Genomic DNA, 72,089 nt, shown 5'->3' on the forward strand with positions numbered 1-72,089 from the left:
TCCGATAAATCCTTGCTGCCTTCCTGGCCCAAATGGGTAGGAGAGCCTCCTGCCCCTCACGGGGTACCTCTAATCATCGCTGGGTATCTCACTGCGTGCCCAGCGATAAATGGGGGAGAGCCTCCTGCCTTAAATAGGGGGTCCCTCTCACCCCTGCTGGGGGAGAGCCTCCTGGCCTAAATAAGGGGTCCCTCTCACCCCTGCCGGGGATCTCGCTGGGGCCCCCAACTGTTATGGACCAATGTTCGCGAGAGTAGGACCACCAACTCCAATTAGGTCTTAGCAGCAAGCAAGGATTTATTGAAAGCTGGCCAGCATCTGCAACAGGTGCCTCCACACAGGGAGCCCCATCCTGCTGCAGCCCTGAGCCTTTCTCTAAGAGCCTTTTTAAAGGGTGTCACAAACTCGACAGCAGCCAGTATGGTGTCACACCTGGCTGGAGCTTTTTAACCACAACCCATTCTTTGAACAATCCAGGGGAAACTACCTACTCTTTGAAAGTTTAGTAGAAACAGGTGTAACGCTTGGCTGGAGCGTGTCCGAGTCCCCGAAGTACAGAGTGACATCAAGATACAGAGAATACAAACAAGTTACAAAATTTTCTTTACGTCAGTTAAAGGTTACATATCTATACCCATTTCACAATATGACGCTAAGCGTGAATGCCCATCAGAATTTTAATCAGTCCTTTGTATTCAACCTCTCTACCGAAATAAACATACATTTCAATAAAAATTCAAGTTTGATTTCGTTGTTTTGTTTTTTTTGCAGCTCACATAAACTTAAACCTTGTTTATATGGCTCATGTTAGCCTTTGAGGTTGACATGCTTAGTATATGGAAACGACTCAAAAACGAGTAACAGGCCGAAATGGCAAACACCATCATCTGAAAAGCCAACTTAATCTACAGTAAAAAAATGTTGTGTGTGGAGAGTCAGTCAGCGTAGATTGTCAGGAAAAGAACAGTAAGGACCTCAGTTATGGCCCAGTGTGCTGTGCACTGTGGTGAGGGTTTGTACCCAAAAGGACTCTGTTCCAATCCAAGGACCAATGGTGTAAACACAGGAGACTGGGGAGGATGGGAGTCCACAACATGATCTGGGCTGCAGAGAAACTATGTTGAGAGCCATTGTCTCAGCCAGGAGGGACATATAGCACAGGATCACAAGGCCGTGGGCACTATGAATGAATAAGAGGTGAGCACCCGTCAACTGAGACCAGGATCATGTAGGACTCCAGCATCACTTCCGAATATTAGGTCCCAAAATTCATGTCAAATTGAACCCTCTCCTAAGGGGTAAGTGTCAGTGTCACATATTAGGGGTCAAACTGAAGCATGAAATTCACCCCAGTAAAGAGAACAGAAGTATGACACCCAACAGGTGGGGAAAGTGCAGAAACCCAGCCCTAATTACCGAGGTCTCCTGAGGGTCATAGTCTGTGCTGGGATCAAAGGGGAGGCAGACAACTGCTCGCTCTGAAAGAAGGTTCGCCGAGAGAAACCACTTCACTGAGAAATGATGGTGTCCCCTACACACAAGAAGGCCAGGGATAAGTACTCTGAGATGTTAAGGGAATGGGAGGAAACGCATAACTGCAACCATGGAAACAAGAGCTGCAGCTGAGGCACCCTGGGGTGCACATTAGTGGTACAGAGTGTGCCTGACGCTGGAGAAAATAATAAAATCCAGCTCCTTGAATCTGACTTCATTTCTCTGACATTAAGCTTTTTATGTAATTTGATATGGGACGCACCACAATGAGACCTGAGTGGCACAGCACGTGACTCCCTGCAGCAGAGTCAGCAGCTTCTGATAGGTCCCATTTCTCACTAAAATGCACCCAAAGACAAAGGTGCTTGCGGGCATCGGGGGAGTGAGGAGTGCCTGCCTGGGAAGGTCTCTGCAGGGAGTGGCTGAAGTTCCTGGAGCCAAGGCAGGCTGCAGGCACAGCTGCATTACACAAGTGGACACCTTACCACTGGACCTTCTCCAATAGCTCCTGCATGGGGACTTACCTCATACTTGTTTTTCACAGGAGGAAACTGACTTAGACCAGCAGAAGGGGTTATGTCATTGTAAGTCCCATTGATAACAAAGTATTGAAATTCAAATCTAGGATGCCTGATCCAGGGCAAAGGGTGTCTGATCACTGCCCATTTATTTCCCGCTGCATTCCCTTGGGACTCTTTAAACACCCTGCCCACCCAGATGCCCTCTGGCCTTCCTGAAAGAAATGTTCCATCGCAAGAACCTCCATGACAGGAGACAAGGAAAATGCAGAAGAGGACAAAGCAAGGGCTTAGTGCAAGGATCAAATGACTGGTGCTCTGAAAGTAATGGAGAATGTTAACACTGCAGGTTAAAATTAAAAATGTTCATTACACAGGGCATAGCATTTAAAAAGTAATCAATCACCCAGCTGGTATAAGCCAGTGCTTGAGCTTCAACCCGTGACAAAGGGTCCTTGGTTATATTCCCAGTCAGAGCACATGCCCGGATTGCAGGTTCTATCCCCAGTAGGGTATGGAGGAAGCAGTGGTCAATGATTCCCTCTCGCCGAAACCGGTTTGGCTCAGTGGATAGAGCGTCAGCCTGCGGACTGAAGGGTCCCAGGTTCAATTCCGGTCGGGGGCATGTACCTGCGTTTCGGACATATCCCCAGTGGGAGATGTGCAGGAGCCAGCTGGTCGTTTCTCTCTCATCGATGTTTCTGGCTCTCTATCCCTCTCCCTTCCTCTCTGTAAAAAATCAGTAAAATATATTTTAAAAAAATAAATGATTCCCTCTCATCTTTGATGTTTCTTTTCTTTCTTAAACTAAGGGACTCAATTTTCTTTAATTTTTAATTTATTTCACAGAGGAAGGGAAAGAGTCAGACAGATAGAAACATCAACGATTAAAGAGAATTAGTGATAAGCTGCCTCCTGAAAGCCCCACATGATGCTCTAGCAGGAGCCCATGCATGTGCGCTGAGGGGCAATGGAACTGTGACATCCTGATTCATAGGTCGACTGAGCCACATCGCCTGGCTATTATCGTTTCTCTTTCTCTCTCTCTCTCTCTCTCTCTCTCTCTGTCTCCACCTCCTTTGGTCTATGTATAGTGGTCGGCAAACTCATTATGCAACAGAGCCAGATACCAACAGTACTTCTTCAAAATAGACTCGCCCAGGCCAAAAACATATAATATTTTAACAAATATACAGACTCAACAAGTACACTTTTGGGAAAGGGTCACCATAAATTCGAAGAAAAAATACAAACAGTGCAGCAGCACAAGAAATGTCTCAAAAAAAAGTTTAAGTCAATTATGATTGACTGAACAAATTCTGTATGTTAAAAAGTGCAACATAATTAGAGAGTGATTCAACATAAAAACAAAGACAACAAATAAAACACTTATGGGAACTTTACATAATGTAGGTGATTAAATGTATCAGATACAAGTCAGAAAAATGAGGATTCACAAATTTTCTTGTACTAAAGTTAAGTCCTAACTAAGAAACTACATTTCCTACACATCTAAGAAATTTCTCACATTTGGACTCATGTGCAGAGCGAATTTAGAAATTGGCTGAGAGATACCTTATATTAATTGCACTCATTATGGCTTTCCCCATTGTGAACTCTCTGATGATATAGGAGACCACTTCTGTCCTCATAAAATTTCCCACATTTAATATATTTATAAGGCTTTTCTCCAGTGTGAACTCTGATGATTTTGGAGACAATTGCAACCTGTAAAATATTTTCCACATTCACTGCATTTATAAGGTTTTTCTCCCGTATGAACTTTCTGATGACGATGAAGGTTTTTCTTAGTGGTAAAAGATTTTCCACATTCACTACATTGATAAGGCTTTTCTTCTGTATGAACTCTCTGATGACAATGAAGGCCGGCTTTAGTGGTAAAAGATTTTTGACATTTACTGCATTGATAAGGCTTTTCTTCAGGGTGAATTCTCTTATGATATTGGAGACCACTGCTACTTTTAAAAGATTTCCCACATTCACTGCATTTATAAGGCTTTTCTCCAGTATGAACTCTCTGATGATGATGAAGGCGGGTCTTCATGGTAAAAGATTTTTCACATTCACTGCATTGATAAAACTTTTCTCCTGTATGAACTCTCTGATGACAATGAAGTTCAGTTTTACCTGTAAAAGATTTTCCACATTCAGTGCATTGATAAGGTTTTTTTCCCACGTGAAATCTGTGATGATATTTGAAACCACCGCTACTTTTAAAAGATTTCCAACATTCACTGCATTTATAAGGCTTTTCTTCTGTATGAACTGTCTGATGACGACGAAGGGCACTGCTCTGGGTAAAAGATTTTCCACATTCATTACATTGATAAGGTTTTTCTCCAGTGTGAACACTCTGATGATACTGGAGACCACTGCTGAATTTAAAAGATTTTTCACATTCAGTGCATTTATAAGGCTTTTCTCCAGTGTGAACTCTCTGATGATCCTGGAGATGACTTCTACGCGAAAACGATTTTTCACATTGACTGCATTTATAAGGCTTTTCTCCAGTGTGAACTCTCTGATGTCGATGAAGGATATACTTAGAGGTAAAAGATTTCCCACATTCACTGCATTGATAAGGCTTTTCTCCCATATGAACTCCCTGATGTTGATGAACATCAGCCTTAGCGATAAAAGATTTTCCACATTCACTGCACTGATAAGGCTTTTCTCCTGTATGAAGTCTCTGATGACGATGAAGGGTAGAACTCTGGGTAAAACATTTCCCACATTCACTGCATTTATAAGGCTTTTCTTCAGTGTGAACTCTCTGATGACAATGAAGATCACTGATCTGGGTAAAATATTTCCCACATTCGCTGCAGTGATAAGGACTTTTGCCAGTGTGCACTCTCTGATGACGAAAAATTTCAGTGCTACTGGTATAAGTGTTCCCACATTCACTGCATTTATAAAGCTTTTCTCCAGTGTGACCTCTTTGTTGATAATGAAAGCTAGACAATTTGGTAAAATATTTTCCACACTCAGAGGACATAAAACACCGACTTCCAAGATGGACACCTTTTTCCTGAATAAACGTGTGGGTGCAACTAGTGTCTCTCTTACATTTTTTTCTACTGTAAAAATTTTTTCTCCTTTGATATGTATTCCCACATGTCAAAATTGCAGTTGGACTGTCCCTGGTCTGAGTAGCCTTTGGCTGGAGATGTCCTGACCCAGTAAGGACATCCTGCCCAACCTCCTTGCAGGAGAAACGATTCTGGGATACATTGAAATTGCGGCAGTTTGCAAGTGAGATCCTGTCCACACCTGTATTGAATGTCTTCTCTCTCATATGCTGCTGGTGAAATTTTGCATGAAAATAAAATCGTTTTGCACACGCCCCACATCTCAACAGTATCTGTCCGTGTTGTGTTCCCTGCAGCTCCATCACGTGGAAAATGTTTCCCAAGACTAGTCGACAACCCTCACAGGGGTGGCTCTTCTGGAAAGACAAGGCTAAATCGGTATTCCTTGCCTGTGACACCCTTACTGAAACCTTCTGTTCAGTCGTTGCCTCCATATTCTCTGCTCCACAGCAGCAACCTGAACAAAAGGAAAAGTAGGTGAAGTGCATGTTGACCTGATAAAAACAGAATATCTTTACCATAATTGTTTATGTCACAACTGGACACGATTCCATACAGTAATTTTCAAGACAAGTAAGTCAGACTGTCATGAAATGGCTGTTATATATAACATGGCTCAAAAGGTCACTAGATAAGAAAAATCTTACCAAGGGAGGACAGAATCATGGGCTGGCACAAAAAGAGAGGCAGGGTCTGCTCGTTATTATTCCACAAATGGCTCCCTTTAGGAACTTTCATGCTGGCTATATGAGTCTGTGTAAAATAATTTCAATGTGCTCAAACCCATAAAATGTCAATAATAGTAAAGCACGTGATGTTCAGCGTCAATATAATACGGGTGCACTCTAAGACTCTGCTGCACCCATGCAACAACATTGCAGTTGAGTAAAGCTGAGATGTGTGATAGAGGTAGAGGTGCAAAGTTAAAGAGTTTAAGGTTATCCATGGGCTGGGAATCCAAGTAGAATGATCAGTATTAAAACGGAGTCATAGGCAAAGTGTCAATATTAAGCAAGAAGTAGAATTGGGTGAGGAGTGAGCAATGGTAACAAAACATTGTTGAACAAAATGGCTTCCTAGTTATGAACGTAAAAGAGCCCAGGCATGAAAACCGCCCTCAGAGTCCTTCTCCAAGGCAAGACTGCCTCTGGGTCTACCCTGTCATTGATAAAGTCATGTTTCTCCTGTGATGCACAAAAGATTTTGCCTCTTAAATCCAAGTTGAGCCACAGCATGAGATAAATGATGCAAATCTTAAAAGAAAAACTAAAAAGAGATATGGTCAGCACTGTCGTAGAACAACAAACCACAAATGGGATCACAGGCAAAAAACCTATGTGAGTGACATCAGCAAGATGGTAGAATCAGAGATAGAGAATCTTTCCCCATCCCAGAGTAAGTAGACACCTATCCATGAAAAAAAATCCCACAGGAATTGGGAATTATAGTACCATGAAGAAAAACAGTAATACAGAATTCCAAATAGGGACAACTGCATAGAAAGGATGACAGAAAACTGGTTGAGCAAACACATATGAAGATACGTAAGTTCAAAAAAGGGTACATAACTAACTAACTAACTAACTAAGGAAATAAATAAATAAAGGAAGCAAGGATCAGCCCTAGCTGGTTTGTTCAGTAGATACAGTGTCATCCTGCGGACTAAAAGGTCCAAGGTTCCATTTCACTCAAGGGCACATGCCCAGTTTGTTGTGGGTTCAGTCCCCAGAAGGGGGCATGCAGGAGGGAGCTGATCAGTGACACTTTTTCAGCATTAATGTTTCTTTATCACTCTCTCACCTCCTTCCTCTCAGAAATTAATAAAAATATATTCTTTAAAAAGAGGGTCAACCCTAGCCAGTTGGGCTCAGTAGATAGAGCATCCGCTTGTTGACTGAAGGCTCCCAGGTTCGATTCATGTCAAGGGCACATGACCGGGTTGCAGGTTCAGTCCCAGCTGGGAGGAATGCAGAAGGTAGCCAATTAATGATTCTCTCTCATCACTGATGTTTCTATCTCTCTCTCCCTCTTTCTTGCTGTCTGAACTCAATAAAAACATGTTATAAATAAAAAATAAAACTAAATGGTCAGCGATACCACTATCAGCCACTGTGTTTCTGTTCTCATTGATCCTATTGGCCTAACTGTGCCAGTGGCACAAAGAGAACCTCCTGTGCTTTTGCAGCCCAACCCAAAAAATGGCAGACTTCAACTCCTCACATACATAAGGGACACACTCAGGAAGCAGAATCAGGTTTGGAGGAAGCCAGAGCCAGATCCGGCTGGGCCAGCGACATGGAACCGCTGTGCCAGCAAACACACAAGCAGATCCGCCAGATCTAGTCTCACATGGGACGCTGGGAGACGCAGACCCGTGCACTTAGTAGGGAACGAAATCCAAGCAAGCGTACCAGATATTCAGCCACCAAGAATGCCTGGAGACTTTGTTGAGCTTGTTTGGGGTGGGACTCTGAGGTCCCAGACCCCTACAGGGAGAGGTGGGGCAGCCTTGCAGCAGGTCTGAGAGCAAGGGTGGCTTGCTCGCGAAGCTGCTTGCCGGCATTCAGGGACGCGGAGATGGATAGGGAGTTGCAGAGAGGCGAGGAGTCAAGGAGACGCCATTGTCCTTTGCTCTGAACTGCTGACTCCCGGAGACCCTGTCCTACTCAATTTACATCCCTGCGCTAACTGTGCCAGTGGCACAAAGAGAACCTCCTGTGCTTTTGCAGCCCAACCCAACAAAGTGCAGATTTCAAATCCTCACATACATAAGGGATGCACTCAAGAAGCAGAATCAGGTTTGGAGGAAGCCGGAGCCGGACCCGGACCCAGCTGAGCTGGTCATGTGGAACTGCTGTACCAGCAAACCCACAGGCAGGTCCACTAGATTCAGCCTCACATGGGACGCTGGGAGACGGCAGACAAGCAGTCTGTGCACTTGGTAGAGGGCAAAATCTAGCAAGCCATACCAGATATTCAGCCACCAAGAACGCCTGGAGATTTTCTCTAGCAAGGAGCTGCCCAAGAAGACAGAACGCCAAACTTCGTGTTGCTGAGCCTGCCCCGTGAGGCTGGGAAGACCCCTGTGAGGCTGATGCGGGGCTGAATCGACCCCTGTGTGGTTGAGGCGGCCCCAGTGAGGTTGAAATGACCCTGGTGAGGTTGAAACGGCTCCAGTGAGGTTGGGACAGCCCTGTTGGGGTTGGGATGGCCCCGGTGAAGCTGGGACGGCCCCGGAGAGGCTGAAACGGCCCCCGTGAGGCTGAAGAGGCCCTGGTGAGATTGAAATGGCCACAGTGTGGCTGAAACGGCCCCGGTAGGGTGAAACAGTACCCGTGAGTTTGAAACGGCCCCAGTGAGGCTGGAATGGCCCTGGTGAGGTTGAGACGGCCCAGGTGAAGTTGAGACGGTCCCTGTGAGGCTGGGGACGGCCCCTGTGAGGTTGAAACGGCCCCAGTGAGGTCAAAACGGCCCCTGTGAGGTTGAAACGGTCCCGGTGAGGTTCAGACGGCCCCTGTGAGGCTGAAATGGCCCCAGTGAGGCTGGGATAGCCCTGGTGAGGTTGAGACGGCCCAGGTGAAGTTGAGACAGTCCCTGTGAGGCTGGGGCCGGCCCCTGTGAGATTCAAACGGCCCTGGTGAGGTCGAAACGGCCCCTGTGAGGTTCAAACGGTCCCGGTGAGGTTCAGACGGCCCCTGTGAGGCTGAAATGGCCCCAGTGAGGCTGGGATAGCCCTGGTGAGGTTAGGATAGCCCTGGTGAGGTTGGGAAGGCCCCGGTGAGGCTGCGACCACCCCTGGGAAGCCGAGAAAAACACCATATGATCTCTCTTACTTATGGATAATAAAAACCATTATAAACTGATGAACAAAGATAGATGCAAAGGCAGAGCAGCATTGAATAGACTGTCAAACTACAGTGGGAAACCTGGGGAGGGTTGGGGGGGGGGTAAGAGATCAACCGAAGGACTTGTATGCATACATATAAGAATAACCAATGGACACAAGACACTGGGGGATAGGGGAGGACGGGGGGATGTCAAGGGTGGGGGGAAGGAGACATGTGTAATACTCTTTGTAATACTTTAAGAAATAAAACAAAATAAAATGTAAAAAACCAAACAAACAAACAAAAAAACAAAAAACACAATAAAACCCAAAGGAATAAATTCAACCCAAATGTGAAACATCTGTACAGTGAGTACTATAAGACAGTGATGAAAGGAATGAAAGAAAACACAAATAAATTGAAAGACAACCTATATTCAAGGATCTGAAAATAAAATATGGTGGAGATAGCTATCGTACACAAGGAAAACTACAGATTAAATGCAATCCCAATAACTCCAATGGTCTTTTACTAATATATGAATAGGAAATCTGGAAATGGAATCAAAAGACCTCCATTAACAAAAGCTATCTTTTTTTTATAATATATATTTTGTTGATATTTTATGGAGAGGAAGGGAAAGGGTTAGAGTTAGAAACATCGATAGGAGAGAAACATCAATCAGCTGCCAACTGTACACTCCATACTGAGTATGTGCCCAAAACCAAGGTACATGCCCTTGACCAGAATCAAACCTGGACCTCTTGAGTCCGCTGGCTGAGGCTCTATCCACTGAGTCAAATAGGCTAGGGTCGTAGTCAGCAAACTGTGGCTTGCAAGCCACACGCTGATCTTTGGCCCCTTGAGTGTTGGTCTTGCACAAAATAGCACGTGCGGGTGCGCATAGACAGTGCCATTGAAACTTCGTGGCCTGTGGGCAGAAGTTGGTATTTTGTAGAAGAGCCACACTCAAGGGGCCAAAGAGTCGCATGTGGCTTGTGAGCTGCAGTTTGCCGACCACTGGGCTAGGATAACAAAAGATATCTTGAGCAAGAAGAAAGCTGGTGGCATCACACTTCCTGACTTCACTTTATTACAAAGAGGAAGCAAGCAAACAGTGTGTTGCTGGAGAAACACAGACACATACATCAACAGAAAAGAACAAAAAACACAAAAATAAGCCCGGGCACAGACTTTCAAGTATCTTTGACAAAGCAGCAGCCACAGAAGACAGGAAAGAAAGTTTCTTCAATGAATGGTGCTGGTATAAAGAGACATTCACATGTAAAACAACAAACTGGACACCTTTGATAACATTTAACTCAACATGCAGGACAGAATTAAACGTCAGCACTAAAACTTAAAACTCGTCAGGACAACCTAGAGAAAAAGTACTGGAGGTTTGTTTTGGACAGAATTTTCTGAATGTGACACCAACAACCACACAAAATAGAAAACGTAAACAGTCCACACTGCAACAAATAAAGAAAAATACCGTCTTCACTGTACAACAGCAATAAACAAAACGCACTGAAAGGCAATCTAGAGAACAGAAGAAAATAGTTGCAAACCACATGAAGGAATCCCTTGGAGATATTGTGGATTCGGCTATGATCAGCAAAATAAAGCGAATACTGCGACATAGACAGAAATTCACAGAAATAGTTGGAGTTCCGTGGGAATAGTGAAGGCATGTTAATACTATACTGCAGGCTAAGAACAATGCAATGACTCTGTCTCAAAAGCAAAGTCTTTCTAACTTCATTAACAATATTTAATTGCTAAGCACTAGTAACAAGCATCTGAGCTTGCTAGAAACATGGTGGCACTAGACCTGCTGAATGCAGGGTTGCCAAAAACATGGACTTTGCAGAAAAGCGGGTGTGCGGGAGTAATATCTGCAAAGCACTATTAAGCACATGCAAAAATATGTGTTCCTGTATGTAATAAGCAAATAATATGTAAAATATACAAGGTATCCAAAATACTCTATTAAAAAAAATGCAGATAATAAACAGGATAAGGATGTGGAGAGTTTTTCAAAAATATATACACATGACAAATAGGAATACAGTGGTGCCTTGACTTACGAGTGTCCTGACTAACGAGTTTTTCGAGATACGAGCAGTCTCTCGGCCAATTTTTTGCTTTGAGTTGCGAGCTCAAATTCAGGTTACGAGCCAGCTTCAGATACCCCACCGCTAGTTGGCGCATGAACGTCACAGTGAACGCCACAACATCAGCCCGGCATCACGTGTCTCACTCGTTCACTTTAAGCAGTTAGCTCTTAGTTGAAGCATCAGTGTTGTGCTCGCATTTGTGCTTGCAGTTATTTTGCAAAACTTTGTTTTTTCAACCATGGATCTGAAGACAGTAAGTGCGAAGGACAGTGCTGAGAAGAAGCAGATGATGTGCATTGAATTAAAGAAAGAAATTATGGAAAAACATGACCAAGGTGTGTGTGTAATCGACTTGGCGAAGCAGTACAAGCGTAGCACTTCTATGATCTGCACCAGACTGAAGCAGAAGGAGTCGATACAGGCTATAACTTCAGCCAAGGGCGTTAAAATAATTTCTAAACAGCAGAAATTTATCCATGAAAATATGGAGAAGCTGCTAATGGTGTGGTTAACGGAGAAGCAGCTCGCAGGAGATACCGTGACAAAGGCTAGAATCTGTGAGAAGGCATGAGCTATTTAGATTGATTTGCTGCAGCAGATCCCAGGGACTTCAATGGATGAGGCGTCGGGCGAGCCGTTTGAAGCCAGTCGGGGCTGGTTCGAAAATTTTAAAAAGAGGACTGGAATCCACTCCATTGTCAGACATGGTGAGATCAAGGAAATGTTGGGAATGTGGGAGAAACTTTCAGACTTTATTCAAAAGAAACACCCAGAAAAAATTGCAACTGGGCGTGCGATCGAGCTATTTAATGACACTTGCCTAACTCATTTCAGAAATATTCTGAAAGGGAGGATGAAACAGATCTCATTAAACAGGTTTTTATCAAAAACTCCTGTAGATGAAAGTGATGAAAGCGTGGCGAAAAAGGCAAAAATCTGCAAATAAGATTCAGTTATTCAGTTCAGCCTTTCTCCTCCAACTCCATCAGCATCTTTAAGTCCTTTGATCTCCAAGGTAAATGTTGTACATTAAACATAATAAAATAAGTTTATTGCACTACATTCTCTTGTTCAGTATTGTGTTTTTATACAATATTCGTTATTTTTAAATACATTTTTCTTATTTAAAAACATTTAACAAAACAATTGCGGTGTTTTTTGGGTGTCTGGAATAGATTAATGGCATTTCAATTAATTGTAATGGTGAAAATTGATTTGACATACGAGTAATTTGAGTTACGAACTCTGTCACAGAATGAGTTGAATTAAACTCGTAAGTCAAGGCACCACTGTATAAAAAATGCTTTCCTCACTAATCAAGGTGGAATCCTTTAAGCTTCCTGCAACACTACCAACCACAAGCCCTTCCCTGTGAATTCAGTGCAGCGGGGAGTGTTGGAGCTTCAGAAATAGAAGGGAGCAGTGGCAACAGACCAAACCACCCCAGGACAGCAACTACCCAGAAAACTGGAAAATGAAGCAGTACCACAGTCTACATGGGAGGACAGAGCACACCTTGGACGCTGGGCCCTGGGAAACTGCAAAGCCAAGTCCAGGTCAATGGTGACAGTGAGGGTCTTACCCTGCGAGGATATAAGTTCAAAGTTGTCCAGCATCACATTCAGGTACAGCTGTCTCTGACCCTCATCAAGGAGGCTCCATTCCTCCCTGGAGAAGTACAGGACAATATCCTCAAAGGTCACGCCAACCTGTCAGAATTGAGACAACTGAAACCAGAGCTGCCTTTCTGAGAACTAGTAATGCTACTCCTCACACATCTTCCCCCCCTCAACCTCCCCCAGGGCACCCGGTTAGTGTGGACTCCAGGCCCTAATGCCAGTGCAGGCTGCTCTCTCATCACAGTCCCATTACTCACTGCATGGCCCTCAGCAGAGCAGCTGGGTTGGGTGGGAAGGACTGAGGGAGGGGAGGGAAGAGAGCAACGCCATTTAAGGTCTGGGCGATGCCTGCAGGGCCCCAGCCCTCCTGCCAAGCAAACCACTGCAGTCTCCTAGATCCTACCTCCAAGACAAAGCCAAGCGTGGGGTTATGCTTTGCCTTTAAGTCCCCACACCAGGTCCCGGGACCATCAGCTCACACTTCCTCCACATGTGCTCACCACTGGGTATTGTTTATCCCCTTCCCATGTTCAGACCCCAGGTTCACTCTCTCAGCTCTGCCCCCTTCCTGCTCCAATGCCACTGGGTGTCGCTGGACTCACCCATGAACTTGGCATATGGCGGGTAGAGAGCTTGTAGTCCAGCCGGATCCAGGACCACCCCAGGCCCCTGATGGACCCACAGCCGGGCAAGCCCCGAATGAGTCTGTGCCGTCCTCCCTGCGGCCTCTGATCTTTCCGTCAATACTCACAGCCACATCCTCAGGGACCTTCAGATGCAAGTCACCCCCGTCCTCTCTGCCCTGCACTTGCTGTGTCCTCAGAAGCCACAACACTCCTCTCTCCCCTCCGCCTTCCTCACGGTCCTCCATGCGGGACTGAGCTGCAGGACGGGACAGGCGCCCTCCCCAGGCTGTGGTGTCTGTGTGAGGAGGCGGTGAGGGCCTGGGGGACTCAACTCACCTCAGCCCGTCTCCTCAGCGGGGGCGCCGCCATTGCCCTCTGTGGGCTGAGCGGGGCGGAAGCGGCGGGAGAAGAAGCCGCTGCGGGAATGGCGGTCCCTGTCCTGATCCTGGAGTGGGTCCGGGCGGTGACTCCGAGATTCAATCCCACGTGTGAGCTGTGAGCACCACTGGAGGCTCCTACCACGGGCTCTGAGGCGGGGAGCACCACTCTCCGGCCTTCTCCACGGGACTGTGCGCCCAGGAAAACCTCACCGCCTGAGACAAAAACTTGAGAACACGAAACCCCGCCAGAAGGACTACTATTCCCGCCCTACAGAAATGCCAAACGGAAATGCCTTCCCTGAGTCCCCATTGGCTCAGCCTGGTTGAAGTCCATGCGTGGCCTTCTGGGTAATGTAGTTTCTCCGCTCCAAGGGCAGGATCTGGTATGTCTCAATTGACTTCATGAGCAAATAGCCCAAGAACACACAAAGTACACTAAGGATCTTCTAGCGTCTTCAGTGGAGGTGATGTCTGGCGCAAGTTTCTTTCTCAAGAACCTGGGTGGCTGGTTTCGCATATCTTTCTTACAGGACCTGCTCTTTCTGAATGGCAGGCATCGTTTGTTCATTCATGACTTTTGGCATGTGCCTCCTTCAGGCCATATGAAGCTGGGGGAGGTTGCTGAAGTTTCTAACTTGATCTTGAAGTATGGTAGCAATCAACGCAGGTAGAAACAATAGTTTAACTTTAACCGTGCTGTTTGGCTTCTGTACTTATTTGCTTTTAATTTATTTTGATTTTCGGAATGATATAAATGATCCCATTCGATTAAATACCTATTGATTGCAATGTGAATATCACATGGGTTGTGATTATACTGGTCTTAGAAAGCACGTTTTCCTTTACCTGGGAAGGACAGCACGATTAGCCCAGGCTCAGAGGGCTCCAGTTAACGTGTCCCTGTTGACTCAGTGTTTCAGAGACGCAAAAACTGTAATTTAGATAACATGCTTAAGTGTGACCAGGTTCCTCATTCCAGACCCAAGGGCTCTAGATAATGTTTTTCTGTCCATTCAGTGATCCAGAGACCCAAAACTGTAATTTAGATAACATGCTGCTTCTGTAAACTGCGTTTTGCAAATCAGGTTCCTCATTCCGAACCCTGGGATGTAATCAATACCTTTGTGATCTTTGCCTATATAAGTCTGGTTTGGCGACCATCTTATTACTATGATATTTGGGGAATGGCCCCTCATAGTCCCGGATTGCAATAAATGTGACTCTTTAATTCGACTTCATGAGACACCCTTCTGTGATTCGTGGGGTACATTACAACATTCTAACCTGCCTCCATTGAATCCATTATACAGAGTTAATGTCACAAAACAGACACTCGTACTTAAGAGCATCTGCTTCGGATGCCACCGGAAGTGTCAGCTCTGCCTGGGCTGCAGTGTGGATAAGATGGCCAAGAGACATGTGAGAAAATGCTCAAAGTGACTGATCATCAGAGAGATGCAAATTAAAGCAACAATTAGCTATCACCTCACCACTGTCAGAATGGCTGCCATCAGCAAATAAACAAAGCACAAGTGCTGGGGAGGATGTGGAAAAAAGAGAACCCAGTTCACTGCTGGTGGGAAAGCAAACTGCTACAGCCATTATGGACATCAATTGGGAGTTTTTGAAAAAAAATTTAGTATGGAACTTCCATTTGATCCAGTGATTCTACTTCTAGGAATATATCCTAAGAAACCTGAAACAATCAGATAGAAAGTATGCACCCCTCTGTTCATACCAGCACAATCTACAATAGGAAAGGTCTGGAAACTGCCTAGGTACCCATCAGTAGATGAGTGGATAAAAAAAACTGTGGTATATTTACACCATGGAATACTATGCAGCAATAAAAAAGAAGAATCTTTACCATTTCACACATTAGCTGGAGAGCATCATGCTAAGTGAAATAAGTCAGTCAGAGAAAGACAGTATCACTTGATCAAAGTCACATTTGGAATCTAATGAACAAAAACCTGATGGAGTGGATTCAGAGACATGGAAGCATGGAGATTACTGCAGAATCTCAGAGGGACAGTAGGGAGGGTAAAAAGTAACGTCCTCAGGTAAGGACCAAAAGCACATGCATGCTCCTGATTTTCGAACCCAGCGGGGCCTCCAAAAAAAAAATAATAAAAACACATGCATACACACAATAAAAACAGTCACCTGAGCCTTGAGCATTTTCTTCTGTTCTCTGAAAGCAAGGGGAAAGCTCTAGCTTGCTGAGTCCTGGGTCTGCTCTACATTTGTGTTTATAAATATGTCTTCCGTCACTTGAGTCCCTGGAAATGCTGACACCCCTCCATGTAACCTTCGCCTGCTTCCCATGAGTCAATTGCTTTTGGTGATGTAAGAAATGTCCAAACCTGTGGAGAATTTTTCTGTTTATTTGACTCAAGTCGGAGACATTTGCCAGGAAGGAAAGGAACAACAGATTGAGGAATGCTCGGGAGAACGGCAGTTTTGCATCTTTTTTATACATTAGCCTCAAAGGAGAAGACATAAGGGGGTTACATGACATTCACTGGTGATAAATTAGGGGGGAGAGGTAAGGAGGAAAATCTCATGGACTGGATAAACAGTAAAAAAAATAGACACACAATTATTTTTACGTCTATCGATTAGTTAACAGGTAATATTTAACACAAGAGCAATAATAATTGGGGCTCTGTGATCTTCTGTGCTGCGAGATTGTGCTTAGGAGTCTGTGAAACAGAAATGTCCCTGGAAATCCAAAGGTATGTGTTAGGTCGGAGAGAGCCCAGGATCGGATACATGCGGATGTGATGAGACAATGGACTCCCCCTGGAATTTCTCACAGATCAACGTGCCAGACACAGATACTGGCTTCTTCTCCCTGAATCCACATACCCCCACACAGATGCTGACTCATTCCTGAATACCTTGCTGACCCCCCTGCAGCTGAAACTTCCTCAACTGAATACCTCAGCTCGTGTCCCTGCCCCTCACCCAACCGCAGTTAAAAAAAAAGCGCCCCCGCCCCCGTTGGTGTGAATCCACATGCCTTGTCTTTGGGGGTACGTGGGTCTCCCAGGGACCCAGAAATAAACCTTTTCCTTTCCTTTCTTTTCGGATTCACTGGACTCTCTATTTCTTGCGCCGCCTCCTGAGCCACCTAACCTAACAGTATGTCATCCCAGATGCAAAAAGAAAACAGACAGGTTCAATAAGGTAAAAATTGTCCTTTACAAACAACAACAACAAAAACCAACAGGCTACTGCATAAATAACCCTGTGACTAGCTTTTACTTGGAAAGTTTTAACTTGAAAGCATCCTGTATGGATTACTTTTAGCCTCTGAGTTTGCAAGATTGGCTATGCCGTGCCAGCCTCCCTGAGCGTGCTAGATTTACTGTGTGCCACCATATTTGTCCATACGGGGGAGTTAGAGCCTGTGATTGAGGAGGAAATTCAATGAGTGGTTTATTCACTCTGGGATCTATTGTTATGTCCTCCTGAACAAATGCCCCAAGTATTGCTGGTGTCCCTTTAATTGGTCTCCTAGAAGGAGTCACTCTTTTTTTTTTTTTTAAATATATTTTATTGATTTTTTACACAGAGGAAGGGAGAGAGATAGAGAGTCAGAAACATCGATGAGAGAGAAACATTGACCAGCTGCCTCCTGCACATCTCCCACTGGGGATGTGCCCGCAACCCAGGTACATGCCCCTGACCAGAATCGAACCTGGGACCCTTCAGTCCGCAGGCCGACGCTCTAAGAAGAAGTCACTCTTGAGGTCAAGAAAGCCTTAGGTTCCAAATGTGGTGGAGCTATTCCTAAGGACAAGAAAAAGGTCTGTTTCTTTGCTGTGGCCTTCCACAATTTATCAGAAACAGCTGCTAATTAAACCCCAAGTTTGTTGGCTCCTCTAATTCAAACAGCTCCTTAGTTCAAACTGCTGGACAAGATAAGCTACTCTCAATGCTTCAGTCTTACATGCCCCTCTTCCTGCTGTTGTCACACCTCTGGGATATGTTGGACCAAGGGGTCTCTAGTTAGTAGAAAGTTTCCTTCCCTCTGGCCCTTCAAACAAGCCTCTTTTGACCTCTTCGTAGCTGTTGCTCTAGTCATATTTTATAGGCTTGGGAAAATACTGATTAATACACCTCCATATACATCTGCCAGACTCTCTCCAGGAATGTAAATAAACTGTAACTTTCAAAGACAGCCCCTCATATCTACTCAACTTCAGCTCAGCCCAAGGTCCCTCCATTCCTTGTCCCTTAGCAACAGCCACTGATGAAAAGCAGATGCCACACTTCCTTCCTTGCCCTGTAGTGAGTAACAATACTTGGCCCTTTCTTCCCTTGGAAAGTAAAATTAACTTCCTCTCTGCATGACTTCTTGTAGGTGTGAAATCCTTCACAGCCAGCATCACAGCCCAAACCCTAAGGGTGTTCCTTTCTTCTACGGAAGGAGTTAAGGGGAGTGACTGTGAAAGATGAGGCAATGACATTGTAAAGGAAAATAATATTTCCTTCTTCTTTTCTAGGTTCTTTAGTTGGCCTAAAAATTAAACTGATACAATATAGGTTAACAAGGGAAAAACCATAAAAAAGTTATTAACATGTATACCTGCTGTATACATGGATATGACTCAGAAAAACAGAGTAACTGGCCAGCACCATCATATGAAAAGCCACCTTCACCTACAGTCAGAAAATGTTGTGTGGAGAGTCAGGGTAGATGGTTAGGAAAAGCACATTAAAGACCTCCGTGGTAGCCCAGTGTGCTGTGCACTGTGGTGCGGGCTTGTACTCAAAAGGACTCTGTTCTAACCCAATGACCCAGGGTGCAGGCACAGGAGGCTGGGAAGGAGAACAAGGCTCCAGAACATGATCCAGGCTGCAGGGAAAACATGGTGAGAGCCATTGTCTCATTCAGCCCGTAGGGATATACAGGAGAGAATCACATGGCAGTGGGTCCTATGCAGGAATAAGACATGAGCACCCGTCCACTGAGACCAGGATCATGTAGGACTCCAGCATCACTTGCAAATACTAGGTCCCCAAATTCATGTCCAATTGTATTCACTCCTGCAGGGGAAATGTCAGTGCCACATAGGAGCACCTTTTGAAGTGTCAAACTGAGGCAAGAAATTCATCAAAGTAGATGGGATCACAGCATGACACCCAATACGTGGACAAAGGTGCAGAGACAAAGCAGTAATTACCAAGGTCTCCTGTGCGTCAAACTCTGTGCTCTCATCAAAGGTGAGGCAGACAAACAGCAGCTCCCTCTGAAAGGTTCCTCTGGAGAAATCACTGCAACTGAGAAATGATGGCGTTCCCCTGAACACGGGGAGTCAAGGGAAGTGCTCTGAGGTGTAAAGGGAATGGGAGGAAAAGCATAACTGCAACCATGGGAACAGGAGCTGCAGCTGAGCCACCCTGGTCCTCAGACTGTACCTGCTATAGCGAGGCCTGCACATCAGTTATAGAGACTGTGTCTGACACTGGAGGAAATAATGGTTAAAATCCAGCCCCTTGAATCTGACACTTGTCTGTAGTGTAAACTTGGGGAGCTGACTTCATTTCTGATACTGAATGTTCTCAGCAATTTGACATGAGTTTCCAATTGTCCAGGTTGTTGTGAGAATTAAGAGAAAATGCTCAAAAATCTATCCATGGAATCCCGGCAACAAGTACTCAGCTTGTTACCTTTATTGATCTTGGAAGGACAGAGTAAGCGCCATCAATCATCTGCATGTCACATTCAGCCAACTGAGACTTAGGGAGTTCTAGGGAGTCTGCTGAAGATCCCCAGGTGGGGCCACCACAATGATACCTGAGTGCCCACAGCACCCGCCTCCCTGCAGCAGAGTCAGGGGCTTTTATAGGTCCCATTCCTCACTAAAATGCACCCAAAGGCAAAGGTGTTTGTGGGTATCAGGGAGTGAGAAGTGCCTGACTGGGAATGTCTTTGCAGGGAGAGGCTAGAGTTCAAAGGAGACAGAGAGAAAGAGAAAAATCAATGCTGAGAGACAATCATTGATCAGCTGCCTTCTGCATGCCCCTCACTGGGAATCTAGTCCAGGCGCAAGCATCCTCCCTCACTGGGAATGGAACCGTAACCTCCTGGTTCCTAGGTACACGTGGAAACACTGAGCCATGCCGGCTGTGCTCTCAAAATTCATGTTCCTAACTCTTTTTTTTTTTTTTTATTGATTTTTTACAGAGAGGAAGGGAGAGCAATAGAGAGTTAGAAACATCGATGAGAGAGAAACATCGATCAGCCGCCTCCTGCACATATCCTACTGGGGATGTGCCCGCAACCCAGGTACATGCCCCCGACCCGAATCAACCCGGGACTCTTCAGTCCGCAGGCCGACGCTCTATCCACTGAGCCAAACCAGTTGGAGCCATGTTCCTAACTCTTGCTCCCTCTTCCTTGCTCTATGAAATCAATGAAAATGTTTTTTTTAAATAATTTTTTAAAAATATATTTTATTGATTTTTTTACAGAGAGGAAGGGAGAGAGATAGATAGAAACATCGATGGGAGAGAAACATCGATCAGCCACCTCCTGCACATCTCCCACTGGGGATGTGCCCGCAACCCAGGTACATGCCCTTGACCAGAATCGAACCTGGGACCCTTCAGTCCGCAGGCCGACGCTCCATCCACTGAGCCAAACCGGTTTCGGCAATGAAAATGTTTTTAAAAAATGAAAATATTTATTATTAGGAAAAATATTAAAACATATTCTAATACAAAAAAAGCATTTAAGACTTCTGAGAAAATGCCCACCATAAATTCTTACAAAAAATACAATTAAACAACAGTGAGGTAGAAAGACAAAATTATAGAGTATCTTTATAAACTAGAGGCCCAGTGCATGAAATTCATGCACTCAGGGGAGATTCCTTCAGCCCAGCCTCTGCCCTCTCGCACTCCAGGAGCTCTCGGGGGATGTCCAACTGACAAAGGTAAATAATACTTATATCCATATAAACAATTACACAGAAATGTTTGTACCAGCTTTATTAGAAATAATCAAATGTTTATTAAAATGGATATGATGGTGATATATTCAAAGATAATGTCTACCAGAGCCCTAGCCAGTTTGGATAGAGCATAGACCTACAGACCAAAGAGTCCCAGGTTCGATTCCGGTAAAAGGCACATACCTTGCATGAAGACACCTTCCCAGCCAGGGCTGTGGTCACGGCTGATGCAGGAGGCAAGCAATCGATGTGTTTCCCTCACATGGATGTTTCTCTCTGTCTTTCCCTGTCTTTTCCACTCAGCCTAATAATCAATGGACAAATATCCTAACGTGAGGATTAACAACATAAAATAGAGTATCTAACCGGTTTGGCTCAGTGGTTAGAGCTTTGGCCTGCGGACTCAAGGGTTCCAGGTTCGATTCTGGTCAAGGGCATGTACCTTGGTTGTGGGCACATACCCAGTAGGGAGTGTGCAGAAGGCAGCTGATGGATGTTTCTCTCTCATCAATGTTTCTAACTCTCTATTGCTCTCCCTTCCTCTCTGTAAAAAATCAATAAAATATATTTTTTAAAAAAGAGATGAGTTACTAATATATCTTTAATAAATTTCCAAGAATATATGAAATATAAATTAAAGCAGAAAAATTCTCCAAAAAAGAAAACCTCTCTATTAAAATGGAATGTAAATCCATGGTTACTAGGAAAGTTGTGAAGAACAGGGACAGATTAAACAAAGTCATGAAGCAACTACACAGTGACAAATATGGTCAATATCATGAGTGTAATGGTGGTATCAGTTTCATGCACATGTCAAGATTTATGAAACACTATTAACACATGTAATTTACTCATTATACCTGTTAAAAATGGTTCAATGGTACTCTGGAAGAACAGGTTTGGCAACTCTATAGTCAATCCCCTTGTACTTATGCCCTCTGGGTGAGAGTCCCATATCAGTGACAGAAAATGTAACAAACAATGAAGAACTTTCACCCAAAACCCAAAAAGCCACATCCCTAAACTACATCCAGCCATTGTCTCCATCTTTGTTATCATTAAAAAAATGTTCTGGCCATGCCAAAACCGGTTTGGCTCAGTGGATAGAGCGTCGGCCTGCGGACTGAAAGGTCCCGGGTTCGATTCCGGTCAAGGGCATGTACCTGGGTTGCGGGCACATCCCCAGTAGGAGATGTGCAGGAGGCAGCTGATCGATGTTTCTCTCTCATCGATGTTTCTGGCTCTCTATCTCTCTCCCTTCCTCTCTGTAGAAAATCAATAAAATATATTTAAAAAAAAAAATGTTCTGGCCATGTCTTCATTTCCTTTGAAGTTATTCTCACTAGTACATTCGTGCTTTAATGTTCTGATTCAAATGTTAAAAATTAGTAACTATAAGTCCTAAACCAAGATGGCAACATAGGTTAATGCCGGAGTTTGCTGCCTCGAACAACCACTTCAAAAATACAACTAAAAGACGGAATGGACATCATCCAGAACCACAGGAAGGCTGGCTGAGTGGAAGTTCTACAACTAGGAGGAAAGAGAATAGTATACCGAGACTCAGAGGAGGCACAGTACTGAAGTGAAATACGAAGGTGCGGAATGCATGTGGAGAGGGCTGGCAGCTGAGGGCGCGGTTGTTGTTTTCAATCGGGAGGGAGTCTCAGACTCTGAGCTCCAGATCTGGGCGAGTCTCTAGGGACCCAGACTCAAACGGGAGAAGCGGGACTCGAATGGGAGAAGTAGGCTTCAGTCGGAACTCGAAGGCAGCTTTCTCTCCAACGTTTGCAGCGGTTGCTGGGACTCTGAGAGGCAGAGCCCCTGAGGATGGGACTGAGAGCAGCCATAACTGCTCGCTCCGCCTGCCCTTTGGAACCCCAGGGACCCGCCCCGCCCAAGCCCTGCACAGAGCCTTTTGCCGAATAGCCTCAGGCAAAGGCTAGATTAGCACGGCCCTAGAGATCCAGCACAGAAGTTCTTCCACTGCAGACACAGCTGATTCTCATAGCCAGTTAGCCTGGAGGACAAATCACCCCCAGTATTATAGACAACAATCAAGGCTTAACTACAACAAGACTGCGCACAAAGACCACAGGAGTGTGCACCAAGAAAGCATTAAAAAATGCGGACACAAAGAAACATGACAGAAGTGGAGGATATAGAGCTCAAAACCGCAGTTTTAAGGTCTTTCAATAATTTTCTAGAAATGGCCGATAAGCTTAATGAGATCTACAAGAAATCTAATGAGACCCTCGATGTTGTGATAAAGAACCAACTAGAAATTAAGCATACACTGACTGAAATAAAGAATATTATACAGACACCCAACAGCAGACCAGAGGAGTGCAAAAATCAAGTCAAAGATTTGAAATGCGAAGAAACAAAAAACAACCAACCAGAAAAGCAAAATGAAAAAAGAATCCGAAAATACGAAGATAGTGTAAGGAGCGTCTGGGACAGCTTCAAGTGTACCAACATCAGAATTATAGGGGTGCCAGAAGATGAGAGAGCAAGATATTGAAAACCTATTTGAAGAAATAATGACAGAAAACTTCCCCCACCTGGTGAAAGAAATGGACTTACAGGTCCAAGGATCGCAGAGAACCCCAAACAAAAGGAATCCAAAGAGGATCACACCAAGACACATCATCATTAAAATGCCAAGAGCAAAAGACAAAGAGAGAATCTTAAAAGCAGCAAGAGAAAGAGACTCAATTACCTACAAGGGAATACCCATACGACTGTCAGCTGATTTCTCAACAGAAACTTTGCAGGCCAGAAGGGAATGGCAAGAAACATTCAAAGTGCTGAATACCAAGAACCTACAACCAAGATTACTTTATCCAGCAAAGCTATCATTCAGAAGTGAAGGTCAGATAAAGAGCTTCACAGATAAGGAAAAGCTAAAGGAGTTCATCACCACCAAACCAGTATTATATGAAATGCTGAAAGGTATCCTTTAAGAAGAGGAAGAAGCCGAAACCGGTTTGGCTCAGTGGATAGAGCGTCAGCCTGCGGACTGAAAGTTCCCAGGTTCGATTCCGGTCGGGGGCGTGTACCTGGGTTGCGGGCACATCTCCAGTGGTAGATGTGCAGGAGGCAGCTGGTCGATGTTTCCCTCTCATCGATGTTTCTAACTCTCTATCTCTCTCCCTTCCTCTCTGTAAAAAATCAATAAAATATATTTAAAAAAAAAAAAGAAGAGGAAGAAGAAAAAGGTAAAGATATAAATTATGAACAACAAATATGCATCTATCAACAAGTGAATCGAAGAATCAAGTGAATAAATAATCTGATGTACAGAATGAACTTGTGATTATAATACAATCAGAGACATAGAAAGGGAATGGACTGACTATTCTTGGGGGGCGAGGGGTGTGGGAGATGCGTGAAGGGACAGGACAAAAATCGTGCACCTATGGATGAGGACAGTGGGTGGGGAGTGAGGGCGGAGGGTGGGGAGGGAACTGGGAGGAGGGGAGTTATGTGGGGAAAAAAGAGGAACAAATGTAACAATCTGAACAATAAAGATTTAATTTAAAAAATTAGTAACTAGCGGCCTGGTGGTCAAATCCCTCTAGTGTTAAATACAACAATTAAGGCTTGGCTAGAACAAGACTGCGCACAGAGACCACAAGGGGGTGCACCAAGAAAGCATAAAAGATGCGGAGACAAATAAACATGACAGAAATGGAGGATATGGAGCTAAGAATCGCAATTTTGAGGGCTTGCCATAAATTTGTGCAGAGCCTCACGAAAACTAATGAGACCCTCGATGCTACGATAAAGAAATTAGAAAGTAAGCATACACGGACTGAAATAAAGAATATTATACCCAATAGCAGACCAGAGGAGCACAAGAATCAAACCAAAGATTCGACAAAAAACACCCAATTGGAAAAGCAAAATGAAAAAAGAATCCGAAAGTGTGAAGATAGTGTAAGGAGCCTCTGGGACAGCTTTAAGCGGTCTAATATCAGAGTCATTGGAGTGCCAGAAGATGAGAGACAGCAAGATATTGAAAACCTATTTCAAGAAATAATGGCAGAAAACTTCCCCCACCTGGAGAAAGAAATGGACTTACAGGTCCAAGAAGCGCAGAGAACCCCAAACAAAAGGAATCCAAAGAGGACCACACCAAGACACATCATCATTAAAATGCCAAGAGCAAAAGACAAAGAGAGAATCTTAAAAGCAGCAAGAGAAAGAGGCTCAATTACCTACAAGGGAATACCCATACGACTGTCAGCTGATTTCTCAACAGAAACTTTGCAGGCCAGAAGGGAATGGCAAGAAATATTCAAAGTGCTGAATACCAAGAACCTACAACCAAGATTACTTTATCCAGCAAAGCTATCATTCAGAATTGAAGGTCAGATAAAGAGCTTCACAGATAAGGAAAAACTAAAGGAGTTCATCACCGCCAAACCAGTATTATATGAAATGCTGAAAGGTATCCTTTAAGAAGAGGAAGAAGAAGAAAAAGGTAAAGATACAAATTATGAACAACAAATATGCATCTATCAACAAATGAATCTAAGAATCAAGTGAATAAATAACCTGATGTACAGAATGAACTGGTGACTATAATGAATCAGGGACATAGAAAGGGAATGGACTGACTATTCTTGGGGGAAAAGGGGTGTGGGAGATGCGGGAAGTGACTGGACAAAAATCATGCACCTATGGATGAACTCAGTGGGTGGGGAGTGAGGGTGGAGGGTGGGGTGGGAGCTGGAAGGAGGGGAGGTATGGGGGGAAAAAAGAGGAACAAATGTAATAATCTGAACAATAAAGATTTAAAAAAATAAAAAAAATAAAAATAAAAAAGTAAATAAATAAATAAAATATTTTGTATTAAAAAAAAAATTAGTAACTATAAGAAAATTCTGGGCACAGAAATCTAAGTATAATCACTGCAAATCAAATTCCAATTTTAAAGTTAGCTACAGAAGTCAGTGATAAAATTATTTACCTTTTAGGCACTTTTAGTAGCTATAATAGACTAGAGGCCCGATGAATGAAGATTCGTGCAAGGATGGGCCTTCCTTCCCCTGGCTGCTGGCCCTGTCTTTGCTCCAGCTGAGAGGGGCTACGTATGCAAATGAACCTGCCACTTTTGTTGGGTTGAATTGCATAGTCACTCCTGATTGGCTGGTGGGAGTCACAAAGATATGGTCCATTTGCATCTTTCTCTTTTATTAGTGTAGAGATTGCAATAAAGCAAACACAGCTGTTTAAGTATAACAATTTGCAAACCAATTTTGTCCACGTAATTCCTTCAAGTGACCAAATGGGAAAATATCAACCCCTGTGCTCAATGCGGCCACGCGAGAGCACGAGACTGCAAGCCTGCCCACATCGGGCCCTGGGCTGCGCCCACCCTGCTCTGCCTTCTGCTTTAAGTCTTTGGTAACAAAATGATGGGTGAGTATGAAGCAGTCCCACAGATACCCAGTTCTTAATGTGTCAATGCCACCACCACCCAAAGCAGGGCAACAAAGCTGGGGAGACTCTGTATATTCATCATTAAATGCATGTGGCAGGAAAAGAGGCTTTATTTTCCACCAAAGGAACGAGTCCACCTTAGAGTAATTTTTCCTTAAAAAGACATTTTACATATACTGGTAACAGTAGAGATATATAACACAAACAAACTTTTTTTGCATGTTTTTTTATTGTTTGGAACACTACAGTAACCCAAATTATACATTTACAGTTAAAGTTCTAAGTACTTCATCACAAAGGAAATTAGTCAAGCACTCTGAAAGTGTTTTCACTCTTATTACGGTGTACAGGGAGATATTAGAATAAGTTTACTCACTTTATCAGTCATTGTTTGCATCGCTGTTGTTTTTATATCACATTTTTGTTGTTGTCATATAATGTTTTTGTCATTTTTATATCATGCCTCTGTTATTATATCCTTTTGTTTCTGATTATTTATGCCAAAAAGCAAAATCAGTTAAGGTTTATTTTTTTAAAACAATCTTTATTAATAGCATACCATAGAGCTCGTCTATTGGGTGAGTCATTCCATTCTTAGTGAGACATGATCATAGACACTGATGTTTTCTGTTTTTAAACAATTTCCCTTATTAATTTCGAAGGTGAAGGGAGAAGCAGAATCACTGATCACAACTCCTGCATGCACACTACTGAGGATTCATTCCCCAAACCCAGACATGTGCCCTTGGCCAGAATCCAATCAGAGACCCTTTAGTTTGCAGACTGACGCTCAATCCACTGTTCCAAACTGGGTAGGGATAGATTTATTTTTTATTTTTTAAAGAATAGTTTATTAATTTTTAGAGAGAGAAGGGAGGGAGAGAAACATTGATGGAAGAATGCCATATTGGCCAGTGAACTCCTGCACACCAACTTCTGTGGATCTAGCCCACAACACAGGCACATATCCCCACTGGCAATCAATTCCACAACCCTGTGCTGCACAAGATGATGGACAAGTACTGACCCACACCGGCCCTGGAGGTATACTCCATTTAGATCACAATTTGCTAATCTCGGTAAATTTAAACATTCATCAACTCAAAAACCCCAGACTGTGCACTGAAATTTTGACAAAGGTAAATAACACTTATATACATACAAGGAATTATAAAGAAATGTTTGTACTAGCTTTATTAGAAATAACCAAATATTTATTAAATTGGGCAAACTGATGGTGATATATCAGTGATAAGAATATCAGAAAAAACTATGAGTTACTAGTGTGACTTTAATAAAACTCCAAGTTTGTATGAAACATAAACTAAAGCAGAAAAATAAAGTTCTCTATGAAGATGGAATGTAAATCCATGGAAACTAGGAAAGCTGTGAAGAACAGGGACAGATTAAAAGAGATCATTATGCAATTACACAGAGACAGATATGGTCAGCTTTATGACTATAATGATGGTTTCAGTTTCATGCACATGTCAAGATTTATGAAACACTATACTTAACACATGTAATTTACTCATTATAGTTATCAAAAATGGTTCACTAGTATTCTGGAAGAACAGGTGTGGCAACTCTATATTCAATACCCGTACTTATGACATCTGGGTGAGTCTCATCTCAGTGACAGAAAATGTAATAAAAATGAAGAACTTTCACCCAATCTCACAAAAGCCACATTCCTGAAGTAAAGACAGCCATTGTCTCCATCTTTCTTTTTCTTTTATTTTGCACTCTATTTTTGATTAAATTATTATTTCAATCTTTAATTTCTCCATCTTTCTTTTGATGCCAGCGCAACAATGGCTCTGATGAGAACTTCTGAGAAACTTCAGGAGCCACAAAACATCTTGATTATAATCAACTAGAGGCCTGGTGCACAAAAATTTGTACACTGGGGGGAGGGGGAGAGGGGGGAGTCCCCCAGCCCGGCCTGTGCCCACTCGCAGTCTGGGACCCCTCGGGAGATAATGACCTGCTGGCTTAGGCCTGCTCCCGGGTGGCAGAGGGCAGGCCCAATCCCTAGGTGCAGCCCCTGTTCGGGCTTAGAGCAGGGCCGATTGTGGAGTTGGGGCGCCGCCCCGTCATGCACAGAGCAGGGCGGATTGGGAGGTTTTGATGCCACCCTCAGTCACGTTCAGGGTAGGGCTGATTGGGCGGTTGGGGCACCGCCCCCTATCACACTCAAGGCAGGGTCGATGGGGAGGTTGCGGCACCACCCCCTGTCACGCACAGAGCAGGGTCCATCAGGGGGTTGGGGCACTGCCCCCTGTCACGCACAGAGCAGGGCCCATCAGGGGGTTGGGGAGCTCCCCCCTGTCATGCAAAGAGCAGGGCCCATCAGGGGGTTGAGGAGCTCCCCCCGTCACGCACAGAGCAGGGCCGATAGGGGAGTTAGGGCAATGCCCCCTGTCACACACACAGCAGGGCGGATCAGGGGGTTGGGGCGCCACCACTGTCACACTCAGGGAAGGGCCGATGGGGAGGTTATGGCTCTACCCTGTCACACAGAGCAGGACCTGCGTGTGGGGTGGGGTTGGGGTGCCACACCCTGTCACACACAGAGCCACAGGCGATCGGGGGGTTTGGGTGCTGCCCCCTGTCATGCTCATCCGGTGCCAGGAGGCCTCGCGGCTCCGCTGATCCCGGTGCTGGGAGGCATATTACCCTTTTACTATATAGGATAGAGGCCTGGGGGCCGGCTGGTTTGCCCTGAAGGGTGTCCTGGATCAGGGTGGGGTCTCCACTGGGGTGCCTGGCCAGTCTGGGTGAGGGACTGAGGGCTGCTTTCAGGCTGGCAATTGACTGAAGCTCCCAACCACTCCTTTCTTTTTTTTTCTTTTTATTCTGGGCCAGCTTTAGCTCTGGCTCTAGCTCTGAGGCTTCAGCTGCTATAATCGAAACAATGTATAACTCTAGCTCTGAGATCCCGGCTGGCGGAAAGCTGGTTTCTGGGGTTTTGTTTAGCTTCTATATCTGTTACAAAGTTTCTTAGAGTTGTAGCTCAGAGGCCGGCAAGTCAGGCGGGGATCGTTGGAGTCTGCAGTCCCTGGATCAAGCAAGCCTCATGTTCGCTTTCAGCTGCCTGGCCGCTGGCCGCCATCTTGGCTGACAGTTAATTTGCATAAGGATATGCTGATTAGCCAATGGGAAGGGTAGTGGTCGTACGCTAATTACCATGTTTCTCTTTTATTAGTGTAGATGACAATGGCTGCTCCACAGAAGATACACATCCCTGGAGTCCCTCAGATCTGTGTACAAACAGCTCTTGTGGTCTTTTCCTCAAAATAATTCCTGGATGCACAGTTAGGTGAGGACTATTCCATCTAAAGGGGTGCAGTCTCATCCAATCACAATCAGGTCAACGTTTCTGTAGTGAAAGGGTTTTCCCTGAATGCCATTGTCCTCAAACCAGTGACCATCACCCGTGATATTGTAGGCATTAGGGCACAGGGCCTCCTGCAGGACCTGGGCAAGAGATTCACCTCACACGGACTGGCATCGCTTGCAAACAGGAGAAAAAATTCACACTTGAGGTTGTCCCAGCTACCCCCTCTTTGGATTGATCTCTATGTCTCAACGCACCCATCTTCACATGAGAAGTAGAGTGTCCCAGTGTTTCCTAGGAAAATATGGGCAGCAGTGTAAATTTGCAAAAAACTGATGAGCTAATTTCTGAACCATATGTTCCCCCAAGGGAAAAATGTTTGAGACCCCATAAAAGTGTTTCACCTCAACATGCTTGGAAAGCCCTGATCTTATAAACTAACAGACAGAGTAAATAGAACACCCCAGATTAAAGAAGTCTTAAGAAAAAGCCTTCATTATTTTACAAACCAAAGAGACATGAGACTGGCAGTTCTTCCATTGATGACTTAAGCATGCAATAAACTCATCATTAGCATCTACAGAAAGTGTGTCCCTGAAAATGGCAGGCCCTCTGCAACATTATGTTTACTGGGGCCAACAGTAATGAGTCCTATGTGGCAACACAAGACAGGGAAACAAGTAAGAACCAAGGGCTCAGGTATTCCTCATTTTCGTTGACAAATCAGACAACAGACATAGCTTCCCTGGCACAGGAGGATGGTGATTGCTGCCATCTGTAGAGACCTTATAGGTGGTTCAGGTGAAATACCTTCAGCAACAGAAATGTGCAGTGACATAGATCTGGCAGGACATCTCTGTATGTTAGAACGTGCAACATAATTACATAGTGTTCCAACATAAAAACACACACATAGAACGGCAAAAACACTTATGGGAACTTTACAAAAGATAGGTGATTAAATGTATAGGATATAATTCAGAAAAATGAGGATGAACAAATTTTCTTGTACTATTGTTAAGTTCAAACTAAGAAACTACATTTCCTACTCATCTAAGAAATTTCTCACATTTGTACTCTAGTGGAGAGCAAATTTAGAAATTTGGCTGAGAGATACCTCATATTAATTGCACTCATAAGGGCTTTCTCCATTGTGAACTCTCTGATGATATTGGAGACCACTTCTACCTTTATAACATTTCCCACATTCACTGCATTTATAAGGCTTTTCTCCCGTATGAACTCTCTGATGATGACGAAGTGCTCCGCTCCGTGCAAAAGATTTTCCACATTCACTGCATTTATAAGGCTTTTCTCCAGTGTGAACACGCTGATGATAATAAAGGTCACTACTACTGGTAAAAGATTTTCCACATTCACTGCATTTATAAGGCTTTTCTCCCGTATGAACTCTCTGATGTAGATGAACTTCAGCTTTAGCGATAAAAGATTTTCCACATTCACTGCATTGATAAGGCTTTTCTCCAGAGTGACCTCTCTGATGATATAGGAGAGCACTGCTACATGTAAAAGATTTCCCACATTCACTACATTTATAAGGCTTTTCTCCAGTGTGCACGCTCTGATGACTACGAAGCTGGGTGTTAGTGGCAAAAGATTTTCTACATTCACTGCATTGATAAGGTCTCTCTCCAGTGTGCACTCTCTGATGACAATAAAGATTAGTCCTAGTGGTGTAAGCTTTCCCACATTCACTGCATTTATAAGGCTTTTCTCCTGTATGAACTCTCTGATGATAATGAAGGGTATGCCTCTGTGCAAAAGCTTTCCCACATTCACTGCATTTATAAGGCTTTTCTCCTGTATGAACTCTCTGATGATAACGAAGGGCATCACTCCATGCAAAAGATTTTCCACATTCACTGCATTTATAAGGCTTTTCTCCGGTATGAACTCTCTGATGATAACGAAAGGCATTCCTCCATGCAAAAGATTTCTCACATTCACTGCATTTATAAGGCTTTTCTCCGGTATGAACTCTCTGATGATAACGAAGGGCATTGCTCCGTGTAAAAGATTTCCCACATTCACTGCATTTATAAGGCTTTTCTCCAGTGTAACCTCTCTGTTGATAATGAAAGCTAGAAAATTTGGTGAAATAAATTCCATATTCAGAGCACACACAACACCCACTTCCAAGATGGACACCTTTTTCCTGAATAAACGTGTGGGTGCAACTAATGTCTCTCTTACATTCTTGTCTACTGTAATAATTTTTTCTCCTTTGAAACGTCATCCCACACGTGGAAATTTCAGTTGGACTGTCCCTGGTCTGAATAGCCTTTAGGTGGAGATGTCCTGACCCGGTAAGAACACCCTGCCCAACCTCCCCGCAGGTGAAATGATTCTGGGACACATTGAAATTGCAGCTGTTTGCAAGTGAGATCCTCTCCATACCTCTAATGAAAGTCTTCTCTGTATCATGCTGCTGCTGAAATTTTGCACAGAAATAAAATCGTTTATCACATGACCCACACCTCAATAGTATCTGTCTGTGTTGTGTTCCCTGCAGCTCCATCACGTGGAAAATGTTTCCCAAGACTAGTCGACAACCCTCACAGGGGTGGCTCTTCCGGGATGACAAGGCTAACTTGGGATTCCTTGCCTGTGACAATCTTACAGAAACCTGCTGTTCACTCGTTGCCTCCATAATTTCTGCTCCACAGCAGCAACCTGTTCAAAAGGAAACGTAGGTAAAGTGCATGTTGACCTGATAAAAACATAATATCTTCACCACAATTGTTTATGTCACAACTGGACATGATTCCATACAATGATTTTCAAGATAAGTAAGTTAGCTACTCAGGAAATGGCTGTTATATATAACATGGCCCAAAAGGTCACTGAATGATCAAAATCTCACCAAGTGAGAACAGAAGCATAGGCTGGCACAAAAAGAAGAGAAGCTGTGTCTGCTTGTTATTACTCCACAAATGGCTTCCTTTAGGATCTTTCATGCTGGCAAAATGAGTCTGTGTAAAATAAATTCAATGTGCTCAAACCCATAAAATATCAATCATAGGAAAGTATGTGATGTTCAGTGTCAATATAATACATTTGCACTCTAAAGCTCTGCAGGTATGCAACAACACTGGAGTGCAGTAAAGCTGAGATGTGTGATAGAGGTAGAGGTGCAAAGTTTAAAGAGGTTAAGGTTATCCATGGGCTGGGAATCCAAGTAGAATGATCACTATTAAAACTGAGTCATAGGCAAAGTTTCAACCTTAAGCAAGAAGAAGTAGAATTGGGTGAGGAGTGGGCAATGGTAACAAAACATTTATTTTGTTGAACAAAATGGCTTCCTAGTTATGAACGTAAAAGAGCCCAGGCATGAAAACCGCCCTCAGAGTCCTTCTCCAAGGCAAGACTGCCTCTGGGTCTACCCTGTCATTGATAAAGTCATGTTTCTCCTGTGATGCACAAAAGATTTTGCCTCTTAAATCCAAGTTCAGCCACAGCATGAGATAAATGATGCAAATCTTAAAAGAAAAACTAAAATGAGGTATGGTCAGCACTGTGGTAGAACAACAAACCACAAATGAGATCACAGGCAAAAGACCTATGAAAACGACATCAGCAAGATGGCAGAATCACAGACAGAGAATCTTTCCCTATCCGAGAGTAAGTAGACACCTATCCATGAAAAAAAATCCCACAGGGAATGGGGACAAGAGTACCATGAAGACAAACAGTAATACAGAATACCAAGTCAGGACAACTGCATAGAAAGGATGACAGGAAACTGGGTGAGCAAACACATTTGAAGATATCTAAGTTAAAAAAAAAAACAGTTAGCCGAAACCGGTTTGGCTCAGTGCATAGAGCGTCAGCCTGCAGACTGAAAGGTCCCAGGTTCGATTCCGGTCAAGGGCATGTACCTGGGTTGCGGGCACATCCCCAGTGGGAGATGTGCAGGAGGCAGCTGATTGATGTTTCTCTCTCATCGATGTTTCTAACTCTCTATCCCTCTCCCTTCCTCTCTATAAAAAAATCAATAAAATATATGAAAAATAAACGGTTAATAACTAACTAACTAAGGAAATAAATAAATAAATAAATAAAGGAAGGAACGAAGCAAGGGTCAGCCTTAGCTGGTTTGCTCAGTGGATAGAGTGTCAGCCTGCGGACTGAAAGGTCCAAGGTTCTATTCCACTCAAGGGCACATGCCCAGTTTTTTGTGGGTTCAGTCCCTGTAGGGGGCATGCAGGAGGGAGCTGATCAGTGACACTTTGTCATCATTAATGTTTCTCTCTCTCTTGCCCCCTTTCCTCTCAGAAATAAATAAAAATGTATTTTTTTTAAAAAAGAGGGTCAGCCCTAGCCAGTTGGGCTCAGTGGATAGAGCATCTGCTTGTGAACTGAAAGGTCCCAGGTTTGATTCATGTCAAGGGCACATGACCGGGTTGCAGGCTCGGTTCCAGCTGGGGGGGCATGCACAAGGCAGCCAATTAATGATTCTCTCTCATCACTGATGTTTCTATCACTCTATCCCTCTTTCTTGCTGTCTGAAATTAATAAAAATATATTGTAAATAAAAATTAAAAAGAGAGATACGCTCCTTAGATCACTCCTTTCTGCCGGTGAAGGCCGTGGAGTAAGCGTCGTTGGAATTTCCCCTGTTGCCGTCACCATGTCTAAGTCTGAGTCTCCCAAAGAGCCGTAGCAGCTGCGGAAGCTCTTTATCGGAGGTTTGAGCTTTGAAACAACCGATGAGAGTCCGAGGAGCCATTTTGAGCCATGGGGAATGCTCACGGACTGTGTGGTGATGACAGATCCAAATACCAATCGCTCCAGAGGCTTTGGGTTTGTCACCTATGCCACTGAGGAGGAGGCGGATGCAGCCATGAACGCAGGGCCACACAAGGTGGACGGAAGAGTGGTGGAACCAAAGAGGGCTGTCTCGAGAGAAGATTCTCAAAGACCTGGTGCCCACTTAACTGTGAAAAAGATTTTTGTCGGTGGTATTAAATAAGACACTGAAGAACATCCTCTAAGAGATTATTTTGAACAGTGTGGGAAAATAGAAGTGATTGAAATCATGACTGACCGAGGCAGAGGCAAAAAGAAAGGCATTGCTTTTGTAACCTTTGACGACCATGACTCTGTAGACAAGATTGTCATTCAGAAATACCATACTGTGAATGGCCACACCTGTGAAGTAAGGAAAGCTCTATCTAAGCAAGAGATGGCTAGTGCTTCGTCCAGCCAAAGAGGTCGAAGTGGTTCTGGAAACTTCGGAGGTGGTCGTGGAGGTGGTTTTGGTGGAAACGACAACTTTGGTTGTGGAGGAAACTTCAGTGGTCGAGGTGGCTTTGGTGGCACCTGTGGTGGCGGTGGATATGGTAGCCGTGGGGATGGCTATAATGGATTTGGTACTGACGGCGGTTATGGAGGAGGCGGCCCTGGTTACTCTGGAGGAAGCAGAGGCTATGGAAGTGGTGGACAGGGTTATGGAAACCAGGGCAGTGGCCATGGCGGGGAGTGGCAGCTATGACAGCTGTAACAACGGAGGAGGCGGAGGCGGCTTTGGCGGTGGTAGTGGAAGCAATTTTGGAGGTGGTGGCTATAATGATTTTGGCAATTACAACCATCAATCTTCAAATGTTGGACCTATGAAAGGAGGAAACTTTGGAGGCAGAAGCTCTGGCCCTTATGGTGGTGGAGGTCAATACTTTGCCAAACCACGAAACCCAGGAGGCTATGGCGGTTCCAGCAGCAGCAGTAGCTATGGCAGTGACAGAAGGTTTTAATTACTGCCAGGAAACAAAGCTTAGCAGGAGAGGAGAGCCAGAGAAGTGACAGGGAAGCTACAGGTTACAACAGATTTGTGAACTCAGCCAAGCACAGTGGTGGCAGGGCCTAGCTGCCACAAAGAAGACATGTGTTAGACAATACTCATGTGAATGGGCAAAAAAACTGGAGGACTGTATTTGTGACTAATTGTAGAACAGATTATTTTAGTGTCTGCTCTGTGGAAAGTGTCAAGCATTCCAACCGAGGGTTTTAATGTAAATTATTTTTTTTTGCACCCTTGCTGTTGATTGCTAAATGTAATGGTCTGATCATGACGCTGAATAAATGTGACTTTTAATAAAATAAATAAAAAAAATAAAAATAAAGGGTCAGCGATACCACTATCAGCCATGATACTTCTGTTCTCATTGATCCCAGTGGCCTGTCCTCAAAAAAACCCAGAAAGTTTTGTTTCCAAAAACCACACAATGCCCTGGCCAGTGTGATTCAGTTGGTTGGAGCAGCATCCTGTGTATTGAAGGGTCGAGGGTTCTATTCCTGATTAGGGCACATATCATAATGTGGCTTCCATACCCGGTTTTCAACTGTGCAGATGGCAGCCGATTGATGTTTCTCCCTCATCTCTCTCCCCCCATTTCCCTTCCTCTCTCTGTAAAAGGAATAATAAAGAAAGACATAAGAATTTCAGGGTAGCCAAAAACAAAAGATCTCAAAAAGCCTATAGGCAAAGTAAATAACAAGACAATGTACCAAAGCTTATGTATAACATTCAGAAAATGTAGCCCTAACTGGTTTTGTTCAGTGGATAGAGCATTGGCTTGAGGACTGAAGGGTCCCAGGTTCAATTCCGGTCAAGGGCGTGTACCGTGGTGGCAGGCACATCCCCAGTAGGGAGTGTGCAGGAGGCAGCTCAATCAATGTTTCTCTATCATCAATATTTCTCTCTATCCCTCTCCCTCCCTTCCTTTGTGTAAAAAATCAATAAAATAGCCGAAACCGCTTTGGCGCAGTGGATAGAGTGTCGGCCTGGGGACTGAAAGGTCCCAGGTTCGATTCCGGTCAGGGGTATGGGCCTTGGTTGTGGGCCCATCCCCAGTAGATGTGCAGGAGGTAGCGGATGGATTTTTCTCTCTCATCGATGTTTCTAGCACTCTATCTCTCTCCCTTCCTCTCTGTAAAAAATCAATAAAATATATTTTAAAAAAGAAAATGTAATTCTAATGAGAAATTTTATAGAGATAAATGCCTACATTGTCACAAAAGATCTCAAAGAACCTAACATGGCACCTCAGGAAACTAGAAACACAACAGGAAAGTAAAACAAAGGTTTCAAAGGAAAGAAACCATAAATATTAGAACAAACATAAATAAAAGAGAGACAAGACAAAAGAAAGGAATACCTAAGAGGCATATTTTTTAAAAAAAGATATAAAAATATGCAAGCCGTTAGCTACACTAAAGCAAAAACAAACAGAAACCAAGCCTCAAATAAGTAAAAATAGAAATAAAAGATAAGACATTACACATGTCACTATGAACCACAATGCATCATAAGAGATGTTGATCTTAGGAGACGACATGACCCTCCAAAGAGAAATTTCTCAAGATCCCACTATGAGCTCCTGAAATTAATAAACAAATTCAGAATCCTGTCCAGGTGGCTCAGTCGTTGAGAGTGTGGCCCTGATGCCCCAAGGTTGTGGGTTTGATCCCCCATCAGGGCACATGTATGGGACAACCAATGAATGCACAGATGGGTACAATAGCACATCAATGCCTCACTCTCTTTGTTTGTCTCTATTCCTTTCTGACTCTAAAATCAATCAATAAATGCTGCCCAGTATGTCTCACAGATTGAGCATTGACTCATGAACTAGGACGGGGCGGGGGGGAGGGTGCGGGGGAGACGGGACGGGACCCCTGGCATGGGTGCCAAACATGGCACTCCAGTAACTTTAGCTGGCACGCAAAACCCTCTCTTATAATCTTCCATTTACAATTTTTGTGAACATTTGAATGACTTAAATGTTAAATAACAAGGAACGGGCAAGACACTTGATGTTATATGTGGTTACATAAAGGCTTTTGGAAAGAAAATGGAAGTTTTTAAAAGGGATGTGGATGGTGAGAGATTTAGATATTTCCCAAACCTCAAGAGGCACATCAAAGGCCTCCCAAAAGATGACAGAACGGACTGTCAAAGCCTTCAAAAGCTGTTTTTAAACATCATCAAGTCAACTATTGAGCAGTTTCTCTCAAGATTTGCGAAATTCAGAGAACTGGAAGAAACAGCAAAATTCATGAGGTTTCCAGACAGCATGAAACTGGAGGAACTAAACTTACAAATGTTTTCATGGATAGACATGGCTGACTTTGAAATGCAGTTGATTGAATTTCATAGTACATCAATTTGGAAGCAGAAATTTATTGACCTTAGATTTGATTTGGAAAACATTGAAAAAAAGCAATTAGAGACAGGAGTACCAGAGAGAAGTGTCGAAAACGAACTATTGCCCTGACTGGTTTGGTTCAGTGGATAGAGCTTTGGCCTGCGGACTGAAAGGTCCCAGGTTCGAGAGAAACCAAGATGGCGGCATAGGTAAACACGGGAAATTGCTGCCTCCAACAACAACTTCAAAAATACAACTAAAACACAGAACAGACATCATCCAGAACCACAGGAAGGCTGGCTGAGTGGAAATTCTACAACTAGAAGAAAAGAGAAAAGCACACTGAGACTCAGAGGAGCTACAAAAGTAAAGTGCAGAGGTATGGAGGCTGCGGCGTGAGCAGAAAGGGGCTGGCACCTGAGGACACGGCTGTCTTTTTTAATCTGGAGGGAGTCACAAGCTCCCAACTGCTCTGTACTCCAGTTCTGGGAAGTCTCTGGGGACCCAGGGCTCATACGGGGAGAAACTGGACACTCTGGCAGCAGAACTCGGAACTTGAGGGCGGCTTTCCCTCAGAGGTACTGGAAGCAATTACCGGGACACTGAGACTCTCAGCCCCTTAGGGCAGGGCTGAGAATCAGCCATAGTTGCTCCCGAGACCCCGCCCCATTCAGACTGTGGCAAAGTCTTTTGCATGTGAATGCCTGGGACCTTTGCAAGCTGAAAATTACCTAACAAATTGCAGCTGGGCCAGACAGACCCAGAACTTCCAAGAGAAGGCCCAAGGCCCCACAGCAGCTTGCATTGCTTCACAGCTGGGCCTCATCTGGGAACCCCCAAATCTCAAAAAAGGAAGGGGAATCTGCATATCTTTTCGTAGCTCCTGCTGGGTAACCTCAAGAAGAGGCTTAATTAGCATCTCCTTAGACCCAAGAGCTAGAGTACCCAGTGGTCAGAGTGGGACCATCCAGATTACAACTCCTCAGATTCATAAGGAACACACTCAGGGGGCAGACTCAGTGAGCACCAAAGCCCCACTGAGGCAAGTCTTGCCCCAGAAGGGTGTCTTCAGCACAGAAATTCTCCCACTGCAGACACAGCTGATTCTCACTGCCAATTGGCCTGGAGGTCAATTCCTCCCAGTGAAACCTAAAACAATCGAGGCATAACTACAAGACTGTGCACAAAGCCCACAAGGGGGTGCACCAAGAGTGTCCACCTCAGGTAAGTGGGGAGGCTGAGCCATTGGGCCCTATAGGACACCTAGCACACAAAACCACTCTACCAACACAGGGAAGCATAAAAAATGCGAAGACAAAGAAACAGGTCACAAATGACAGAAATGGAGGACAGCAAACGACTAGATATAGAGTCCAAAACCACATTTCTAAGGTTTTTCAAGAATTTTCTGCAAACTGCCTATAAATTTAGTGAGAACCTGGAGGATATGAAAAAAGACCAACTAGAAATTAAGCATACACTGACTGAAATAAAGAATAATATACAGCTGAAACCGGTTTGGCTCAGTGGATAGAGCGTCGACCTGCGGACTGAAAGGTCCCAGGTTCGATTCCGGTCAAGGGCATGTACCTGAGTTGCGGGCACATCCCCAGTAGGAGATGTGCAGGAGGCAGCTGATCGATGTTTCTCTCTTATCGATGTTTCTAACTCTCTATCTCTCTCCCTTCCTCTCTGTAAAAAATCAATAAAATATATTTAATAAAAAAAAAGAATAATATAAAGAGATCCAGCAGCAGACAAGAGGATCCCAAGAATCAAGTCAAAGATTTGAAATACGAAGAAACAAAAAATACCCAACTGAAAAAGCAAAAAGATGCCAGAACTGGTTTGGCTCGGTGGATAGAGCGTCGGCCTGCGGACTGGGGGGTCCTGGGTTCGATTCCGGTCAAGGGCATGTGCCTGGGTTGCGGGCACATCCCCAGTGGGGGGTGTGCGGGAGGCGGCTGGTTGATGTTTCTCTCTCATCGATGTTTCTTACTCTCTATCTCTCTCCCTTCCTCTCTGTAAAAAATCAATAAAATATATTTTAAAAAAAAGAAAGAAAAGAAAAAGCAAAAAGAAAAAAGAATCCAAAAATATGAAGATACTGTAAGGAGCCTCTGGGACAACTTCAAGCGTACCAACATCAGAATTATAGGGGTGCCAGAAGAAGAGAGAGGGCAAGATACTGAAAACCTATTTGAAGAAATAATGACAAAAAACTTCCCCTACCTGGTGAAAGAAATAGACTTCCAAGTCCAGGAAGCGCAGAGAACCCCAAACAAAAGAAATCCAAAGAGGACCACACCAAGACACATCATCATTAAAATGCCAAGAGCAAAAGACAAAGAGAACATCTTAAAAGCAGCAAGAGAAAAAAAATCAGTTACCTACAAGGGAATACCCATACGACTGTCAGCTGATTTCTCAACAGAAACTTTGCAGGCCAGAAAGGAATGGCAAGAAATATTCAAAGTGATGAATAGCAAGAACCTATAACCAAGATTACTTTATCCAGCAAAGCTATCATTCAGAATTGAAGGTCAGATAAAGAGCTTCACAGATAAGGAAAAGCCAAAGGAGTTCATCACCACCAAACCAGCGTTATATGAAATGCTGAAAGGTATTCTTTAAGAAGAGGAAGAAGAAAAAGTAACTCTTACCATTTGCCACAGCATGGATGGAACTAGAGAGCATTATGCTAAGTGAAATAAGCCAGTCAGAGAAGGATAAATAACACATGATCTCACTCATTTGGAGAATATAATGAACAACATAAACTGATGAACAAGGACTAATCCAGACACGGAGAGGCATTGATTGGACTGTCAGGCCTTGGAGGGAAGGTAGGGGAGGGTGGTGGTAGGTGGGAAAGATCAACCAAAGGACTTACATGCAAGCATACAGGACACGGACAACGGGGGGTGAAGGCATGTGCGGGGGGCGGGGGGGGGGTAGGTGGTAACGTGGGGATAAGGACACATATGTAATATCTTAATTAATAAAAAATATATTAAAAAAAAAAAAAAAAGAAAGGTCTCAGTTTTGATTCCGGTCAAAGGCAAGTACCTTGGTTTCGGGCACATCCCCAGTAGGGAATGTTCAGGAGGCAGCTGATCCATGTTTCTCTCTTATCGATGTTTCTAACTCTCTATCCCTCTCCCTTTCTCTCTGTAAAAGATCAATAAAATATATTTTTATTTTTATTTTTTTTAAATATATTTTATTGATTTTCTACAGAGAGGAAGGGAGAGAGATAGAGAGTTAGAATCATAGATGAGAGAGAAACATCGATCAGCTGCCTCCTGCACATCCCCCACTGGGGATGTGCCCACAACCCAGGCACATGCCCCTGACAGGAATCGAACCCGGGACCCTTCAGTCCACAGGCCGACGCTCTATCCACTGAGCCAAACCGGTTTCGGCAATAAAATATATTTTATTTTATTATTATTTTTTTTTAAATATATTTTATTGATTTTATACAGAGAGGAAGGAAGAGGGATAGAGAGTTAGAAACATCGATCAGCTGCCTCCTGCACACTTCCTACTGGGGATGTGGCCGCAACCAAGGTACATGCCCTTGACCAGAATCAAACCCGGGACCCTTGAGTCCGCAGGCTGACGCTCTATCCACTGAGCCAAACCGGTTAGGGCAAAATATATTTTTAAAAAAAGAAAACAAACTATTGAGGACTTGGAATGCCATTCCAGAACATTTTTTCTGTTTATAAAACTTTGCAACAGCGTTACTCTCCATGTTTTCATCCACATACGCTTGTGAATCTTTGTTCTCAGTGATGAATATTGTTAAGTCTCGTAATAGGAGTAACCTGACGGATGAAAGTAGTAGCTCGTGCATATCTCTGAAGGTCACGAAATATGAACCTGATGTAAAATCTCTGTCATCAGTGATGCAGCTGCAAAAGTCCCACTGATAATATCAGAGTCATAAAGTTTTCTGTCGGACTATCAGTGTACATGTATACATTAAAAAATAACCATATTTTTCATCATCATATACTGTGTTTTTGGTGCTCAAATAAATTTTATTATTACTTCAAGATTCTTCACATACGTACACCTTAAGAGATATCAAGTAGGTGTAACATGCTCTCAAAAAATTAGGGTTGCCGAAACCGGTTTGGCTCAGTGGATAGAGCGTCGGCCTGCGGACTGAGGGGTCCCGGGTTCGATTCCGGTCAAGGGCATGTACCTGGGTTGAGGGCACATCCCCAGTGGGAGATGTGCAGGAGGCGGCTGATCGATGTTTCTCTCTCATCGATGTTTCTAACTCTCTATCCCCCTCCCTTCCTCTCTGTAAAAAAATCAATAAAATATATATTTTTTTAAAAATTAGGGTTGGCATGCAGAAGAATTTTGAGTCAGAGATTTTGCTGGTTTTGGCACCCACTCACAAAAAGATAGCCCACCTCTGAACTAGGAGATCACAATTGGATTCTTGGTTAGGACACCTGCACTGGTTGCGAGCTCAGTCACCAGTGGAGGGTCGTGCAGGAGCCAGCTGATCAATGACTCTCTCTCATCATGGATGTTTTTATCTCTCTCTCCTCTTCCTCTAAGAAATAAAAAAATACATATATTTGCACATCAAATCGATGTACATAGACTCATGTGGTCCTTCCGGTAAAATCTAGAACGCCAGGATTGCTTCTTTTCTTTTGGCCTATTCTGAGTAACTGCAGTGCTTTCTTCGGGAAATGACAGGGCAAAGCTATTTTTCTTTTGGCTTTGGGCTGTATTGGTGCACTAAATCTTTATTCCAAAGAAATAAGTAGCCAAAACCGGTTTGGCTCAGTGGATAGAGCGTCGGCCTGGCGACTGAAAGGTCCCAGGTTCGATTCCGGTCAAGGGCATGTACCTGGGTTGCGGGCACATCCCCAGTAGGAGATGTGCAGGAGGCAGCTGATCGATGTTTCTCTCTCATCGATGTTTCTAACTCTCTATCCCTCTCCCTTCCTCTCTGTAAAAAATCAATAAAATATATTTTTTAAAAAAAAATAATAAAATAAAATAAAATAAATTTAAATAAATAAATAAATGGAAACTTTTCTCTAATTTTTTCTAAATGAGAATTTTCATTTACCTCTATATGAAAATCTTAATGAGAAAAATAAAGAAATAATAATAACAATTTAAAGAATAAATAAATATACCTAGCCAATGTGCTTCACTGATGACAGTACTGCCTTGTAAACTTGAGGGGTATGGTTTGATTCCCAGTCAAAGGTAGATACCTGGGTTGCAGGTCCGATCCCCACTCACAGTAGAGGCAACATGTGGGAGGCAGCCAATCGATATTTCTCTTTCTCTCCCACACTCTCTCTCTCTAAAAAAACAATCAGTGGAAAAAATATCCTCACTATTCCGGTGAAGATAAAAGAAGAATAAAGAATTAAAATCAGAAAAGTTACAGGATGCAAAATAAACATGCAACCATTAGTTCCATTTCTACAATCTAATAATAAATTCTTTGATAGAAAAACGAAGAATGTAATCAAATTTACTGAGGAATCAAAAACAGCCCTAATCGGTTTGGCTCAGTGGATAGAGCGTCCGTCTGCAGACTAATTGTCCCAGGTTCAATTCCGGTCAAGGGCATGTACCTTGGTTGTGGGCACATCCCCAGTAGGGAGTGTCCAGAAGGCAGCTGATTGATGTTTCTCTCTCATCAATGTTTCTAACTCTCTATCCCTCTCCCTTCCTCTCTGTAAAAGATCAATAAAATATATTTTTTAAAAAAATAAAATAAATAAAAAAGAATCAAAAACAATAAAACCCAAAGGAATAAATTCAACCAAAATGTGAAATATCTGTACAGGGACTAGTATAAGACAGTGATGAAAGGAATGAAAGAAAACCCAAATCAGTTGAAAGACAACCTGTGTTCATGGATCAGAAAATGAAATATGGTGGAGATAGCTATAGTACACAAGGCAAACTACAGATTAAATGCAATACCAATACGGCCAATGGTATTTTACAAAGAAAAGAACAGAAAATCTGGAAATGGGATCAAAAGACCTCCATTAACAAAAGCAATCTTTTTTTAAAAAATATATATTTTATTGATTTTTTACAGAGAGGAAGGGAGGGGGATAGAGAGTGAGAAACATCGATCAGCTGCCTCCCACACATCTCCTACTGGGGATGTGCCCGCAACCCAGGTACATGCCCTTGACCAGAATCGAACCTGGGACCCCTCAGTCCACAGGCCGATGCTCCATCCACTGAGCCAAACCAGTTTTGGCTAAAAGCAATCTTTTTTTAAAAATATATTTTATTGAATTTTTACAGAGAGGAAGGGAAAGGGAGAGTTAGAAACATCCATAGGAGAGAAACATCCATGAGCTGCCTCCTGCACACTCCATAATGGGTATGTGCACGCAACCAAGGTACATGCCCTTGACAAGAATCAAACCTAAGCCCCTTGAATCCGCTGGCCGAGCCTCTATACACTGAGCAAAACGGTCTAGGGCAGTGGTCGGCAAACTGCGGCTTGTGAGCCACATGAGGCTCTTTGGCCCCTTGAGTGTGGCTCTTCCACAAAATACTGGCTTCTGTGCATGGGCCGTGAAGTTTCAATTGCACTGTACATGCGCACCCGCACTTGGTATTTTGTGGAAGAGCCACACTCAAGGGGCCAAAGAGCCGCATGTGGCTCGCGAGCAGCAGTGTGACGACCACTGGGCTAGGATAACAAAAGATATCTTGAGCAAGAAGAAAGCTGGTGGCATCAAACTTCCTCACTTCAATTAATTACAAAGAGGAAGCAAGCAAACGGTGTGTTGCTGGAGAAACACAGACACATATATCAACAGAACAGAACAGTAAACAAAAAAAAACAAAACTCAGGCACATACTTTATGTAATCTTTGACAAAGCTGCATGCCACAGAAGAAGGGAAAGATAGTTTCTTCAATGAATGGTGCTGGTATAAACGCACATTCACGTGTAAAACAACAAAACTGGACACCACTGATAAAATCTAAGCCAACTGTATGACAGAATTAAATGTCAGCGCTAAAACTTAAAACTCCTCAGGACAATATAGAGAAAAAGTTCTAGACGTTTGTTTTGAACAGGATTTTCTGAATGTGACACCAACCACCACACAAAATAGAAAACATAAACAGTCCACACTGCCACAAATAAAGAAAATAGCATCTTCACGGAACAACAGCAACAAACAACATGAAATGAAAGGCAATCTAGAGAACAGAAGAAAATACTTGCAAACCATATGAAGGAATCTCTTGGAGATATTGTGGATTCGGCTATGATCAGCACAATAAAGCGAATATTGCGATATAGACAGAAATTCACACAAAGAGTTGCAGTTCCCCGGGAATAATGAAGGTATGTTAATACTATAATGCAGGCTAATAACAATGCAATGACTCTGCCTCAAAAGCAAAGTCCATATAACTTCATTAACAATATTTCATTGCTAAGCACTAGTAACAAGCATCTGAGCTTGCTAGAAACATGGGGGCACTAGACCTGCTGAAACCAGGGTTGCCAAACACAAAACATGGATTTTGTAGAAAAGCAGGTGTGGGGAGCCATATCTGCAAAGCACAATTAAGCACAAGCAAAAATATGTGTTCCTGTATGTCATAAGCAATTAATATATAAAATATACAAGGTATTCCAAAGACTCTTCAACCAAAAGATACAGTTAATAAACAGGATAAGGATTTAGAGGCAATTCTTCAAGAAATACATACAAATGACCAACAGGAATATAGAAAATGCTTTCCTCACTGATCAAGGTAGAATCCCTTAGGCTTCCTGCAACACTACCAACCACAAGTCCTTCCCTGTGAATTTAGTGCAGCGGGGAGTATTGGGACTTCAGGAATAGAAGGGAGCAGCAGAAACAGACCAACCCTCCCCAGGACAGCAACTACCCAGGAAACTGGAAAATCAAGCAGTACCACAGTCTACCTGGGAGGACAGAGCACACCCTGGGGGATGGAGTCTGGGAAATCGCAAAGCCAAGTGCAGTTCACAGGTGAGAGTGAGGGTCTTACCCAGGGAGGATATAAGTTCAAAGTTCTCCAGCATCACATTCAGGTACAGCTGTCTCTGACCCTCATCAAGGAGGCTCCATTCCTCCCTGGAGAAGTACAGGGCAATGTCCTCAAAGGTCACGCCAACCTGTCAGAATGGAGACAATTGTAAGCAGACCTGCCTTTCTGAGGACCATTAATCCTACTCCTTACACACCTTCCCCCCCTCAACTTCCTCCAGGGCACCCGGTTACTGTGGACACCAGGCCCTAATGCCAGTGCAGGCTGCTCTCTCATCACAGTCCCATTACTCACTGCATGGCCCTCAGCAGAGCAGCTGGGTTGGGTGGGAAGGATTGGGGGAGGGGAGGGTAGAGGGCAATGGCATTTAAGGTCTGGGCGATGCCTGAAGGGCCCCAGCCTTCTTGCCAAGCAGCACCACTGCAGTCTCCTAGATCCTGCCTCCAACACAAAGCCAAGCGTCGGTTTATGCTTCACCTTTAAGTCCCCACACCAGGTCCCGGGACCTTCAGCTCACACTTCCTCCAGATGTGCTCACCACTGGGTAATGTTTACCCCCTTCCCATGTTCAGACCCCAGGTTCACTCCCTCAGCTCTGCCCCTTCCTGCTCCAATGCCACTGGATCTCGCTGGACTCACCCATGAACTTGGCATATGGCGTGTAGAGAGCTTGTAGTCCAGCCGGATCCAGGCCCACCCCAGGCCTCTGATGGACCCACAGCCGGGAAAGCCCCGAATGAGTCTGTGCCGTCCTCCCTGCGGCCTCTGCTCTTTCCGTCAATACTCACAGCCCACATCCTCAGGGACCTTCAGATGCAAGTCACCCCCGTCCTCTCTGCCCTGCACTTGCTGTGTCCTCAGAAGCCACAACACTCCTCTCTCCCCTCTGTTAGGTCGGAGAGAGCCCAGGATCAGATACATGCAGACATGGGATGAGACAATGGACTTCCTCTGGAATTTCTCACAGATCTGGAATTTCTCACAGGTAAATGTGCCAGACACAGATACCTGCTTCTTCTCCCTGAATCCACAAGGACCCCACACAGATACTGACCCATTCCTGAATGTCCCGCCAACCCCCTGCTGCAGACACTTCCTCAGTTCAGGCCCCCGCCCTCACCAAACACCTGAATAGAGAGATGTCCCTCCCTCCCTGGAGGCGCGAAATTCACTGGCCCCACCTTTTGGGCCAGTGGGTCTCGCCCGAGAACGCAAATAAACTTCTCCTTTTTCTTTCTGATTCACTTGGTTCTCTTTGTTTTCCTCGCCGCCGCTTTTCTGGGTCACCTAACACCCTCCACTTTCCTCACGGTCCTCCACTCGGGACTGAGCTGCAGGACGGGACAGGCGCCCTCCCCAGGCTGTGGTGACTGTGTGAGGAGGCGGTGAGGGCCTGGGGGACTCGAACTCACCTCAGCCCGTCTCCTCAGCGGGGGCGCCGCCATTGCACTCGGTAGTCGGATCGGGGCGGGAGCAGAAGCCGCTGCAGGAATGGCGGTCCCTGTCCCGGCCCTGGAGTGGGTCCTGGTGGCGACTCCGAGCTTCAATCCCAAGTGTGAGCTGTGGGCACCACTGGAGGCTCCGACCACGGGCTGTGAGGCGGGGAACACCGCTCTCAGGCCTTCTCCCCCGGACTGTGCGACCAGGAAATCCTAAGCGAATGAGACAGAGGCTTGAAAAGACAAAACCTCCCCGCGAGGACTATAGTCCCGCCCTACAGAAGCGGCCAAACGGAAATGCCTTCTCTGAGCCCCCATTGGCTCAGCCTGGTGGCATTCCATGCTTGGCCTTGTGGGTAATGTAGTTTTCCCGCTCCAAATCCAGGATCCGGTATTTCTCAGTTGACCAAAAGACTGGATTTAGGGGCAAACAGCCCAAAATACAACAAGTATACTAAGGGTCCTCTAGCGGCTTCAGGGGAGGTGATGTCTGGGCAAGTTTTGTATTTTTCAGGCACCTGTGTGGCAGGTTTTGCATATCTTTCTTAAGGACCTGCTCTTTCTGAATGGCAAGGCACTGTTTGTTCATTCATGACTTTTGGCATGTGTCTCCTTCAGCTCATTTGTAGCAGTGGGAGGTGCCTCAAGTCTCTAAATTGATCTAACCTGCTTCCATTGAATCCATTATACAAAGTTCATGTTACAAAACAGACACTCATATTTAAGACCATCTGCTTCTGATGCCACCGGAAGTGTCAGCTCTGCCTGGGCTGCAGTGTGGATAAGATGTCCAAGGGACATGTGAGAAAATGCTCAAAGTGATTAATCATCAGAGAGATGCAAATTAAAGCAACAATTAGTTATCACCTCACCACTGTCAGAATGGCTGCCATTAGCAAATAAAGAAAGCACAAGTGCTGGGGAGGATGTGGAAAAAAGGGAACCCAGATCACTGCTGGTGGGAATGCAAACTGCTACAGCCATTATGAAAATCAGTGTGGAGTTTTTGCAAAATATTTGGTAAAGAACTGCCATTTGATCCAGTGATTCTACTTCTAGGAATATATCCTAAGAAACCTGAAAAAATCAAGTAGACAGTATGCACCCCTCTGTTCATAGAAGCACAATTTACAATAGGAAAGGTCTGGAAACTGCCTAGGTACCCATCAGTAGATGAGTGGATAAAAAACTGGTATATTTACACCATGGAATACTATGCAGCAGTAAAAAAAAAAAAAAAGAATCTCTTACCCTGTCACACAGTATGGAGGGACCTGGAGAGCATCAAGCTAGGTGAAATCAGTCAATCAGAGAAGACAGTATCACTTGATCGCACTCACATTTGGAATATAATGAACAAAAAACTGATGGAGTGGATTCAGAGACATGGAAGCATGGAAATTACTGCAGAATCTCAGACGAAAAGTTGGAGAGGGTAAAAAGAAACATCCTCAGGTAAGGATTAAAAACATGCACACACACAATGAAAACAAATTCACCTGGGCCTTGAGCATGGTCTTCTGGTCTCTGAAAGCAAGGGGAAAGCTCTAGCTTGCTGGGTTCTGGGTCTGCTCTACATTTCTGTTTATAAATCTGTCTTCAGTCAGTTGTGTTCCTGGAAATGCTGATACTCCTCCATGTAACGTTCTCCTGCTTCACATGAGTCCATTGCTTTTGGTGATGTAAGAAATGTCCAAACCTGTGGAGAATTTTTCTGTTTATTTGACTCAAGTCAGAGACATTTGCCAGGAAGGAAAGGAACAACAGATTGAGGAATGCTCGGGAGAATGACAGTTTTGCATCTTTTTTATACATTAGCCTCAAAGGAGAAGACATAAGGGGGTTACATGACATTCACTGGTGATAAATTAGGGGGGGAGAGGTAAGGAGGAAAATCTCTTGGACTGGATAAACAGTAAAAAAAAATAGACACACAATTATTTTTACGTCTATCGATTAGTTAACAGTTAATATTTAACACAAGAGCAATAGTAATTGGGGCTCTGCATCGGCCTGTGGACTGAGGGGTCCCAGGTCCGATTCCGGTCAAGGGCATGTACCTGGGTTGCGGGCACGGCCCCAGTGGGAGGTGTGCAGGAGGCAGCTGATCGATGTTTCTCTCTCATCGATGTTTCTAACTCTCTATCTCTCTCCCTTCCTCTCTTTTAAAAATCAATAAAATATTTTTTTTAAATAAATAAATAAATAAAAATAATTGGGGCTCTGTGATTTTCTGTGTTGGGAGATTGTGCTTAGGAGTCTGTGAAACAGAAATGTCCCTGAAAATCCAAAGGTATGTCATCCCAGATGCAAAAAGACAATAGACAGGTTCAATAAGGTAAAAATTATCCTTTACAAAAAACAAAACAAAAAAACAACAAAAATAAACAAAAACAAACAAACAAACAAAAAAAACCAACAGGCTACTACATAAATAACCAGGGGACTAGCTTTTACTTGGAAAGTTTTAACTTGAAAGCATCCTATATGGTTTATTTTTAGCCTCTGAGTTTGCAAGATTGGCTATGCCATCCCAGGCTCCCTGAGCGTGCTAGATTTACTGTGTGCCATCATATTTGTCCATACGGGGGAGTTAGAGCCTGTGACTGAAGAGGAAATTCAATGAGTGGTTTATTCACTCTGGGATCTATTGTTATGTCCTCCTGAAGAAATGCCCCAAGTATTGCTGGTATACCTTTATTTGGTCTCCTAGAAGGAGTCACTCTTTTTTTTTTTTTTAATTAAATATTTATTGTTCAGATTATTACATTTTTTCCCCCCCGTAACTCCCCTCCTCCCAGTTCCGGCCCCACCCTCCACACTCACTCCCCACCCACTGTCCTCATCCATAGGTGCATGATTTTTGTCCAGTCTCTTCCTGCATCTCCCACTCCCCTTCCCCGCCCCCAAGAATAGTCAGTCCATTCCCTTTCTATGTCCCTGATTCTGTTATAATCACCAGTTCATTCTGTACATCAGATTATTTATTCACTTGATTCTTAGATTCACTTGTTGATAGATGCATGTTTGTTGTTCATAATTTGTATCTTTACCTTTTTCTTCTTCCTCTTCTTAAAAGATACCTTTCAGTATTTCGTATAATACTGGTTTGGTGGTGATGAACTCCTTTAGTTTTTCCTTACCTGTGAAGCTCTTTATCTGACCTTCAATTCTGAATGATAGCTTTGCTGGATAAAGTAATCTTGGTTGTTGGTTCTTGGTATACATCACTTTGAATATTTCTTGCCATTCCCTTCTGGCCTGCAAAGTTTCTGTTGAGAAATCAGCTGACAGTCGTATGGGTATTCCCTTGTAGGTAATTGACTTTCTTTCTCTTGCTGCTTTTAAGATTCTCTCTTTGTCTTTTGCTCTTGGCATTTTAATTATGATGTGTCTTGGTGTGGTCCTCTTTGGATTCCTTTTGTTTGGGGTTCTCTGTGCTTCTTGGACTAGTCTTCCTCCATGGGCAAAAATGTTTGAGACCACATAAAAGTTTTTCACTTCATCATGCTTGGAGAGCCCACATCTCCTTATAAACTAATCAACAAAGTAAATAGAACACCTAAGATAAAAGACGTCTTAAGAAAAAGCCTTCATTATTTTGCAAAGAAAGAAACCTGAGTCTGGCAGTTCTCCCCTTGATGATTTATACGCGCTCAATAAACTCATTATTAGCATCTAGGGAAAGTGTATCCCTGAAATGGCAGTTTATTATGTTTATTGGAACCAACAGTAATCAGTTCTATGTGGCAACTCATGACAGGGAACCAAATAAGAACTAAGGGCTCAGGTAGTCCTAATTTTCTTCAACAAATTAGACAAAAGACTTAGCTTCCCAGGGCACAAGAGGATTAATGAAAGGGTGAGGACTACACCCTCCATGTTACCCTGGATCCTCCAATTTTGGACAGCCATGTGCTCAGCAAGGCTTCTTCCCAGAAGCCCAAACCTCTGCTAGCCACACCCAGGATTACTTTAAACTAACCAATGACAATCAAGGGAAGTGCATGCCATAGATATGACCACATCCTGTGTAACGAGACACCGACTTGCGCCTGGCCAATTGGCAGGGCCCAAAGTCCCCTTTCCTCCCCTTACTCCACCCCCCTATAAAATTCCTCTTCCCACCAGGCTAGGCCTCTCTTTGCCACTTGCCGCTGAGTCGGTAAGGAGGGTAGGGGAGCCAAACCCGGGTTTTAAATAAAGACTCTTTTGCTTTTGCATCGGACACGGCTGGCTCCCTGGTTGGTCTCTTGGGGATCCTGAAATCTGGGCATAACATGGTGATTGATGCCATCTGTAGAGACCTTATAGGTGGTTCAGGTGAAATGCCTTCAGCAACAGAAATATGCAGTGACATAGATATGGCAGGACATCTCTGTATGTTAGAACGTGCAACATAATTTCAGTGTTCCAACATAAAAACACACAAACGCAACAGCCAAAACACTTATGTGAACTTTACATAATATAGGTAATTAAATGCATGAGATACATTTTAGAAAAATGAGGGTTCAGAAATTTTCTTGTACTATTGTTAAGTCCTAACTAAAAAACTACATTTCCTACACATCTAAGAAATTTCTCCCATTTGCAATCTTATGTGGAGAGCAAATTTAGAAATTTGGCTGAGAGATTCCTCACATTAATTGCAGTCATAATGGCTTTATCCAGTGTGAACTCTCTGATGATACCAGAGACCATTGGTACTTGTGAAAGACTTTCCACATTCAGTGCATTTATAAGACTTTTCTCCTGTATGAACTCTCTGATGTTGATGAAGGATGGTCTTACAAAAGACAAAGGAACTGGAAGTAGCCAAGAAAGGTCTATATTTACAAAATAAAGAGAAGGAAGCCCTTCATTCGGATGGAAAAGAAGACAGCCCAGAGGGATGGAAAAACTATAAGGGAGGATGGCCTTAGGAATCACTATAGTAACCAATTGGAAGGGGAATATTGACCAATCAGAGGGGATATCAGGACACAGGAACTGCAGCCTTTATAAGCCATGTGGAAAAAGAACTCAGTGGGACCCTATCTCTATGGGACTCTTCCCTCTCCCCACGTGGGAGTCTGTATCTACTCTTCAATAAATTTCCATCTTTGCTATACAAAAAAAGAAAAAAGAAATACATATTCATACTGAAAGATGACCTATGTAATATACAGCCCCAACACTTTAAAACCCCATAAAATATTATAAATAACAAATAATGATGGATGGGTTATGCATATGTGCAGTGAATCTTTAAAATTTAAAAATTAGGACCAAGTCGGCCTGGTATGACTTACTATACAAGCATCAAGCTATGAAAGAGGAGATTAGGGTTTGATTTCTATTTTGGGTAGAAGCCTGAGGTGTGGGTTTGATCCCCAGTGGGGGGTATTCAGGAGGCTGCTGATCAATGATTCTCTCTCATCATTAATGTTTCTTTCACTCTCTTCTTCTCTGAAATCAATAAAAATCTACTTTTTAAAATTCAGACCAAGCCGAGACCGGTTTGGCTCAGTGGATAGAGCGTCGGCCTGCGGACTGAAAGGTCCCAGGTTCGATTCTGGTCAAAGGCATGTACCTTGGTTTCGGGCACATCCCCAGTAGGAGATGTGCAGGAGGCGGCTGATCGATGTTTCTCTCTCATCGATGTTTCTAACTCTCTATCTCTCTCCCTTCCTCTCTGTAAAAAATCAATAAAATATATTTAAAAATAAAATAAAATAAAATTCAGACCAAAAAACACAATGAAGAATACCCCCAATTGGAACATGTCATAAAGCATTAAAACTAAGTAACGTAGCAGAGGAGTTCAAAAAAGAAAATCTAAAACCTGCTAGGCCTCGAAATAACTTCTAAATGAAACTAACCTCCAGCACACTGAAACTGGAAGGATGATCATAGGAGTGGTCTGACACTCTCCACAAAATTCTGACATGGTGCCCTACCTGGTTTGGCTCAGTGCTGTGGTGGGCAAACCAAGGCTCGTGAGCCACATGCAGCTCTTTGGCCCCTTGAGTGTGGGTTTTCCACAAAATACCGCCATACTCAAGGGGCCAAAGAGCAACATGTGGCTCAAGAGCTGCGGTTTGCTGAGCAGCAAGTTTGCTGGCCACTGTCTCAGTGGGTAGAGTATCTGCCTGGGGACTGAAGGACCCTGGGTTTGATTTGGGCCAAGGGCACAGGCCTGTATTCCCGGCTGCATCCCCAGTAGGGGGAGTGCAGGGAACAGCCCATGCATGATTCTCTCTCATCATTGATGTGTATTTCTCTCATTTCCTCTCTGAACTCAATTAAAAACGAGTAATACATAAAAAAATAAAAAATCAATAGAAAATATATCCTCAGGTATTAAAACACATTATGCCAATACAAAAATGTATTTCCTAAATCAAAAAGGCACAAAATGAGTGTAATTCTAACATCCATATTGGTTATCCCGTTGTCTTTATGTTAAAGAAAATTGGCAGAACTCATAAAACATTAGGCAGAACATATGATCAGAGGTACTAAGAAAGATACAGACACAGCAAATTTACATCTGAGAAAAGACTCACCACAAATTTCTAGAAAAAATACAATCAAACAGTGAGGTAGCATGACAAACTTACAAAATAAAATCTACTTAAATAAAAACAATGGGTGGTGTTCCTCACATACAAACAGCGACAGAGTGGAAGGAAGTCCATCCTACAGGGGTTGTCTTGGCAACAGTTGCGCCCTCCCCTAGCTGTTTCCTGGAGCTGTTTCCTGTAAGGGCGGAGTTTGAGGCAGGAACCCACCCTGGAAGCATGGAGGCAGATCTTTCTAAAGTGTGCAGCACCAGCAGGGGGTGAACCTGAGTGGGCAGCTGAAAGGCTTAGAAAAGACACACAAGAGAATGAAAGCTGGGTCTCTGTGGGACGCTGATTCTCTGAGACAGCGACCACGCCCACAGCCATGCCTTTATTTTATAGCAGATCCTATGAGGCAAAGTAAAGGCGTGACAAGATGTTTACAAACATTCTCCTGGGTTTCAATCCTACTCAACTACATGCACCTGAACTCTATCAAGCACACATCACTCAGACACGTGGGGCCCCATGTTCGGACCATAGGTTCAAGCTTACAACTACAGCTGTTGGCTATAATTGTGCTGGGAGGGCCCTGCCCTCCAAGCTTGGACTTATATGTGGCAATGAGAGGACAGTGCCCTCTCATCAGTCCAAGGCTTGAACCTGTCCAAAACATTAGCGGATCCCCACAATAAAGGTTTTTTTAAAAAATAGATTTTATTGATTTTTTATTTATTTATTTATTTATTTATTTATTTTTAAATATATTTTTATTGATTTTCTACAGAGAGGAAGGGAGAGGGACAGAAAGTCAGAAACATCGATGAGAGAGAAACATCCATCAACTGCCTCCTGCACGCCCCCTACTGGGGATGTGCCCGCAGCCAAGGTACATGCCCTTGACCGGAATCAAACCTGGGACCCTTGAGTCCGCAGGCTGACGCTCTATCCACTGAGCCAAACCAGTTAGGGCTATTTTATTGATTTTTTAAAAAATTTTTTTTAAAAAATATATTTTATTGATTTCTTACAGAGAGGAAGGGAGAGGGATAGAGAGTTAGAAACATCCATGAGAGAGAAACATCGATCAGCTGCCTCCTGCACATCTCCCACTGGGGATGTGTCCGAAACCCAGGTACATGCCCTTGACCGGAATCGAACCTGGGACCTTTCAGTCCGCAGGCCGACGCTCTATCCACTGAGCCAAACCGGTTTCTGCGACATTTTATTGATTTTTTTACAGTGGAAGGGATAGATTTAGAAACATCGATGAGAGAGAAACATGGATCAGCTGCCTCCTGCACACTCCCTACTGGGGATGTTCCCGCAGCCAAGGTACATGCCCTTGACTGGAATTGAACCTGGGACCGTTGAGTCCTCAGGCTGACACTCTATCCATTGAGCCAAACCAGTTAGGGCCCGAAGATAGTTTTAATTGTTTCTTTGTTACTAATGTTGTGGTCCCACCCCATAACAAAGAAACAAAGGAAAATTTCCCCATCGAATTTCTGAATAGTATTACTCCTTCCGGAATGCCGTGTCATAAATTAAAATTGAAAGTGGGTGCAATCATCATGCTATTGAGAAATCTCAATAGTAAATGAGGTCTTTGTAATGGTACCAGATTTATTACCAAAGGATTATGACCTAACATTATCGAAGCTGAAGTATTAACAGGATCTGCAGGAGAGCCGTCCCACACGTCACACAGATGGGGCGTGACGCACACTGAAAGCTCCCCAAAGGGAAGCGCCTTTCTCGGGTTGCCCACGAGCTTCTGTTGGTTCCAATCCAGCACCTGGTAGGGCCTCTACCTGACACATTAATAGAACCAAACATCACAGCAAAATTCACAAGAAAAACTAGTAAAATGCAAAAATTACATTTAGAAAGTTCCATGTTATCATTAAAAAAACGTTCTGGCCATGTCTTCATTGCCTTTGAAGTTATTCTCACTAGTACATTCGTTCTTTAATGTTCTGATTCAAATGTTAAAAATTAGTAACTATAAGAAAATTATGGGCACAGAAATCTAAGTGAAATCACTACAAATAAAATACCAATTTTAAAGTTAGCTACAGAAGTCAGTGATAAAATTATTTACCTTTTAGGCATTTTTAATAGCTATAATAGACTAGAGGCCCGATGCATGAAGATTCGTGCATGGATGGGCCTTCCTTCCGCTGGCTGCTGGCACCGCCTTTGCTCTGGCCAGGAGTGGCTGCATATGCAAATTAACCTGCCATCTTTGTTGGGTTAATTTGCAGTCACTCCTGATTGGCTGGTGGGTGTAACAAAGGTATGGTCCATTTGCATCTTTCTCTTTTATTAGTGTAGAGATTGCAATAAAGCAAACACAGCTGTTTAAGTATAACAATTTGCAAACCAATTCTGTCTACATAATTCCTTCAAGTGTCCAAATGGGAAAATATCAACCGCTGTGCTCAATGCCGCCACGCAAGAGCACGAGACTGCAAGCCTGCCCACATCGGGCCCTGGGCTGCGCCCACCCCGCTCTGCCTTCTGCTTTAAGTCTTTGGTAACAAAATGATGGGTGAGTAGGAAGCAGTCCCACAAATACCCAGTTCTTTTTTTTTAATATAGTTTTATTGATTTTTTTACAGAGAGGAAGGGAGAGAGTCAGAAACATCTATGAGAGAGAAACACTGATCAGCTGCCCCCTGCACACCTCCCACTGGGGATGTGCCCACAACCCAGGCACATGCCCCTGACCGGAATCGAACCTGGGACCCCTCAGTCCACAGGCCGAGGCTCCATCCACCGAGCCAAACCGGTTTCAGCAATAACCAGTTCTTAATGTGTCAATGCCACCACCACCCACAGCAGGGCAACAAAGCTGGAGAGACTCTGTATATTCATCATTAAATGCATGTGGCAGGAAAAGAGGCTTTATTTTCCACCAAAGGAACGAGTCCACCTTAGAGTAATTTTTCCTTGAAAAGACAGTTTACATATATTGGTAACAGTAGAGCTATATAACACAAACTTTTTTTGCATGTCTTTTATTGTTTGGAAAACTACAGTAACCCAAATTTCACATTTACAGTTAAAGTTCTAAGTACTTTATCACAAAGGAAATTAGTCAAGTACTCTGAAAGTGTTTTCACTCTTATTATGGTGTACAGCAGTGATTCCCAAAGTGGTGGGCGCTGCAGCAATCCAGGGGGCGGTGATGGCCACAGGTGCATTTGTTTTAACTTTTTTTGTATTACCTTTCTATTCTGAGTTCAATAAATAGTTTCATAATTTCAAACTTCAATGTTTCTAATTTACACCTTTCTTTACTATATTTTACGAAAAAGGTAGAAACATTAATACATATATCTTTGTTTAATTGCTATTAAAATTTAAAAAAAATTAATTTCCAGGGGGCGCTGAGTAATATTTTTTCTGGAAAGGGGACGGTAGGCCAAATAAGTTTGGGAACAATTGTCCCATATGGAGACTTTGATGATAATGAAGGCCAGTTCTCCGGGTAAAAGATTTTCCACATTCACTGCATGTGTAAGGCTTTTCTCCTGTATGAACTCTCTGATGAACACCAAGGGCATCGCTCCGTGCAAAAGATTTTCCACACTCACTGCATTTATAAGGCTTTTCTCCAGTGTGAATTCTCTGATGACGTTGAAGGTCACTACTACTGGTAAAAGATTTTCCACATTGACTGCATTTATAAGGCTTTTCTGCTGTATGAACTCTCTGATGTTGATGAAGGGTATACTTAGAGGTAAAAGATTTCCCACATTCACTGCATTTACAAGGCTTTTCTGCTGTATGAACTCTCTGATGTTGATGAACATCGGTCTTAGTGATAAAAGATTTTCCACATTCACTGCATTGATAAGGCTTTTCTCCTGTGTGACCTCTCTGTTGATAATGAAAGCTAGAAAATTTGGTAAAATATTTTCCACATTCAGAGCACACAAAACACCCACTTCCAAGAGGGACATCTTTTTCTTGAATAAATGTGTGGGTGCAACTAATGTCTCTCTTACATTCTTTTCTACTGTAATAATTTTTTCTCCTTTGAAACGTCATCCCACATGTCGAAATTGCATTTGGACTCTCCCTGGTCTGAGTAGCCTTTAGGTGGAGATGTCCTGACCCCGTAAGGACACCCTGCCCAACCTCCCCGCATGTGAAATGATTCTGGAACACACTGAAATTGCAGCTGTTTGCAAGGGAGATCCTGTTCACACCTCTAATGAAAGTCTTCTCTCTCACATGTTCCTGGTGAAATTCTGCAGGGAAATAAAACCACTTTGCACACGCCCCACACCTCAACAGTATCTGTCTGTGTTGTGTTCCCTGCAGCTCCATCATGTGGAAAATGTTTCCCAAGACTAGCCCACAACTCTCACAGGGGTGGCTCCTCTGGGAACACAAGGCTAACTTGGGAAGCCTTGCCTGTGACAATCTTACAGAAACCTTCTGTTCAGTCGTTGCCTCCACATTCTCTGCTCCACAGCAGCAACCTGAAGAAAAGAAACGCAGGTGAAGTGCACGATGACCTGATAAAAACAGAGTATCTTCACCACAGATGTTTATGTGTGATGACAGGATATGATTCCATACACTGATTTTCAAGACAAGTGAGTCAGACTCTCAGGAACTGGCTGTTATATATAACAGGGCCCTAAAGGTCACTGGATGAGGAAAATCTCACCAAATGAGGACAGAAGCATAGGCTGGCACAAAAAGAAGAGAGGCAGGGTCTGCTCATTATTATTCCACAAATGGCTTCCTTTAGGACCTTTCATGTTGATGATGTCTGTGTAGAATAATTCCAATGTGTTCAAACCCATACAATATCATTAATATTATAGCACGTGATGTTCAACGTCAATATAATACATGTGCACTCTAACGCCTGCAGCCATGGAACAACATTGGAGTTAGAACAATTTAAAATATATTTTTTATTGATTTTTCACAGAGAGGAAGGGAGAGAGATAGAGAGCTAGAAAGATCGATGAGAGAGAAACATCGACCAGCTGCCTCCTGCACATCTCCCACTGGGGATGTGCCCGCAACCCAGGTACATGCCCTTGACCGGAATCGAACCTGGGACCTTTCAGTCCGCAGGCCGACGCTCTATCCACTGAGCCAAACCGGTTTTGGTTGGAGTTAGAACAATTTAACACATTGTTTGCGGGTAGTTTTTATCAAGCGCTAACAGGTGGCGTGGGCCATTTTTGCTAATTTTTTGCGCAAATGGCAACGTTCAGTAAAATTATGATAACTTTAGTTTTACATATTTTTTTTCAATGAAACTTTTTGTATTTACTATAAAATGTATACTGAATTATTTTTCTTAAATTTTAAACAGACAAATACTGGAAAACTCACTGGAAATTGAAATAAATGTAATAAAATATGTAAAAATTCTGATTTATTGAAAATATTTTGAAAAGAAGGACAAAATGTATAAATATGTTTCCCGCATGCAATGTGTTAAGTGCAGTAGAGCGAGATGTATGAAAGAGGTAGAGGTGGAAAATTTAAAGTCATCCATGGGCTGGGAATCCGAGTAGAATGATCACTATTAAAACTGAGACGTAGGCAAAGTGTCAACATTAAGCAAGAAGTAGAATTGGGTGAGGAGTGGGCAATGGTAACAAAACGTTGATGAACAAAATGGCTTCCTAGTTATGAATGTAACAAAGCCCACGCGTTAAAACCACCCCCTCAGCCCTTCACCAAGGCAAGACTGCCTCTGGGTCTACCCTGTCATTGACAAAGTCATGTTTCTTCTGTGATGCACAAAGGATTCTGCCTCTTCAATCTCAATTGAGCCACTGCATGGGATAAATGATGCAAATCTTTTTTTTTTAAAAATATTTTTATTGTTTTTTTACAGAGAGGAAGGGAGAGGGATAGGGAGTTAGAAACATCGATGAGAAAGAAACATCAATCAGCTGCCTCCTGCACACCTCCTACTGGGGATGTGCCCACAACCAAGGTACATGCCCTTGACTGGAATCGAACCTGGGACCCTTGAGTCCACAGGCCGATGCTCTATCCATTGAGGCAAACTGGTTAGGGCAATGATGCAAATCTTTTTTTCTTTTTTTTAATATATATTTTATTGCTTTCCCACAGAGAGGAAGAGAGAGGGATAGAGAATCAGAAACATCGATGGGAGAGAAACATCCATCAGCTGCCTCCTGCACACCCTCCACTGGGGATGTGCCCACAACCCAGGCACATGCCCCTGGCCGGAATGAAACCTGGGACCTTCTAGTCTCCAGGCCGACGCTCTATCCACTGAGCCAAACCAGCTAGGGCCCAATGATGCATATCTTAAAAGGAAGACTTGTAAGATGGATGGTCAGCACTGTAGTAGAACAACAAAGCACAAATGAGATCACAAGCAAAAGACCTATGTGAGTGACAACAGCAAGATGGCAGAATCAGAGATAGAGAATCTTTCCCCATCCCAGAGTAAGCAGACAGCTATCCATGAGAAAAACACCCCCATAGGAAATGGGAATAAGAGTACCATAAAGAAAAATAGTAACACTGAATACCAAGTAAGGACAACTGCAAAGAAAGGATGACAGGAAACTGGGTGAGCAAACGCATCTGAAGATACCTAAGGCCAAAAACAAGGGTTAATAAAATAAATAAATAAATAAAGCAAGGGTCAGCCCTACCTGGATCGCTCAGTGGATAGAGTGTCAGCATGCGGACTGAAAGGTCCTAGGTTCTATTCTAGTCAAGGGCATATGCCCCATTTGTTGTAGGTTCAGTCCCAGTTGGGGGCATGCAGGATGCACCTCGTCAGTGATACTCTCTCTCTCTCTCTCTCTCCTTTTCTCTCATAAATCAATAAAAATGTATTTTTATTTATTTATTTTTATTTTATTATTATTATTTTTTATTGCTTAAAGTATTAATAAAAATGTATTTTTAAAAAAGGGTCTGCCCTAGCTGGATTGGCTCAGTGGATAGAGCATGGGCTTGTGGACTGAAGGATCCAAGGTAAGATTCTGGTCAAGAGCACATGACCAGATTGTGGGTTTAGTCCCCACTGGGGGGCGTGCAGGAGACAGCCAATCAATGATTCTCTCTCATCATTGATGTTTCTATCACTCTCTCCCTCTCTCTTCCTCTCTGAAATCAATAAATACATATTTAATAAAAATAAAGGGTCAGGACCTCCCCTGGGTGCCCACACCGCTGCCCGCAGCTGCCACCCGCTGGAGGGCTGGCCGCCCTGGGTGGTGCCCTGCTTCCCCGAGCTCAGGCGGCGGGCCCCCAGGGGTGGCAGCCGCCCAGCCGCAGCCCCTCCCAGCAGAGCCCACCCCTCGCCGCTTCAGCGACAGCTCAGGTTCCCTCACCCCACCCGGGCACCGGCCTCCTCATCCGGCTCCTACGCCAGCGCTGCTGCTGCTGCCACAGTCACACAGCGACCCAGGCATCGCCTCCTCTAGCAACACCGGGCTCTGCTCTGAAGCCTGCCTCCTCCATCTAGCCCGCTGCCCTTCCCCCAAGTTGCTACATGCTCATTCAGCCGGGAAACGGTGCCCTGTTCCCACCTACCAGAAGGTCCCCTTGCCCTGGAGCCCTACACCTGCCCATTCCCTGGGGGACCTGAAGGGCAGCTGGCCGGGCTGGGCCTTGGTCACTCGTTTCCGCCAGATGTCCAGGAAGACCCCGGACCCCAGTGGGAATGGAGCCCATGGGCATAAGCAGGTGCCCCGGAGCCGGTGGGGACGGCCAGGCCGAGAGAGTCTCCATCTTAGAAGCTGCGGGGATCTGAGCTCCGGCTCCTCCCTGCGGCGCCTCCTGTCTGGCCGCAGGCTGGAGCGGGGTACTCGCCCCCACAGCCTCAGCCTCAATGGGGGCACCCGGGAGACAGGGCTCTGCTGTGGGCTTCTTGCTACATTGAACAGATCCAGGTGAATGCTGGGGCTACAGGCCCCAGCTGGTTGGGACAAGCAGCCTCCAGCATTCCCTTGCAGTGGCTGACACAGAGAGAAACTCGCTGTACACCCACTGTTATTCCTTTCTCTCCTACCTCTGGGGCCCCTGCTGCTTGCCTCTGCTCCTCTGGCCTGGGAGAGCTTCTGTCCTGTACTGCATGGGTATTCAGGCTGTGGGGGTGATACCCTGCTTACAGCACTGGAAGGAGAAAATAATCGAGTCCTGCCCCACCCCCCAACCCCCAGCATGAGAGTAACTCTCTCTGATTTGTCAGGGGCACTATGGCCAGGGCAAGGCATGCCCAGGGTGTTGAAGCATAAGGGGCTGTGTGCCTGTACAACTGGGTGGTGAAGCATGAAGAGTCATAAAAACCTGGGTGGCCTCCCAGCTCTGCCACCTCTAGCTGCATGACCTTGGGCAACTTATTTAACCTCAGTTTCCTGGCCTGTAAAACACTGCGAGGGCAAATGTTTGTAAAACCCTTAACACACTGTGAGCCTTCAATAAATTTCAATTTCCCCCTTCAAAAATAAAAAAATAAAAAATAAAGGGTCAGCATTACCACTATCAGCCACTGTATTTCTGTTCTCATTGATCCTACTGGCCTGTTATCCAAAAAACTGGAATATTTTGTTTCTAAAAACCACAGAATGCCCTGGCCAGTGTGACTCAGTTCATTGGAGCATCGTCCAGTGTATCAAAGGGTGCAGGGTTTGCTTTCTGTTGGGGCACATATCAAAATGTGGGTTCCATATCTGGTTTGCGTGTGTGCAGAAGGAGGCCATTGATGTTTCTTCTCCCTTCTCTCTCTCTCTCTCTCTCTCTCTCCATTTCTTCTCTTCTGTATGTAAAAAGAATAATAAATACATAAGAATTTCAGGGTAGCCAAAAACAGAAGTGATCTCAAAAAACTCTAGAGACAAAGGAAATAACAAAACAACCTACCAAAGCTTAGGTATAACATTCAGAAAATGTAATTCTAAGGGGAAATTTTATAGAGATAAATGCCTACATTGTCACAAAAGATCCCAAAGAACCTAACATGGCACCTCAGGAAACTAGAAACACAACAGGAAAGTAAACCAAAGGTTGCAAAGGAAAGAAACCATAAATATTAGAACAAACATAAATAAAAGGGAGACAAGACAAAAATACCTAAAAGGTATATTTTAAAAATATATTAAAATGTGCAAGCCTTTAGCTACATTAAAGCAAAAACAAAAAAAAAAACAACCAAAAACAAAGCCTCAAATAAGTTAAAAGAGAAATGAAAGAGCCCTAAATGGTGGTTTGGATCAGTGTGTAGAGCATCAGCATCGGCCTATAGACTGAAGGGTCCCAGGTCTGATTCCAGTCAAGGGCATGTACCTTGGTTGTGGGCACATCCCCAGTAGGTGGTGTGCAGGAGGCAGCTGATCGGTGTTTCTCTCTCATTGATGTTTCAAACTCTCTATCCCTCTCCCTTCCTCTCTGTAAAAAATCAATAAAATATATTTTTTAAAAAAAGAAATGAAAGATAAGACATTACACCTGTCACTATGAACCTAATGCATCATAAGAGATGTTGATGTTAGCAGATGACATGACCCTCCATAGCGAAATTTGTCAAGATCCCACTATGAGCATCTGAAATTAATAAACAAATTCAGAATCCTGTCCAGGTGGCTCAGTTGTGGTGAGTGTGTGGTCCTGATGCACCAAGGTTGTGGGTTTGATCCCCCATCAGGGCACATGTAGGTGACAGCCAATAAATGCTTAGATGCGTACAACAGCACATCAATGTTTCCCTCTCTTTCTCTATCTACCTTACTGTCTCTAAAATCAATAAATAAATGCTGCCAGGTATGCCTCACTGGTTGAGCACTGACTCATGAACTAGGAGGGCACAATTCAATTCATTTTTAGGACACTTCATTGGTTGCGAGCTCAATGACCAGTTGAGGGCTGTGCAGGAGGCAGCTGATCAATAACTCTCTCTCATCACAGATGTTTCTATCTCTCTCTCATCTTCCTCTTGGAAACAAGAAATACATATATTTAAATAAATAAATAAATACATAATTTAAAGAATAACTAAATATCCCTAGACACTGTGGCTCACTGATGAGAGTGCTACCTTGTGCACTGGAGGGCCAGGGTTCGATTCTCAGTCAAGGGAAGGTACCTGGGTTGCAGGTCCGATCCTCCCTCTCACTATGGGCACATGTGGGAGGTAACCAATCAATGTTGCTCTCTCTCTCTAAAAAACAGTCAATGGAAAAAATATCCTCACTATTCGGGTGAAGATAAAAGAAGAATAAAGAATTAAATTCAGGCCAAAACCGGTTTGGCTCAGTGGATGGAGCGTCGGCCTGCGGACTGAAAGGTCCCGGGTTCGATTCCGGTCAAGGGCATGTACCTGGGTTGCGGGCACATCCCCAGGAGGAGATGTGCAGGAGGCAGCTGATCGATGTTCCTCTTTCATCGATGTTTCTAACTCTTTATCCCTCTCCCTTCCTCTCTGTAAGAAATCAATAAAATATATTTAAAAAAAAAAAAAAAGAAAGAAAGCTGTTTTCATCCCACTTTAAAAAAAAAAAAAAGAATTAAATTCAGGCCCTGGCCGGTTTGACTCACTGGATAGAGTGTCGGCCTGGGGACTGAAGAGTCCCGGGTTCAATTCCGGCCAAGGGCATGTACCTTGGTTGCGGGCGCATCCCCAGTAGGGGGTGTGCACGAGGCAGCTGATCGATGCTTCTCTCTCATCGATGTTTCTTGCTCTCTATCCCTCTCCCTTCCTCTCTGTAAAAAAATCAATAAAATATATTAAAAAAAAAAAAAAAGAATTAAATTCAGAAAAGTTACAGGATGCAAAATAAATGTATAAACATTAGTTCCACTTCTACACAGTAGCAATAAATTCTTTGATTAAAAACATGAAGAGGGTAACGAAATTTAAAATAGCATCAAAAACAATAAAATCCGCAGGAATAAATTCAACCAAAATGTGAAACATCTGTACATTGAACACTATACGACAGAGATGAAAGGAATGGAAGGAAACACAAATCAGTTGAAAGACAACCTGTGTTCATGGATTTAGAAATGAAATATGGTGGAGACAGCTATAGTACACAAGGCAAACTACAGATTAAATGCAATCCCAATAACTCCAATGGTACTTTACAAAGAAATGAATAGAATATCTTGCAATGGAATCAAAAGACCGCTATTAACAAAAGCAATCTTGAGCGAGAACAAAGCTGGTGGCATCACACTTCCTGACTTCAATTTATTACAAAGAGAAAGCAAGCAAACAGTGTATTGCTGGAGAAACACAGACACATACATCAACAGAACAGAACAGAAAACAGAGAAATAAACCCAGGCACATCCTTTTAAGTAATCTTTGTCAAAGCTGCAAGACACAGAATAAAGGAAAGATAGTTCCTTCAATGAATGGTGCAGGCATATATCGACATTCACATGTAAAACAACAAAACTGGACAGCGCTGATAAAATCTAACTCAACCTGCAGGACAGAATTGAATGTCAGCGCTAAAATTTTAAATTCCTCAGGACAACCAAGACAAAAAGTTTTGGAGATTTGTTTGGGACAGGATTTTCTGAATGTGACACCAACCACCAGAAAAAGTAGAAAAAATAAACAGTGCAGATTGGAACAAATGAAGAAAAAAAAACCTTCTTCACAGCACAGTAGTAAACAAAATTAAATGAAAGGCAATCTAGAGAACAGGAGAAAATACTAGCAAATCATATGAAGGAATCTCTTGGAGATATTGTGGATTCACTTCTGATCAGCACAATAAAGAGAATACTGCAATATATAGACAGAAATTCGCACTAATTGTTAGAGATCCCAGTGAATAATAAAGGTATATTAATACTATATTGCAGGATAATAACAATGCAATGACTCTATCTCAAAAGCAAAGTCCATATAACTTCATTAACAAGATTTAATTGCTCAGCACTAGTACCAAGCATCTGAGCTGGCTAGAAACATGGGGGCACTAGACCTGCTGAACCCAGGGTTGCCAAAAACAAAACATGGATTTTGTAGAAAAGCAGGTGTGGGGAGCCATATCTGCAAAGCCCAATTAAGCACAAGCAAAAATATGTGTTCCTGTATGTCGTAAGCAATTAATATATAAAACATACAAGGTATTCCAAGGATTATTCAACCAAAAGATACAGTTAATAAACAGGATAAGGATTTAGAGGCAGTTCTTCAAAAAATACGTACAAATGACCAGCAGGAACATAGAAAATGCTTTCCTCACTGATCAAGGTGGAATCCCTTAGGCTTCCTGCAACACTACCAACCACAAGTCCTTCCCTGTGAATTTAGTGCAGCGGGGACTATTGGGACTTCAGGAATAGAAGGGAGCAGCAGAAACAGACCAACCCTCCCCAGGACAACAACTACCCAGGAAACTGGAAAATCAAGCAGTACCACAGTCTACCTGGGAGGACAGAGCACACCCTGGGGAATGGGGTCTGGAAAACCTCTAAGCCAAGTGCAGTTCACTGGTAAGAGTGAGGGTCTTACCCAGGGAGGATATAAGTTCAAAGTTCTCCAGCATCACATTCAGGTACAGCTGTCTCTGACCCTCATCAAGGAGGCTCCATTCCTCCCTGGAGAAGTACAGGGCAATGTCCTCAAAGGTCACGCCAACCTGTCACAATGGAGACAACTGTAAGCAGACCTGCCTTTCTGAGAACCAGTAATCCTACTCCTTACACACCTTCCCCCCTCAACCTCCTCCAGGGAACCCGGTTAGTGTGGCCCTAATGCCAGTGCAGGCTGCTCTCTCATCACAGTCCCATTACTCACTGTGATGGCCCTCAGCAGAGCAGCTGGGTTGGGTGGGAAGGATTGGGGGAGGGGAGGGTAGAGGGCAATGCCATTTAAGGTCTGGGCGATGTGTGGGTTTATGCTTTGCCTTTAAGTCCCCACACCAAGTCCCGGGGACCATCAGCTCACACTACCTCCAGCTCACAGATGTGCTCACCACTGTGTAGTGTTTACCCCTTTCCCACCTTTAGTCCCCAGGTTCACTCCCCAGCTCTGCCCCCTTCCAGCTCCAATGCCACTGGATCTCGCTGGACTCACCCATGAACCTGGCATATGGCGTGTAGAGAGCTTGTACTCCAGCCGGATCCAGGACCACCCCAGGCCCCTAATGGACCCCACAGCCGGGAAAGCCCCGAATGAGTCTGTGCCGTCCTCCCTGCAGCCTCTGCTCTTTCCGTCAATACTCACAGCCACATCCTCAGGGACCTTCAGATGCAAGTCACCCCCGTCCTCTCTGCCCCGCACTTGCTGTGTCCTCAGAAGCCACAACACTCCTCTCTCCCCTCCGCCTTCCTCACGGTCCTCCACGCGGGACTGAGCTGCAGGACGGGACAGGCGCCCTCCCCAGGCTGTGGTGTCTGTGTGAGGAGGCGGTGAGGGCCTGGGGGACTGAACTCACCTCAGCCGGTCTCCTCAGCGGGGGCGCCGCCATTGCGCTCTGTGGGCTGAGCCGGGCGGGAACAGAAGCCGCTGCAGGAATGGCGGTCCCTGTCCCGGCCCTGGCCTGGGTCCGGGTGGCGACTCCGAGCTTCAATCCCAAGTGTGAGCTGTGACACCACTGGAGGCTCCGACCATGGGCTGTGAGGCGGGGAGCACAGCTCTCCAGCCTCCTCCACGGGACTGTGCGACCAGAAAAACGTGACCACAGGAAACAAAGATTTGAGAAGACAAAACCCCGCCACTACGACTCCCGTTTCCGCCCTACAGAAGCGGCCAAACGGAAATGCCTTTTCTGAGCCTCCATTGGCTCAGCCTGGTGGCATTCCCTGCCATGCCTTCTGGGTATTGTAGTTCCTAAGCTCCAAGGCCAGGGTCCTGCGTCTCTCAATTGAGTCCAGGACTGGATTGTGGGGCAAATAGCCCAAGAACACACCAACTACACTCAGGGTCCTCCAGCCCCTTCAGTGCAGGTAATGCCTGGGGCAAGTTTGTTTCTCCTGTATCCGCATGGCTGGTTTTGCATATCTTTCTTCAGGACCTGCTCATTCTGAATGACAGGCATTGTGTCTTCATTCAGGACATTTGGCATGTGTCTTCTTCAGGCCAACTATAGCTTGCAGAGGTTGCTCAAGTCTCTACCTGCCTCTAACCTGCGTCCTTTGAATCCATTATACAAGGTTAATGTCACAAAACAGAGAGTCATAATGAATCCATTTACACGTCAGCCCTGTCTCCAGATTCCTGAAGCCTTGCTGCTGTGAAAAGAGTGCCGCCTGGATGGCAAAGCTGTGGAACCTTTGTACCATGGAATACCATGCTGCACTAGAAATGAAGACTCTCTTACCCTTTCACACAGCATGGAGGGACCTGGAGAGCATCCTGCTCAGTGAAATAACTCTGTCAGAGAAAGACAAGCATCACTTCATCTCACTCATATGTGGAATCTAATTAACTAAAAACAAAAAAACAGATGGAGTGGATTGAGAGACGTGGAACCATGACACTGAGTGCGGAATCTCACAGGCAATTTGGAGGGAAGGTAAAAAAAGAAAAATTAAAAAACATCCTTGGGTGAGGATTAAGCACACACACACACACACACACACACACACACACACGCTCACGCACAGGCGCGCGCACACACACAAAATAAAAAGTCACTTGGGCCTCGAGCATTTTCTTCTGTTCTCTGAAAGCAAGGGGAAAGCTGTAGCTTGCTGGGTCCTGGGTCTGCTCTAAATTTGTGTTTATAAATCTGTCTTCTCTCAGTTGAGTCCCTGGAAATGCTGATACCCCTCCATGTAACCTTCTCCTGCTTCATGAGTCAATCGCTTTTGATGTTGTTGTAAGAAATGTCCAAACCCATGGAGACTTTTTCTAAGTTTATTTGATCCAAGCCTGCAACATTGCCAGGAAGCACAATAAGAAAAGATTGAGCACTGCTTGGGAGAATAGCAGTTTTGCACCTTTGTGGTAAGTTAAACTCAAAGGAGAAGACATATTGGGGTTTCATGAAATTTCTAGATGATAAATTGGGGTTATGGGGCGGGCCCGACGAGGGAAATCTCCCAGATTTGATAGAAACTTAAAAAAAAATAGACATAAACTTCTTTTAAAAAGTTTATTGAATAGTTAACAGTTAATATTTAACACAATAACAAAAATAATGTGGTCTTCTGTGCTGGGAGATTGTGCCTTTAGGAATGTGGAAAACAAAAATTTCCCTGAAAATCCAAAGGTATGTTATCCCAGATGCAAAAAGACAATAGACAGGCTCAATAAAGTAAACATTGACCTTTGGAAAAAACAAAACAAAAACCAAAAACAAGGCTAGGATATAAGTAGCCCTGTGACTGGCTTTTACTTGGAAAGTTTTAACTTCAAACCATATATGGTTACTTTTGGCCTCTGAGTTTGTAAGATTCACCATGCCATGCCAGACTCCCTGAACTTGCTAGGTTTAGTATATGCCATTTTTTTTTTTTTCCATACTGGAGAGTTAGAACCTGTCGGTTGAAGAGAAAATTCAATGATTGAAGAATTGTATGCATGCATATTAGCATAACTAATGGACACAGACACTGGGGCAGTGGGGGCTTGCCCGGGATGGGAATGGCTGCGGGAAATATGAGGGAAATGACTTTGTAGAGGATAAATAATATTTCCTCCTTCTTTTCTAGATTCTTTGGTTGGCCTAATAATTAAATTGATATAATATAGGGAATAATAATCAAAAAGTTAGTAAAATAACCTAGATATCCATGGAAATGACTCAGAAAAATGGAGTAACTGGCCCAAATGGCAAACACCTTCATCCAAAAAACCATCCTCACCTACAGTCAAAAATGTGTGTGGAGTCAGTCAGCATAGATTGTCAGGAAAACAGGAGAAAACATCCAAAACAGGAGAAAAGAGAAATATGTGAAACTTTAGACAATAATTTAAAAATATGAAAATAAAGTCAAGAAAATTCAATGAGGGGTTTATTTCCTCCGGGACCCATTGCTAATGTCTTCCTTAACACAATGTCCCCAGTGTTGCTGGTGTACCTTTATTTGGTCTCCTAGAAGTAGTCACTCTTCAGGTCAATAAAGCCTTTGGTTCTAAATGTGGTTAGGTATTTGTAAAGACAAGAAAAATGTATTTCCTTTTCTTTGTTGTGGCTTTCCACAATATATGAGATGTACCTACTAATTAAACCCCAAGATTGTTGGCTCCTCTACTTCAAACAGCTCATTTGTTCAAACTGCTGAACAAGATCAGTTACTTTCAAGGCTACATTCTTGCTAACCCTCCTCCCTGCTGTTGTCACACCTCAAGGATACTTGGCACCAAAGTGTCTCTAGTTAGTAGAAAGTTTCTTTCTCTTCCCCGCTTCACACAACTCTGTTTTGAACTCTACATAACTTTTCCTCTAGTCATACTTTATAGGCTTGGGGGAAATACTGATAAGACACCACCCTATACATCTGCTGGACTATCTCCTGGAAAGCAAACAAACTGTAACTTTTAAAGATAGCCCCTCACATCTACTCAACTTCAGTGCTGTCCAAGGCACCTCCATTCCTTGTCCCTTAGCAACAGCCACTGCTGAAAAGCAGAAGCCACCCTTAATCGCTGCCCTGTAGTGACTAGCAATACTTTGCCCTTTCTTCTCTTGGAAAGTACAATAAAGTTCCTCTCTGCGTGTTTTCTTTTACCTGTGAATTCTTCCACACCCCACATCACCAGCCAAATCCTAACAGTATTACTTTATTCAAAGGAGTTAAGTGGATAAACATGAGGGAAATGACTCTGTAGAGGAAAAATAATATTTCCTCCTCCTTTTCTAGATTCTTTGGTTGGCCTAATAATTAAATTGATATAATATAGATTAACAGGGGAATAATAATCAAAAAGTTAGTAACATAACCTAGATATCTATGGAAATGACTCAGAAAAATGGAGTAACTGGCCCAAATGGCAAACACCTTCATCCAAAAACCACCCTCACCTACAGTCAAAAATGTGTGTGGAGTCAGTCAGCATAGATTGTCAGGAAAAGCACAGTAAGGATCAGTTGTGGCCCAGTGTGCTGTGCACTGTGGTGAGGGCTTGTATTCAAAAGGACTCTGTTCCAAACCAAAGATCCAGGGTGCAGACAGGGAGGCTGGGAAGAACAAGGCTCCAGAACATGATCCGGGCTGTAGGGAAAACATGGTGAGAGCCAGTGCCTCATTCAGCCAATAGGGATATTCAGGACATAATCACATGGCCAATCAGTCCTATGTACATGAATAAGAAGTGAACATCGGTCCAATGAGACCAGGATCATGTAGGACTCCAGCATCACTTCCAAATATTAGGTACCAAAATTCATGTCCAATTGTATACACTCCTGCAGGGTGAATGTCAGTGCCACATAGGAACATCATTTAAAGGGTCAAACTGAGGTATCAAATTCATAACAGTGGATGGGATCACAGCATGACACCCAACATGTGGACAAAAGGTGCAGAGACCCAGCCCTAATTACCAAGGTCTCCTGAGGGTCAAACTCTGTGCTGGGATCAAAGGGGAGGCAGACAAACAGCAGCTCACTCTGAAAGGTTCCTCTGGAGAAACCACTGCACTGAGAAATGATGGCGTTCCCCTGAACACAGGGAGGCCAAGGGTAAGTGCTCTGAGATGTAAAGGGAATGGGAGGAAAAGCATAACTGCAAGCATGGAAACTGGAGCTGCAACTGAGCCACCCTGGTCCTCAGACTATACCTGCTCCAGTGAGGGCTGCTCATCAGTGGTAGAGACTGTGTCTGATGCAGGAGAATAATGGCTAAAATCCAGCCCCTTGAATCTGACACTTTTCTGTGGTGTAAACTTGGGGAGCTGACTTCATTTCTCAGATACTGAATTTTTTCAGCATTTTGACATGAGTTTCCAGTTGCCCAGCTTGTTGTGAGCATTAAAATAGGAAATGCTCAAAAACTAACCTGGAAATCCTGGCAACAAGTACTCAGCTTGTTACTTTTATTGATCTCGGAAGGCCAAGGTAAGTGCTATCAATCACCTGCATGTCACATTCAGCCAACTGAGCTCAGGGAGCTCTAGGGAGTCTGCTGGAGATTCCCAGGCGGAGGAGCGCACCATAATGAGACCTGAGTGCCCACAGCACCTGCCTCCCTGCAGCAGAGTCAGGGGCTTTTATAGGTCCCATTTCTCACTAAAATGCATCCAAAGAAAAAGGTGCTTGTGGGCATTGGCAAAGTGAGAAATGTGTGACATGGGAATGTCTCCGCAGGTGAGGTTGAAGTGGCCAGGAGAGGGAGAGAGAGAGAGAGAAGCATCAACGATGAGAGAGAATCATTGATCAGCTGCCTCCTGCATGCTCCACACTGGACGTCTTCCCTGGGGCCCAGGCTTGTGCCCTGACAAGAAATTGAATCGTGACCTCCGGCTTCATAGGTCCATGTGGAGCCA

General features: G+C 43.9%; 3 protein-coding genes and 1 pseudogene across 3 annotated transcripts; 1 reads left to right on the plus strand and 3 right to left on the minus strand.

Annotated features, from left to right (window-relative positions):
- Positions 1-3,411: 3,411 nt before the first annotated feature.
- On the minus strand, positions 3,412-12,719 carry LOC138999517 (zinc finger protein 418-like). The gene is made up of 2 exons (XM_070401654.1): positions 12,655-12,719; positions 3,412-5,582 (listed from the first exon to the last, which is right to left on the minus strand). Exons 1-2 carry the CDS (start codon positions 12,686-12,688, stop codon positions 3,688-3,690), a joined length of 1,929 nt encoding a protein of 642 aa, XP_070257755.1. The 5' UTR covers positions 12,689-12,719; the 3' UTR covers positions 3,412-3,687.
- Positions 12,720-26,341: 13,622 nt separating this feature from the next.
- Positions 26,342-47,123, minus strand: LOC139000312 (zinc finger protein 418-like). The gene is made up of 4 exons (XM_070402550.1): positions 47,091-47,123; positions 45,679-45,805; positions 31,955-32,150; positions 26,342-31,558 (listed from the first exon to the last, which is right to left on the minus strand). The coding sequence occupies exons 1-4, from the start codon at positions 47,121-47,123 to the stop codon at positions 30,580-30,582; spliced, it is 1,335 nt and encodes a 444-aa protein (XP_070258651.1). The 3' UTR covers positions 26,342-30,579.
- On the plus strand, positions 34,108-35,335 carry LOC139000092 (heterogeneous nuclear ribonucleoprotein A1 pseudogene; annotated as a pseudogene).
- Positions 47,124-56,377: 9,254 nt separating the features above from the next.
- Positions 56,378-58,155, minus strand: LOC139000093 (zinc finger protein 256-like). Its single transcript, XM_070402370.1, has one exon. The coding sequence runs from the start codon at positions 58,007-58,009 to the stop codon at positions 57,044-57,046; it is 966 nt and encodes a 321-aa protein (XP_070258471.1). The 5' UTR covers positions 58,010-58,155; the 3' UTR covers positions 56,378-57,043.
- Between the last annotated feature and the right edge of the window lie 13,934 nt (positions 58,156-72,089).

This window comes from Myotis yumanensis, unplaced genomic scaffold, assembly GCF_028538775.1.
Source record: "Myotis yumanensis isolate MYYU_CA2020_CCGP unplaced genomic scaffold, mMyoYum1.0.hap1 SCAF_23, whole genome shotgun sequence".
Lineage (NCBI taxonomy): Eukaryota > Metazoa > Chordata > Mammalia > Chiroptera > Vespertilionidae > Myotis > Myotis yumanensis.

Coding starts and splice junctions, on each gene's coding strand:
- LOC138999517 (XM_070401654.1), bottom strand. CDS start 12,688: ATGCTGGACAACTTTGAACTTATATCCTCGCAGG. Junction 5,583..12,654: donor TGAACTTATATCCTCGCAGG/GTAAGACCCTCA, acceptor CCTTTTGTTCAG/GTTGCTGCTGTGGAGCAGAG.
- LOC139000093 (XM_070402370.1), bottom strand. CDS start 58,009: ATGATGGAGCTGCAGGGAACACAACACAGACAGATACTGTTGAGGTGT.
- LOC139000312 (XM_070402550.1), bottom strand. CDS start 47,123: ATGGCGGCGCCCCCGCTGAGGAGACGGGCTGAG. Junction 45,806..47,090: donor CGCTGAGGAGACGGGCTGAG/GTGAGTTCGAGT, acceptor CCATTCTGACAG/GTTGGCGTGACCTTTGAGGA. Junction 31,559..31,954: donor CACAGACAGATACTATTGAG/GTGTGGGTCATG, acceptor CAAATTTTCTAG/CTTTCATTATCAACAGAGAG.